This window comes from Pinus tabuliformis, chromosome 3_2, assembly GCF_031772625.1.
Source record: "Pinus tabuliformis cultivar Carrire ecotype Pingquan chromosome 3_2, CPIR1, whole genome shotgun sequence".
NCBI classification, from domain to species: Eukaryota; Viridiplantae; Streptophyta; class Pinopsida; order Pinales; family Pinaceae; genus Pinus; species Pinus tabuliformis.
In genome coordinates, this window is record NC_142302.1 from 764,070,820 (window position 1) to 764,142,908 (window position 72,089).

General features: G+C 38.1%; 1 pseudogene; it reads right to left on the reverse strand.

The window, feature by feature from the left end:
• Positions 1–4,891: 4,891 nt before the first annotated feature.
• On the reverse strand, positions 4,892–28,383 carry LOC149182872 (serine/threonine-protein kinase STY13 pseudogene; annotated as a pseudogene).
• Positions 28,384–72,089: the final 43,706 nt, after the last annotated feature.

Consider the following 72,089-nt stretch of genomic DNA (forward strand, 5'->3'; position numbering starts at 1 on the left):
TTGCTTTGTAAACAAAAATGTAAAAATATTATTCTGATATGTAAATATCAGAGGTATATATGGGAGAGGTATATATGGCGGAGGAGTTTTGACGGGGAGGTATATATGGTATGGAAACACAGTATTAAAATGCAGTTATATATATAAACACATGTATTAAAAACCGAGAGTGGGAGAGGAGTGGATTCGGACTGCGTTAATGGGAAGCGTTACAAGTATTATTGAACACAGTGATAAATAGTAAAATGGAGTGTGGTATGTGGATCAGCGTGGTATACCATCTCTGAGCACGAAGCCAATGCCCGCACCACGAGATTTGACATCCAAGGCTCCATCGAAAAACAGTGTGGCTGGAGCAGCAGGAGGAGTTACCATCGCTCCCATCTCATCCATGCTTCCCCCTTCGTCGACACATTTAGCGAAAATTCGTATGGACGAGAATGCACATATGGAGGGAGCGTGAATGGAGGGTTCCACTGCGCAATAGGAGTAAGGGAGAAACCGAAACAGAGAATAATGGTGGTTGAGAGGGCCGCAAAGGGTGGTTCGATAGCTCAGGAAAGTCTCGCTTCTCACTGCGTGGGGAAATCGGGCTGAGAACCACGAAGCCCTGCGGTAAATTGTAGGTCTAAGAGACTTTCTTCAGTAAGACGTTCTCATGTTGATGCCTCCCAGAAGGCATGTGAAACATCCAGGCAGTCAGTTTCAGAATCTTCTTTCAAGGTCCGAGCTTTGGGTGGTGGAGCCTGGTTAGACGGAATTGGTTTTTCAAAACCATTAAAAGATTTTGAAGAAACTATTCCATTTATATGTAACGTAAATAGTCCCCCAACTAATGAAAATAAACCAAAGGGCAGGAGCAGAAATAATCGGCGGAAGAGTTGCACGCCTAAAAGAGCACCGTCAGACTTGCTTGGGGAGCAGACTCGGCAGAATGGGCAGAATAGGCAGAATGGGAGTTACAAAGTAGAGAAGCCAAAAATGTCGTTGGCTCTGATACCATGTCAAACCAGGAGGTAACTCCTCAAATGTAATTGTATTATTCATTTAGGTTGTTCATTATTATATACAAGAGGGAGTGACTGTTCAGTTCATCTCCCGATGACTCTCCATTTCCTCTATTATTTATTTACATTAATTACAACTGTTCACCCAATCCCTATGATTAGGTGTCAAAGGGACTCAGGGTTCTTAGCACAGAAGAGAAGAGGGTGTTGTGTGGAGAAGACGAGGCAGGCTTTTTGGTCTTTTTTAAGGACAATTCAAGCAAGTTGTTGAACGAAATGATTTTGCAAGTGGGAGTCAGTAAAACATATTCTTTGAACATTTAGGAAAAAATATGGAAAAATACGAAGAAAATCAACAAAATTAGCAAAGGAGAAATACGAAAGAAATCAAGAAGGGGAAAATCAGTGTAAGATGCTTTTGTTTTAGTAAAAGCCCAAAACATAATGTAATATGCAGAGTCACTGTTTTTGTTTTAGTAAAAGCCCAGAACAATATTAAATTGTGTTTTGAAATTTTATTATTTAAAAAAAAAAATCTTATAAATGATTTTAACACCATAGTAAATTTTGATTTTTTAAAAAGTTAGAAAATAAATTTTAATTTTTTTAAATTTATTTTAATAAATGATTTTAACACCATATAAAATAAGAAATTTTGATTTTAAAAAAAAATAGAAAATAAATTTTAATTTTAAAAAATTTATTTTAATATGAAATTTTAATGTATTTTTTTATTTTTTATTTTTTACCAAAAACAATATGACAAAATGTTCTTCGTATAAAAATAATAATTTTATTATCTTCCAAATAGAAGATTAATTGATAAAACAAAATCAATTGTTTATGAATATCACATGGTTGTCATAATAGTTAATAGGTACAATAAATTAAATAATTAATACTTTTGAGTGAGTTTAAATCTATGGACATCAATGTATTTAAATTTAAAATTTGTTTAATTTTTAAAATGATAAAATTTAAAGTTTAAATTTATGGTTTAATTTATTTAATTAATTACAATGCAATTTCAATTTATATATTTTAAATATAAATATAAATTTAAATAAATATAACATATATTATTTATAAACTAAGATAAATATTAGTTATTGATTTAAATAATTTTTTAATATATTTTAAATAATTTAATATTATCGGTTTAGAATGAAATATTTTACTTCATTTTAGTATAAACGTTAGAATATTTTGAAGATGCTTTAGATGAAATTTAATGATAAAGATATGTAATTAAGCTAAAACTTTTTGTAATGAAGTAATATTTAAATGTGTAAATAATGTGTTCTATTTGCTTGTTGAACACTATTAGTTTAATAGTTTAGTATTGGTAAATCCAAGTTATAATGTTTAACTTTGAAAAACAAATAATTATTTTTCAATATTATTGAAAAAAATATTTTTCAAACATTTGATTGGACCATAATTTTGAAGGTATAGCCTTTGTGCCATGTGGATGATTGCTTTAGCTTATTTTGCTATAATTTATAGATGTAGTTATAATATTTATGCCATGATTTTTAAATATTTGTGCAATGATTTTTCATTATTAAGCTTCATAATTAAAATCCTTGAAAATAGTTCATACTCATGTAAATAACCTATTTACCATTATTTACTCCTCACCATATGTATTTACCAGTATTTATATTTTATTTAATGCTTTAACATTTAGGATTAAAAGTATAAATGTGCCAACTTAATAGTGGTTACTACCCACCAAAAATTTATGCAAATCTATATCCCTTATTACAGACAATTAACTTTTCTAGTTCATATATCAAATTGCAATTTTTCTAAATGCATAACATCCACTTAAATGGTAAGACTAAGCTGCCCTACAACACTTATTTAATATTGTATAATTATTAATAAAACTATCAACCACTTTTTAGAAGAAAATTAAGTATTTGACATAACTTTATGATCACAGTTCTCTTAATATTTTATAAATATTTTTAATTAAAATATAAACTTTAAAATATATATAAGAAATAAATCTATATACTTTTGGAATTTTTTGCTAGTTAAATTTTGACAAAAATAAAAGATTGGTCAAAAAAACTAAATGATTAACCATAATCGTTATCCCATTACTAAAATCCACAAGTTCGTAAGTCAAAAAATGTTTAAGGTTGAGAATGAAACTGAGCAACAAACAAATGTTGCCCTCAGAAAAATCATTATGGCAATTCGATTCTCAATTGCCTCATTGTCTCGTGCTAAAATCACAATTCCACAAATCAAATAATTTCAAAGATTAAAGGTAGTTGTTGTCAGAAAAGTAATCCATAAGCATTCAAGTAATTTGATTGAGTTATAAGTTTTTATTTTTGTTTAAATAATTTAAATTAGTTGTTTTCTATTTAGAAAAAAATTAATTATAAAAATTTAAATATATTAAATTAAGGTAAATATTAAAAATATATTTTAAATAATTAAAATTTAAAATTTTGTTAAAAATTATTTCGTTTAATTTAAAAATTAAATAATAATAATAATTAAATTAAGATTAATGTTTCCAAACAGGAACTATACATTTTTAATATGTACTAAATATGAGATATTTTAATATTTTTTAACTAAATCTACAATTATATTATGTATTATAATTATTTTAAACATAAAAAAAAATAATAAACTTATGTAATGTATAATTTAATTAAGTTTTAGAAGATAAAAAGAAAAATATAATTAAATTTTATAGTGAATTTTTATATTTTATTATAAACTAAAAATTATAAATTTCATTAATTTATAATTTTAATTAAATTTAATTAATATAAATTAAGTTAAAATATAAATTGATTTAAAATCAGCTTTTTATTTTTGTTAAATTAAAAAATAAAGTATTCAATTATATATTAAATTTTGATTAATTTATAATTTTATTGATATAAGTTAATTTACAAATATAAATTGATTTAAAATTGGTTTTTTATTTTTGTTAAATTTATAATAAAATATTTGAAATCTTAACTATATATGAATTTTTTATTTTTATTTTTATTTTTAATTGGAAAAAAAACATTATTAAAACAAATGTATATGCAAAAAGTAATTGATAACAAATATTAAATGCATGAACCAATTCATAAATTTAATAATGAAACATATTTGAATACGAAGAAAGCAACATAAGTAATTAATGGACCAAATAACCTTGGAGCAAAATAGAGATAAGTGCATAGATAATTTTGGATTAAACATTAGCCCCAACATTATTATTTGTTGCAAAAGTTAAGAGTTTATTGAAATGTGTTTGTACACATTTTATTCCATCTTTAGCATATGGGACCAGATAAGGAGGAGAAAATACCATGTCTAGTAGTATATGATATAAATAAAATAAATAATTTCTTAAAAAGCTAATTATTGTACCAAATTATTTATTTAACTTTAAATTTATATTCATCTTAAGTCAACAACAAACAAATAATATATGGTAGAATTTCTATGTCGAAAAATCAAATTCATATGTAATAAAATATCTACTATCAAATGCACTGAGAGGTGCAAAGGAACTCTGATAGGAGGAGTGGGGGAATGTGGAAGGCAATAGTTTGCACATTATTGTTTGTAGTATTTCAAGCTTGCCGAAGCGAGAGATCATATGCCACTTTATCTTCTCAATATAACCATTCAAAATCTGTGAGTAAATATCATGCATACTACCTTGTACCATCAAATTGACCATTCGATCAAAATGAAAAATTCACATATATAACATAATAGCATGATGCAGTCATATTGCCCTTAAGTATGCATAAATCTGACAGCAGTATGAAATTCGATGAATTTTCCATACAATGTGTAAATGATTCGGGCAACCTACTTTCCACTGCAACCCAAACACCTCAAAATTATTTTTAAAAACCGCTAAAAAAAACATATAAACCCTCCCAGTGGTACGTCCCAGTTTTTTGAGTCATGCCCTTTGTATGTACTTCAATTCTATTAACCCCAAAATTCACAATCTTGATATACTTGTCTGTAGATATGAGCAAATTATCAAACTTCATATCCCTATGAATAAACCTAATACTCTGCAGATACTCCATGCCCCTTGCCACATCCAATGTGTGCTTCGCTGCTAATTTTAAAGGCACTGAGTGGTTCTGTCTCCTGCTAATTTTAAAGGCCCTGGGTGATTCTGTCTCTTTGCCATAGACTGCCTCACAGAACCCCCCTTGGAATACTCCAATACACCAAACCATAGGTTTCTTACAACACCCTATGAATCTCACCACATTCTCATGCCTCAGAGTGGCCAGCATCCTAGACTTCATGTGTGAATTGCTGCTCCAAGATTTGGGTTTTCTCTGTATTATCCTTCATTCTCTCAAGGATCTTCACTGCAACCTCCTCACAATTGTAAGTACCTTTATAAATATTACCAAATGCCCCATGTGAAAAAGGACGACCCGTGTTGAGCTTTCTTAAGTCAATGGTACACTCATCATATTCCTCAAGGCCATCGGTAGGGCACCTATCATCCTTAAGCGCATGTGCAAGGCCATATTCTCCAAGGGTATGAGTGGCTATATTGTTATTTGATGCAGCCTAAGCCACACATACCCATAGTATGCAAATAAAATTGCATGTCACACTATGTCCCAGGAATTCCAAAATTCCATACTTAGGGAAACCTTCCATAACCCAAGGTTTAACTCTCTTTAATTAAATGCTTAAGCAGAAGCTATTTAATCATATATTAATCAGATTACACCCGTGGATTTCCTTACCGTCCGATCCACAACAAACCTGACCAATCACCGTTAATCGTGTGTCACATAGCTGACGTATTCATTTCAACGTTTGACTTTATGTGCTCCAAATCTCCACCGTCGATCTGTCTCGCTTGATCCAACGGCTATCACGTCACCTGCTCGCCAACTAGCTTGGCTGATCTCCACCGTTGATCAATCCCGCTCAATCCAACGGCTATCGCACAATCTTGCATGAAATCATGCACGACTGATATCAGGTCGAGAGTGCACGAGAAAAGTAGTTTTCTTGTGCTACGTGTCGGCCACTAAGGGTAATCACGTGAAATTTTAGAATACCACTTACAGCTTTTAGGGCGCGCGAGATACTACTTACCACCTACGAAGACCGCTCCATCATTCTGCACGTTTTCCACCCTTCTGTCGACACGTGCCTTGATGTGATCCATCCATATATTAACTTAATCTCCTACGATAAGATCTCTGTTGCTCATCTTCCATTAATCTTGTTCGTTGATCCGACTGATCCAACGGTTCCTGTGCACTGTTGCTTCATTACTTCTTCCTTTCACTAATTTTGATCTTCGATTGCTCTTCCGCTTGACTCCTTCCTAAACTTTGTTCTGTGTATTATTTAAACACTACCACTCCTGAGCTTTGATTTGGTTATTCAATCAGACTCCAACACTGTCTGATCATCGCAATACTCCTCTGAGCATTGTCCTCTCTCTCGGATTCTTTTTGAATTCCCTGCACACTTATGTTATGCAGAATTACTCTAATCCACACACAGTTTATAATTCAATTACTCAATACACACCACACAAACTCAAAAATTGCACTTCTGTATTAATAAATAAATATTTACACAATGAATTCCTTCTCGGCCTGATCTTCTATATTAGTGGCCTTTCCTTTCCTGCCCGTAGGCTTACAGTCAAACCCTATCTAATCTCTGAACTCTAATTCTCACTCTAACTAACTGATTGACTCTCTCTATGCCTTTTAGGCTTACATTTATACAAAAGGTTCTGTTAACCAATTCTGGTTCAGATCCTTAATCTGCTGAACTAAATCCCAAATATCCTCTAAGTCCACTTTTGACTCCACTGATCCCTAAGAATCCTCTCTAGTTCCAGAAACCATGAAGCCAATTTCTAATCTAAGATTTACAATTGATTTCCAAATCTCTCAATCCTCACTAATCACTCATCATCACTCATGTTCTCCTACATTCGAGAGCATTTACAGATATCCTTACAATATCTAATTAATTCCTATTCCAATCACTCAAAACATTAATAATTACATTAATTTGATACATAGGAATCCAACTTCCTTAAAAACACAAGACCCACTAAGTTAACTAGAATATAATGAAATTGCTGACCAGGATGCTCTTGCATCGGACTCCCAAGGTTAAAATAATCATGATCTCCTGATCATGTGCTTTTGATCTTTGTCCTCTTGGATCCCATACTTTGTTCTGTAATTTGTCTTTGGTTGCTGCTGTTGTTTGTTGTTGTTCTCCAAGTTTCCACACTTTATGTTGCTTTGCCCCACTAGCTATGCTTTCACAGTCTGCTGTTGTCTTTCTCTTGCTGTTGCTTGACCTTCTTACTGTTGCTTTCTTCTGAGGCACCTTCATCATCAATCTTATTATTCTTTCAATCTCTATGTCCAATTTATCTTTTGACTGATAATTACTTTGCCATTTGTTGTTGTACTCTGTCCACTCATCTTCAAACTGTTGTTTACTATCTTCTCTTTAAAGTTGTCGTATTCTTACTACCACCCTTTCATCCTTACCCTCTTGTGACTTTCCAAACAACCTCTGTTCAATAGCTGCATATTTACTTTCAAGAAATAAATTATCCTTCAATTCCATTTGTATTTGATTCCTCTAAAATACATCACTATGTTGTTCATCAATTACAACATATTTTCCTTCCTCTTCCTTGACAACCCTCAGTAATTGTCCTTCACTTCCTTGACTGATTCTGACAATCAGTTTAACTTCTTCAAGCATGGTATCTTCGTGCTTTTCTTTTTGCTCATCATTATGTCCAACCTGGCAACTTCCACTCTTCTTTAGTTCTAAAACTGACTCTTCAACTTGAAACATGTCTGTCTCATTTTCATCAAATCCTACAATCATAAAACAATTGTCATAATTAAAAATATAAGGCCTCATTACCTTTTCCCTTTTTGGAAACATCTCAGTATGCTGCTCTAAGTTTTCCTTCAATTCCTTTGTCAACACATCAGTATGTTGACTTAAAATCTCCTCCATATCATCTGTTTCAATGATATCTCTTTGCTCTAGTTCACAATAATGAAATCCTCCTTCTGTAATGTCAATTTGCTGAACTTTTATTACCATTCTCTTTTCCTTATAATTTTCATTCATGACAATTTCTTTGTCTTCCTTTTTCAACAATTTATCCTGAGTCCTATGCTTTTCCAACTTCCTTCTTTGAAAGTCTAATTTTCTATATAACTCAATAATTTCAATTAGAATAGAATTTGGAAATTTCACACAATTTTCCATACCTTCCTTTGTTATTAACCAATCATCAGATGTCCTTTCTCCCTTTGCTAAATCTTTTGCATAGTCTTCTTTCTTCAATTCTGTGATTGTCTTTTCTTTGTCTTGAGACAAATCTGCCTCCCCTTCTTCTTCAATACACTTTGCCTTGTTGTCTCTCTGTAAACCTTCTTCAAGAGCTATCCTTGCCCCATCATCTGCATTAATATTCTCCTGCATTTGTTCTTCATCAATAACATTAATCAAATTCATTAGATTACCTCTATGAGACAATATTCCTTCATTCTTCATCAGAATAAGATCCTGATCTTCCATCTCTATGACAGCTTCAAATGACTTTCTTCTCTCATTAAGTAACTCATCCATCGACTCTTTCTGTTGTAACCAGTCAAATTCTTCCTCTTCTGAGAATTTTTCTTTGTCACCTTTTACTTCAAGATCTTCATCCATCCTGAAGACATATTCACAAAGTTGCTTTTCTCCTATAATACCTGCAATCATACACAAATTATTAGTTTTAAAAACATAATACCTTGTGGTCTCACTTGATGCTTTAGTCATCATATCTCCTTGATGTCTTGAATTCTCACAATAATTCATAAGATCTTCCACAGATCTCTAGTCTTCATCTTCACCTAAAACTTCACCTTGTTCTGCTTCACAAATGGAAACTTCCATTTCCAACTCAGCTTCTCTAAGTTTTTCCACCAGCCACTTCACTTGCTCTGTTGTAGCCTTCTCTGTAACTTAGGCCACTTCACTGCCTTTTTCCTCAAGACCCAACCTTGTCTTTGGTTTTCCTCTAGTACCATCCTTAATACATCGAGTTGATCTTTTAACTCTGCAATCTCCTTGTCAAGCTCCTCTTGACTCATTCTCTTTCCATTTGCCTTGTCATCCTCCTTCTTCACTTTTCTTCTATTGTGGTCTTCCTCAAAACCTATGTTATCTCTGTTATGACTATCTGTAGTCATATCCTTCTCTATCTTCATGAGTTTCTCACTCACTTACTATGAGTTGCATTAAAGCCTCTGCAACAACAAGCCCTCCCTATTGCCACTTACCTCACCAAGCTCTCTTCTATACTCGGTATTTTGGCAAGCACTTGGTTCTCTATTCTCTCAAACCTCTTTGAGCACTTCTTGTTGGGTGTGGAGCCTAACTATCTTCTGTATTCAAAGGTATCGCCGCATTGGACCCCAATTCGAAATGGGGCGGCAATGCCGCCCATAAAATATTCACAGTAGGGGGGGGTGCGGCTGCAGCCTCTTGGGAGCTCCCCCTTGGCGAGGGATTTCGGGGGCAGCGCCCCCGAAGCTAAGAATAGATGTAAAATTGCCTTGTAAAAGTATAGTAATTTCTAGTCAATCCGGGCCATTCATTAGGCGGAGATCTGACGGTAGAAGTTATGTTTAATTTAGGGTTTTTTGCCCTGGAAGGCAACCCCTCACTATATATGAGGGAATTGTATTGCGTCTATGTAGATCTATATTCTGAGAGAGGAAGAGAGAGGAGATTGAGAGCAAAGAGGGAGTTACAATGGATCTATTGTAGGTTGTATCTCTTCAGTTTGTTGGATAATATAAAAAGAAGGACAGGTTGTTTCTCCGTGGACATAGCCCAAACTAGGTGAACCATGTATATTTGTGTCTCTCTTGTTTTATGTGTTTTCTGTGTTTATATTTCTGAAATATTTTATGTGTTCCATTTCTCTGAAATATATAATTTTCTAACAACTGGTATCAGAGCCGAAGGTCTATTTCACTGATAAACTCGCAGGAGAGAAGGGTTCCTAGTTCGAGTGGGAGCAATGGGGGAAGATGGTAGGTTTAGGGTCAAAAAATTCAACGGCCAAAACTACCAGCTGTGGAAGATGCAGATGGAAGATTATATGTATCAGATAGATCTGTACCTACCATTGAGTGGAAAGACAAAGAAGCTAACGAGTATGACAGACACAGAATGGGATATTCTCGACAAAAAAGCACTTGGAACAATACGATTGTGCCTAGTGGCATCGATAGCATTTAATATTTCAAAGGAAATGACAACAGAGGGTTTAATGTCGACATTGGCCAAACTATATGAAAAACCCTCAGCCTCAAATAAGGTATTTCTTATGAAGCATTTACTTAATATGAAGATGTCAGAAGGTGGATATGTTGCAAACCATTTAAATGATTTTACTACAGTTACAAGCCAGTTAAGTTCTGTGGGGGTAACTTTTGATGATGAAGTTAGGGCTCTATTATTTTTGTGCTCATTGCCAGAAAGTTGGAACGGTTTAGTTATGGCCAATAGTAACTCTGTCTCTGGATCTAGTACTTTAAAGTTTGATGATGTTGTCGGTGCAATCCTTAGTGAGGAAATGCGATGGAAAAGCTCCAGTGAGACATCAGGTAATGCTTTGACTAAAGAGACTAGGAGAAGAAAAATGGAAAGAGGAAAGAGCCCATGATATCGCAGTAAGTTAAGAAAAGGCAGATCCAAGTCCAGATCGGGGATAGTGGGCTAGAAATGCGGGAAGAAAGGACACCTGAAGAAAGACTGCAAGTCTCGGAAGGGAAAAGAAGGAGGCGCACAACAAGAAACTAATCATGAAGCGAATGTAACAGGTGATGTGTTGCAAGATGCTTTGATTCTTTCATTAGAAAATATTATTGATGCCTGGGTGGTAGATTCAGGGGCCTCATTCCATGCCACACCTGATAGGACACATTTTTATTATTATGTTAAAGGAGATTTTGGACAGGTTCGATTGGGTGATGATAAACCCTGTAAAATGATTGGAATGGGTACAATTTTCATAAAACAACAAAATGGAAATTAGTGGCTATTGAAGGAGGTAAGGCATGTTCCAGATCTAAAGAAAAATCCGATTTCAACAAGGCAGTTGGGAGGTGAAGGTTGCGTAACTACTTTCACAGATAAAACCTAGAAGGTCACTAAAGGGTCCCTGGTAATAGAAAAAGGAGGAAAGGTTGGTACATTGTATTTATGCAATGGTATTTCTAATTTTGTTAATGCTTTAACCTCTACAAGGGAAGATACGACATTGTGGCATCATAGGCTCGGGCACATGAGTGAGAAGGGAATGCAGATTCTTCACTCAAGAAATTTGTTGCCAGGTTTGAAGCATGTTGATTTAAAATTCTGTGAGAATTGTGTTTATGGAAAATAGAAGAGAGTCAGATTCCTTAGAGTTGGGAAAGAAAAGAAGATCGAAAAATTAGAGCTTGTGCATACAGATGTATGGGGACCTACTCAGGTATCATCTCTTAGTGGCTCTCATTATTATGTTACTTGTATTGATGATGCAACCAGAAAAACCTAGATTTATTATATTCAAAATAAATATGATGTATTTGATACTTTCAAGAAATGGAAAGCTTTGGTTGAAAATGAGACAAGAAAAAAGGTTGAAGTGTCTCATATTAGATAATGGAGGTGAATATTGCAGCAAAGAGTTTGATAGGCACTGTTCAGAGAATGGAATTTGTAGAGAGAAGATAGTTCCAGGAACACCACAAGAAAATGGTGTGTCAGAAAGGATGAACAGGACAATCATGGAGCATGCAAGGTGCATGAGATTGCATGCAGGATTGCCTTTACAATTTTGGGCAGATGCTGTAGATACTGCTATTTATCTAATAAACAGAGGGCCTTCAAGTTCCTTGGATGGTGGTATTCCAGAGGAGGCATGGACAGGTAAAAAGGTAAACTACTCTTTTTTAAAGACTTTTGGTTGTGAGGCCTTTGTCCACATTAATAAAGAAAATAGAACAAAGCTTGAGGCAAAATCAAATAAATGTACCTTTATTGGATATGGTGTTAATGATTTTGGTTATCGCTTTTATGATTATGAAAAACACAAAATCATTAGGAGCAGAGATTTCATATTCAATGAAAAGGTTTTGTATAAGGATCGACTACAGGAAAAGAAACAGGAAAAAGAAAACAGAGAATACACAGTGCTTGACGATATCACAGGAAAAGTGATGGCACCTGAAAATCATAATGATCAACAGCCAGAACAACAACCACAACAACAACAACAACAAGTACCCCAAACACCTGAAAGTGGTGTTAGAAGATCTACCAGGCTAAGTAGACCCCCTGAACGATACTCTCCTTCATTATATTATGTATTGTTGACTGATTCTGGTGAACCAGAATGTTATGAAGAAGCAGTGTAGGTAGAAACTGGGAAGAAGTGGGAGCAAGCCGTGAAGAAGAGATGGACTCCTTAGCACATAACCAGACATGGGACTTATTCAGGTTGCCTACAGGTAAAACAACATTGCAGAAAAAATGGGTTTACAAGTTGAAGGAAGAAGATGGAGGAAGAAAAAGGTGTAAAGATAGACTTGTGGTAAAAGGGTTTGCACAGAAAAAGGGTATAGACTTTAATGAGATATTTTCTCCTGTTGTGAAAATGACTTCAATGAAAACTATTCTAAGTCTAGTAGCAGCTGAAGATTTGCATCTTGCGCAGTTAGATGTAAAGACAACCTTTCTCCATGGGGATTTGGAGGAAGAGATATATATGCAGCATCCACAAGGATATGAGGTCAAAGGGAAGGAGAAACTAGTGTGCAGGTTGAAGAAGAGCTTGTATGGCTTAAAACAGGCTCCAAGGCAATGGTATCTAAAATTTGACAGGTTTATGTCTCAACAAGGTTATACTAGATGTCACTCTGATCATTGTGTTTATCTCAAAAGGAAAAATGATGGCAGCTATATTATATTGTTATTGTATGTCGATGACATGCTTGTTGCAGGTTCTAACATGCAGGAAATAAATGTGCTCAAAAGGAAATTGGCAAACTCATTTGCAATGAAGGATTTGGGTGTTGCAAGACAAATCCTTGGTATGAGAATAACTAGAGACATGAAGAATCGCAAATCAACATTGTCTCAAAGTGAGTACGTAGAAAAGGTGTTGAAAAGGTTTAATATGCAGAATGCAAAACCAGTTGGTATAACTTTGCCTAGCCATTTCAAATTAAGTAAGGAGGCATGTCCCAAGACTCAGGAAGAAATGGCTCATATGTCCAAAGTTCCATATGCATCAACAGTTGGAAGCTTAATATATGCAATGGTCTGCATAAGGCCTGATATTGCACATGTAGTGGGAGTTGTAAGCAGGTACATGAACAATCCAGGAAAAGAACATTGGATGGCAGTGAAGTGGATTCTCAGGTATTTGAGAGGTACCACAAATCAAGAATTATGCTTTGGTGGTTCAAACATTGCTCTATAGGGATATGTTGATGCAGATATGGCAGGTGACAGAGATAACAGGAGGAGCACAACAAGGTATGTGTTTACTGTAGGTGGAACAGCTATCAGTTGGGTTTCAAAACTGCAAAGTGTTATTTGACTCTCAACAACAGAAGCATAGTATGTTGCTACTACAAAGGCTAGTAAAGAAATGATTTGGTTACACATGTCTCTGGATGATTTGGGTAAGAAGCAGGAGTTGGGCAGGTTATACAATGACAGCCAGAGTGTCATACATCTTGCAAAGAACTCTGCATTTCATTCCAATACTAAGCATATACAACTCAAGTACCATTTCATACAGTTAGCATTGGAAGATGGACATTTGAAGTTGGAAAAGATACACACTAGCTAGAATCTTGCAGATATGTTAACAAAAGTTTTAACCAGGGAGAAACTGAGAATCTGCTCAGTTTCAATTGGTCTTCAAGTATAATGAAGAAGATGAGAAACGGTCAGGTCCAAAGTGGAGTCATTGTCTAGCAAATGAAGCAGCGGTAGAGTTGCTATAATCACTCTCCAAGTGGGAGAAAGTTGGGTTTGGAGCCTAATTATCCTCTGTATTCAAAGGTATCACCGCATTGGACCCCAGTTTGAATATTCACTGCAGGGGGGGTCCGGGGGGGCGGCTGCAACCTTTTGGGAGCCCCCCCCTGGCGGGGGGGTTTCGGGGGCAACGCCCTCGAAGCTAAGAATAGATGTAAAATTCCCTTATAAAAGTATAGTAATTTCTAGTCAATCTGGGCTGTTCATTAGGCGGAGATATGATGGTAGAAGTTATGTTTAATTTAGGGCTTTTTTTTCCCTAGAAGGTAACCCCTCACTATATATGAGGGAATTGTATTGCGTCTATGTAGATCCGTATTCTGAGTGAGGAAGAGAGAGGAGATTGAGAGCGAAGAGGGAGTTATAGTGGATCTATTGTAGGTTGTATCTATTCATTTTGGTGGATAATATAAAAAGGACTGGCTGTTTCTCCGTGGACATAGCCCAAACTGGGTGAACCACGTATATCTGTGTCTCTCTTGTTTTATGCTTTTTCTGTGTTTATATTTCTGCAATATTTTATGTGCTCCATTGCTCTGAAATATATAATTTTCTAACACTTCCCTCTGCTCTTTCTAGGCTTCAACTCATCTGCATCTTTTAAGAACACAACTGTCCTCTTGTATTTCAATCACAATGAAATTCTAGGTTCTGGCCACCTCTTCTTTCACTCAGAAATTCGTACCATCTTTCTTCATATCTTAGTAATTCTACCCACATCCTCTGTGGAATTGCCTTTATGATCTTTTCGTGAGCTACAACAAAACCTCTGCAGTAACAAGTCCCCCTTGCTACATGATACCTCACTAAGCTTCTCTCCTCTGAGCTCAGTCTTTTGGCATCTCTCTGGTTCTCTCCTCTAGAACCAATTGAGCACTCCTTGCTCTAGGTTGCTGCAATCTTCTCACCTTCTTATGCCACTACCTTCAAGACCTCTGCATGATCTTGTTCTACCATTCACTTGCACTTTGAATGGATTGTTCTTTATTTCCTTTGCATCTGCAAATTCTGCTACACTTTATCTCTGTGTGCCTACTGTTTGTCAGATTTAAAATCTGATCTCCTCTTGCCTGCATACACACCTTCAAAACATAACTCTGTTCTAAGTTTTCTCAAAGAATTCTTACAAGTAGAATTTCCTTGTTCTGCTCTGATACCAAATGATGCAGCCTAAGCTGCACATACCCACAGTATGCAAATAAAATTGCATGTCACATTATGTCCCAGGAATTCCAAAATTCCATACTTAGGGAAACCTTTCATAACCCAAGGTTTAACTCTCTTTAATTAAATGCTTAAACATAAGCTATTTAATCATATATTAATTAGATTACACCCGTGGATTTCCTTACTGTCTGATCCACAACAAACTTGACCAATCACCGTCAATCGCGTGTCACATAGCTGACATATTCATTTCAACGTTTGACTTTATGCACTCCAAATCTCCACCATCGATATGTCTCGCTTGATCCAACAGCTATCGCATCACTCGCTCTCCAACTAGCTTAGTTGATCTCCACTGTTGATCAATCCCGCTCGATCCAACGGTTATCACACAATCTCGCGTGAAATCGTGCACGACCGATATCAGGTCGAGAGCGCGTGAGAAAAGTAGTTTTCTCGTGCTATGTGTCGGCCACTAAGGGTAATCGTGTGAAATTTTAGAATACCACTTACAGATTTTAGGGTGTGCGAGATACTGCTTACCACCTACGAAGACCGCTCCATCATTCTACACATTTTCCACCCTTCTGTCGACACGTGCCTTGATGTGATCCATCCATCTATTAACTTAATCTCCTGCGATAAGATCTCCGCCGCTCATCTTCCATTAATCATGTTTGTTGATTTGACTGATCCAATGATTCCTGTGCACTGTTGCTTCATTATTTATTCCTTTCACTTGTTTCGATCTTCGATTGCTTTTCCGCTTGACTCCTTCCTGAACTTTGTTTTGTGTATTATTTAAACGCTACCACTCTTGAGCTTTGATTTGGTTATTCAATCAGACTCCATTTTTCGATCATCGCAATACTCCTCTGAGCATTGTCCTCTCCCTTGGATTCTTTTTGAATTCCCTGCACACTTATGTTATGCAGAATTACTCTAATACACACACAATTTATAATTCAATTACTTAATACACACCACACAAACTCAAAAATTGCACTTCTATATTAATAAATAAATATTTACACAATGAATTCCTTCTCGGCCTGATCTTCTATATCAATGGCCTTTCCTTTCCTTCTCGTAGGCTTACAGTCAAACCCTATCTAATCTTTGAACTCTAATTCTCACTCTAACTAACTGACTGATTCTCTCTATGCCTTTTAGGCTTACATTTATACAAAAGGTTCTGTTAACCAATTCTGGTTTAGATCCTTAATCTGCTGAACTAAATCCCGAATATCCTCTAAGTCCACTTTTGACTCCACTGATCCCTAAGAATCCTCTCTAGTTCCACAAACCATGAAACCAATTTCTAATCTAAGATTTATAATTGATTTCCAAATATCTCAATCCTCACTAATCACTCATCATCACTCATTTTCTCCTACATTCGAGAGCATTTACAAATATCCTCACAATATCTAATTAATTCCTATTCCAATCACTCAAAACATTAATAGTTACATTAATTTGATACATAGGAATCCAACTTCCTTGAAAACATAATACCCCCTAAGTTAACTAGAATATAATGAAATTGTTGAGCTAGATGCTCGTGCATCATTATGGGCCACACGGTGGACTATGGATCTGCATTTTTCTTCATTGCATATCCATAAAATTGTTCCCTTGTATGACTGTCACCATTATTATTGTCTATCATGTCCTTCTTGTCTACTTAGATGGGATAATCGTGATTTAAATTCACATTCACGTTCCCACTAGAATAATAATTATTCATGTTATTATGCTAACCATCTCCAAATTTCCTCTCTCTATTATGTTGGTGCAGTGGTAGTGTCCAAGATCGCTCATCGTCATCCCAATTCTAAGCCTCCTGAACTGGCGATGGTCTGCGGGGAGGAATACTAGTAAGAAAACCTCGTAATTCGCCCTCAATCTTTGCAACACCAGGTTGAGGGGTGATAAGATCGTTGGAATGAAAGTCAGGTTTGGACCAAGAAAATGTTTCACGTTTGGATTTTGTATTATTTGCATGTGTGTACTCCTTTGCCTTCTTCGCATTCTCATGACTGTCCTTAGAAACAACAAATAGGCTAATTTCCCATGGATTATCCACGCTTTCCTTTTTCAATGGTGAGGGGGTCAGGGGGTGGAGATGGTTTTGTATTCATCGTGTTTTGCTACAAGGAATGACTGCTTTTGTCGTGAGAGAAAGAGCATATACCTCGGGGGATTGTTTCCACCATTATTTCCATTTGTTGTTGGGGTAGTAGGCTTGGGATTTGGCTATTTATTCCCATAAATGTCGTTGAGGTTCAACGAGGCAAACTTATTATTCCCTCTTCCCATTCAAATTTCATAAAATGTCACAATGAACCAGATCGAGTTCGAGGGCTCATGTTGAATCCTGTCAGAATTGATGTCGAAGGTTTTGTTACTAAGAAACGAGAGAAATAGAGTCAAAAATGTTGAAGCTCTTCCAATCAATGGAACGTTGTGGGTTTTCAAATCGGGATGCATCAATATCGTTGTTCTCGAATTGTTTGAGCCAACACTGTTGTCCATAATGGACATAGACATAGACCCACCTCCATTACTGCTATGCAAGTTTCCCATACTCTCCACGAACATGCTCTTCTCCAAGCCTATGATAAAACCATTAACTGAAATCATATTCCACTATTCTATAATGTTATCCTTCTATCATTCTCAGATAATTTTTTTACCCCCATCCCCAAAAAAATTATTTATTTATTTATTTTTTTCAGAAAACCCCCATGCACAACTTGATCACCTGTAGTTAACAATCTTTCAATATATCAAAACCAACCTTAAAAAGAACACGCTACCACCATCAAAATACAAAGAGATACACTATACCCACAAGGTTTATTTGCATAAATTGAAACAAACATAGATGATGTCTATTTTTGCAATACAAATACATGTCTAATCCAAAAATTGTTAGCTATCTCTAACTGAACCTAGCTTTGTTGAGCTCCTAGTGTTAAGAAAACCCATGATTCTTTGCATGGGTATCGTTGGGTGACAAGTAAACTTGGATATATTGAAAACTTTGTCCAAATATGTAAGTCATTGTGTATGTGTAATGTTTATTACTTTTATAATTAATGTCATGCCTTATAACTATGTGCATTTTTTTTCTTTCAACTTCATCACAATGTAGTGTTTTGGATATAGCTTACCCAACTTCAATTGCTCGTAGTTTATAACAAACATGGTTTGTAGATGTCCCTCGAGAGATGTGATGCCAATTTTTTTCATCTATGAGCTTGTTCAATATTATTTTCTCAATTGAATACTCATTGATTAATTTAGGAATCTTAATAGTCTGAGTTCCACTCCTTTAGATTCTTTCTTAATGATCCACATTGACAACAATATCATTGAGCAGGTGTGTGCAAATCATAGAACATTATTTTGATGTGAAGCATCGCATCCCATTAATCCCGAGGGTAGAATATATTAAGTGATGACCACCTTTATTACTTTTGGGATGAAACTTATTTATATAATGATTTTTCAAAGTTTATCTTTTTTATAACTTCAACTTAATTCAATTGTGGATTTCATAAATATTTTAGAATCCAATTGATGATAGTGAAGTCAAAGTTGAAATATGTATTGAAAAAAGGATTTCCTTCTTATCACTCTAAAAAGTGGTTTCCTCAATAATACTAGGCTCATGTATATCACTTCTCTCTGTTGATATAGGAAGAATGTATCATTCCAAAAAGTTGATTTCCCGGCAATACAATGTATTGTTGAATAAGTTGATTCTCTAGAGATATAGGGAGAATCTATCGCTCCAAAAAGTTGATTTCCTGGTGATACAGAGCGTATCACCTAAGCAGTTGAGGCTCTGCGATACAGGGTGAATGTCTATAAATAGACCCGAAAATATTCTTTTGGAAGCCGATGAAATCAATTTCTATTTGACATAATTGATTTATATCTGTAACACACTGAAAACTTGGATATCAAATTATTTCTATAGCCACACTTATAACGAATTTGATTTCAGTCATCACAATGAAGTGTTATCGTCAACTTTGAGCTCTCAGATGGAAATGACAAAGGCCTCACCAAAGACAATCCTAAGAGATGGTGTTTGTCTTAATTTTGAGTCTTGGTTGTTCCATAAATTCCAAAACAGTTATAAGGTTACCCAAGGCATATTTCCTTGTTTTTTGTGGCCTCATGATGACTGATAGTAGATTTGTAATGGTTGGAACCAATGCTTTAACCATGGTCTCATGGGAGAGTTCAGAGGGGTGCTAGATTTGGGTGGGAAATTTTTAACATTCATTCTTGTGGGCATGGCTGTAATGTTACTCATGTTGCCAAGTTTTATAACTGTTTGCAATCTAATGGTTTCTTTACATTTTCTAATTGTTTGCAATCTAATGGTTTCTTTATAAATCTTCAAAAAATTAGGTACTATGCAGTCCCAAGTTGCCTCGAGCTTCATTTGTTTTTTCAAAATTGTTTTTATCACGAGTAGTTTCACGGAATGCTTGATAATATCATATTCCAAATAGATCATTTTGTGTTTTGTGCCTGTCTATGATCCACAAGTACATGTTTCCTATATAAAGAAATGTCTAGCTTGTTATGCTTGAATATTATAATTATTGTGTATGAAATCATGGACGACACACAAATATCTCATACACTTGGTTAAAAGGATTGACAAAGGACATTGTTCATACAATGGTCTTTATGCTAATACATGTAAGAATTTATGAGTAAATGCTTTGCATGAATAAGGCCTTCCCTCTCTTTAAGGTGATGTGGAGGTCAAAATGGGCTTTTACTGTTCGACTTCCCTTTCAAGCTGACTCAAACAACTTTGTTTTGGTTGAAAATGTATATTACATTCTAAATCAATATACATGTACATTGAGATTATCACATCTAAGAGCCAAAGAAATATCATCCAAGATGCCCCACCCTACATAAGCAATGAGATTTAGCATTTACTCTTTGGATCCAACCTGTATATTATCTATACCATTACTAAAAATGGGATTTTTGGTAGAAATCTGAATAGCCAGGGCCCAAATCTATTAAACAAAGTATCTACCTCATTAAAAAGTTTCTCAACAATGATGTTTCCATAAGCAATATATGCTTGTGATTCAAATCACATCCCAAATACTTCTACCTACTTGTTGCTCCCAAAACACACTCCTTTCCAATAAAGAGAGACAAGGAGGGACATTGTACTTAGCAATAACCCAGGACAAATCAAAGCGAGAATGAGTTTTTCAAGAGAGGGTGATTAGGAGAGTGCCTTCGGTTATCAAGATCATGATGGTTGATTTACCATGAGGAGATGGAGTAGACTTCCCGAGCCATGGTGAGTACATGGGTGGCTAATAAGCTTGGACTTAAGTTTGTTGAACTCGAGCTTCACTAACTCAAAAACAAAGAGGTCACGTGGTTTTGTTGTTTTAAGTGAAATGTGTACAATTTTTTTGTTTGTTTGTGGTGGTTTGTCATCTTTTGAGCCCGTTGAACTGGTTAGATTAACTTAAACTTTTTCATAAATCTTCCAATTTGTGAAATCGATGGTAATATTGAAGGAGTAGATGTTTAAATTACAAATAGGTTGTGTTCAAAATTGATAGCTCAGTCATTGAGAGCAATGGTTATATCAAAAAGGAAGAAGTTTATAGCTTTATTACCCACTCCCTCAAGTAATGGGATACTATAGTAGGTTCCAACTTTCCATTTGACAATGATGAAGAGCTAATGACCATAATCAAGTCCTAAATATGACTATGGACTTGATTTTGTATATAGATATATCATTAAGACTTAAAAATCATAGACAGGAAAAGTTAAAGAGACAAAGGAGACACTTGAATGTTCTCTCTTAAATCCCAGTATGCAAAAGAATGAAGAAAGATGGAACATTGAAGTTTTCTAACAGTTATACTTTAACCATAGATTATGTAGTCTGGTCATTTTAAATTAGCGACGAGACACGAGAACTGGATGTTGAAAATGAGACCGGATTGAGTTTGATAAGGGCATAATTCATTGTTAGAGGTGCACGGGGGAGAAAAGTTCAAGGTATTGATGATACTAGTTGAGGTGAACTAAAGGATTGGGGAATGGAATATTGAACAATGGGAAAGATCTTTGTAAATTGATTTAATTTTTTTTATTGCGCACGAAATAATGGTTTTGTAATGGTGCGGAGAGGCTAGGACAAGGATATCAAAGAAATATGTAAATGATCCTTGATATTTGTCTTTAGTGAGATGAAATAATATTTGACAAACGTAGAAGGGTGTGATGATCATAGGATTTGAAGAAATATATCACTAGTGGTGTTTGGGATCTAAGGGTGATGGCAATTAATCTTTTGGTTTTTTCATTTTAAGGATGTTTGAAGAGAGAATTTGAATTTGATATTAATAATGTTGAGAATTGACTCTGAGTGGGTGCTTTGTAATAATAATGAAGGGATAGGCAATGTTCCTCCTTCACCTGGGGCATTTGATCAACATGATCAGGATTAAATGTGCCTTGGGAGATTACCTGTGGAAGTTTCTCGATGCAGGCCTGAGGATATTAGGATGAGTAACTAAAGTGATGGGTATTATTCTTTCAAAGATATGAGTCTAGTTTCTTGGAGAAACAAATTTGGTGCCGAAGATGGTTTCCTTGGCTCTTTATCCCTCTGCTGGTGGCAAGATAAGCCTGGGAAGGTGACCCTTCTCATTCGTTGACTCGTTGTATTTCTCAGCCTCTGTTGCATTTGTTTGTCTTGGGATCCTAGCATGGAAAAGGCAGACATTGGGAGCAAGGTGGTGTGGGGTGGAGGCACAAAGGTAATGTTGACGTCGATGAAGTAGCTCTCAACTTGACATAGGCTCCCGCTTGGGTAACTCACTACTCGTTTGTTTATTTTCAAGTGTCTCTTAACATTTTTTGCATGGATAGGAGTATTTCCAACCACAGGGAGTGCCTTGGCCCTACTCTGGCGAGCAAAAGGAACAAGCTCTCTCATCTTCCTCATAGGCAGAAGTTTGCAACCCTGACAATCCTTTAGTTGGAGGCTAGTGAAGTCAGGGCCAAACCTTGAAGTCAAAACCTTGATGCAAGGGAGAAAATGCATTGTATTTTCAATCTGGTCGTGGGCATCATAAAAGTCAGCCCTGGTATAAGCCTTAGAAAGAATTTTCCTTTTGGTGGCACAACAAGTAAACTGAAGAGAGGTGGGGCAACCGTAGGGAGGAGCTCTGGTAAGACCACACTGGCAATGTGGAAAGAGGAACAATGATCACTACAAATGTAGTGGTAGTGAGGACGATCACATAGGGGAGGAGGAAATCAAGGACGAGAGGACGATGAGGGGGAAAAAGAGTTGGACCCTCCTTTTAGGGACTCGCTGACCGAATGAATTTGCTTGCTCCTTTTGATTCTAGAGAAGCCCAAATCCATATGCTCCAACAAACTGTTGAACAACTATCTCAAGTCTAGAATGAGGACAACATTGAGTTGGTTGGGCGATTTTCAGTCATCTTCTAGAACCAGAGACGTATCTTAGATCGTCAGGCTGCTCTGCAAAGGAACCAAAGGCATCTTCAGGTCTGCATGGATAGTTTTGAGACTTGCATGGATTGCGTGGAATCTCACATCCACAAAGCCTTTCATCCTCCAGAAAATGTTTCCCAAGTAGCAAAGGTTGACCCTGCTCCTCCTCCTTAGTTGCTCGCATAATTACTAGTTATTTATATTTTTTGGGTAAATTTTGCTCATGGAGGAGTATGGATGTAATGAGGTCTTGTTTTGTAAAGTTTCTCTCTCTTTTGTTTTGTTTGTATTTGAAGGCCAACAAATCCAGTCAAAGTGAGGCCAATTTTGCACTCTTTCATAACTCCCCGCGATGTAATATTCTTATGATATAATGAAAAAATGTTGACTTACCAAAAAAAGAATGTTAAGAATTGAATTTTGATTAATTTATATATATATATATGTTTAATATGAAATAGATGTTGTAACAATATATTATATGGGATTGTAGTGAAATGTTAAACAAAAAATAATAATACATAATCTAGGTTTAGTTTAAAAAGTAATAAAAATATAAGTAAATTCAATTAAATTTATTATTTTAGAATTTTGTTTTTATTAATAAATTTATAAAAAATAACAAGTGTAATATGTAGAGTTGTTGCCTACTATATGGTTTTTTTATGAAAAAAGTAATTGATATCAAAAGTTATTGTAATTAGGATAAAAATAATACTAGTACTATGTAAAAAGTTATTTATATTTATAGCGTTTTTAAAGCATATTTTTCTACATAAGTTATTATGCAAAATCACTTTTATACCTGCTATGTTAAATGAAATGAGAGGCAAATAAATATTATTATGAAACTTATTTAGAATGTATCATACTTAATATTTTTTAAAGATTTTAAATACAATGTTTATATTTAAAAAACATATAGTGAAAGTTGACTATTCAAACATATGAATTATTTTATTATAAAATATATATATATATATATATATATATATTATTATAAAACCAATGTATAATTTAATTATTTTTTAAAAAATATAAAGAGAAGTATAATTTTACAATGATTTTTTTATGTTTCATTATAAAATAAAAATAATAAAATTTCATTAATTTATAATTTTAATCAAATTTTATTAATCAAAAACTAATTTAATAATAGAATATTTGAAATTTTTATCATATATCAAATTTCATTAATTTATAATTATAATTTAATTTTATTAATATGAATTAACTTATAAATATAAATTGATTTTTTTATTTTTGTTAAATTTAAAATAAAATAATAAATTATTTGAAATTTTTAATTAATTTTTCATTTGAAATATAATTGGAAAAAAACATTATTAAAACAAGTGTAATATGTAGTGTTGTTGTTTAGTACCTATCTTTTATGCAAAAAAGTAATTGGATTTTGAGATGAAATGAGTACTACAATATTTGAAAAATAAAAATCAAAAGTTAATCTTGCATCGCAGATCTTGTTGACACACATTATCAAAATTTGCAAAACATATTTTTAGAAATCTAATTATTTCAAGAATACAAATATAAATAACATACATTATCAAACAGTGCAAAATATTGATTTTAAGTTTTTATATATATCCTCTTACATTGGAATCTAAGAGAGAGCATGCAGCCTATCGATAGCCATTTTGTAAGATTTATGAGAATCTAATCTAAACATCACACAAGTTTATGTAAAGAGTACTCATTTGTAGAGTAGACAATTCAAAGTACTTTTCGTCAATCCTAATTTGCTTTAAATTACAAAATGATCCACCCACTTTATTAAACACAATACTATATATGATTGTAACAAATATTATATATTTATGAAATTAATAAAATATATTATATTTAACAAAATCTTTGTGAACTATTAGGTTGGAGTATGCTCTAAAATTTTTCATGCTTGGTTAAAAGCTTGTCTTTTTCAGACGTAAGGAAACAAGTTAATGGTCCAAGACCCAAAGGTATATGGTAGGAGTGAAAGCTTGCCCCCTTACGAACCACCAATGGGTTATTCCAGTTGGCGTGGTTTTCTTTAATAACGATGACGAGTCAGCCTCCGTTGGCATTGTCCTCACTATTGATTTGACAACTAAATTATGATAGATTTTCCCACCCTGTGAAAAAGAGATTAGGCTGCCACTAATAGTTTGACATCGTAACAGATGATAGTGAAACAAGGTACACCCACCTGTCTTGGAACAGGTTAGACTTTATTGTTATTGTTGTACACTGAAAAATTCGCTTCTTCATGCATTTAGTTAGTTAGTGATATACAAATTTCACTAAAGTTTTTAATAAATTTTTTCTCAAAGCTTGTCGAGCGAGGAAATCTCCACACATAATAAATGCATCTAAGTCGTTTAACAATCCCTCTTACCCTTATGAGATTATTTATAGATCTTATTAGGACGCTACAAATCAAAGTAAATGACCGCCATTCTATAGCCCATTAAGTGACCATTGCATTCACCTTATGAATCTTGCTTCATCCAAAGGTAATCATTAATTGCTGGAAGGATATGCACAAACTCCGGATAATTTTTGTGAATGTGACTATCATAGATAATATAATGCATGGGATAATTTTTGTGAACGTGACTATCATAGATCGTATAATGCATGAAAGCCAAATTTGAGAGCGAGCGAACCACACAAGAATCTTTGAGTGAACTCTGCTTGGGATACAGAGAACCCGAAAATTTGAAAGCGATAGAGACATTACATTATAAGATTTGTTTTAGTAAAAACCCAAAATATAATGACCATTTATGAGAAGGGTCATTATTAATATTAAGTTTGTTTTTTTTGTTTTTTAAATATTTTTTTTTCTCATAAATATTTTTAAAATGACAGGAAAAAATTTAACCACCCATAAAAAGCAAAATTTGATTTCTAAACAAGTAAAAAAAACATGACGAAAACTTTATAAGTTTTTTGGTTTTAATAGAAGTAACAGTTTTTAACCAAAATACCAAAAATAATATAACAAAAATGTTATATATATAAATTGTTCATAAAACAAGATCAATTGTTTATGAATACCACATGATTGGTCAGAATACTCAATAAATACTATTTTAGAAAAATTGTAACGTTAAATAAATTAAATAATTAATACTCTTAAGTGGGTTTATTAATGTATTTAAATTTAAAAATTTCCTTAATTTTTAAAACGATAAAATATAAATATAAATTTATAGTTTAATTAATTACATGGCAATTTCCATTTATATATTTTATAATATTTTTAGTTATAAATTAAATTTTAAATAAATATAATATATATTATTTATAAACAAATAAATAATAGTTATTGATTTAAATGCCTTGTTAATATATTTTAAATAATCTAATATTCTCGGCTTAGAATGAAATATTTTACTTCATCTTATTATGAACATTAGAATATGTTGAGGATGCTCTAGATGAAATTCAATGACGCAAATGTATGTAATTAAGCTAAAATTGGAATGAAGTAATATTCAAATGTGTAAATAGTGTGTTCTGCTCGATTTTACTTCAACTTAGTATGAACATCAGAATATGCTGAGGAAGTTCTAGATGAAACTCAATGACACAAATGTAGGTAATTAAGCTAAAACTTTCTGGAACGAAGTAATATTCAAATGTGTAAATAATGTGTTCTCCTCTCTGATTGACCACTATTAGTTTATTAGTTTAGTATTGACCAATCCAAGTTATAATGTTTAACTTTGACAAACAAATAATTATTTTTCAAACATTTGATTGGACCATAATTTTATTAGTTTAGTATTGACCAATCCAACTTATAATGTTTAACTTTGAAAAACAAATAATTATTTTTCAAACATTTGATTGGACCATAATTTTGAAGGTATAGCCTTTGTACCATGTGGATAACTACTTATTATTTTTCTATAATTTTTGGATGTAGTTACAATATTTATGCCATGATTTTTAAATATTTTTAAAATAGCTCATACTTATGTAAATAACCTATTTACCATCATTTATGGCTCACCATTAGTATTTACCATTATTTATGTTTTCTTTAATGCTTTAACATGTAGGAGTAAACGTGTAAATGTGCCAACTTAGTAGTGGTTATTACCCACCAAAAATTTATGCAAATCCATATCCAATTAACTTTTCTAGTTCATATATCAATTTGCAATTTTTCTAAATGCATAACATCCACTAAAATGACAGAGATTACTAATCACTGTCCTACAACATTTTTTAATATTATATAATTGTTAATAAAAAATAAAACCACCAACCACTTTTTTAAAGAAAAAATTTAAGTATTTGCCATAATTACATGAATCAAAGCCTTATAACCACAGTTCTCCTAATATACTATAAATGTTTTTAATAAGTTTAATTAAAATATAAACTTTAAAAATATAAAAAAATATAGATCTATATGATCTTTGAAATTTTCGCTAATAAAATTTGATTGTTCAAAAACTAAATACTTAACAATAATCATTATCTCATACCAAAATCACAACTCAAAAAATATTTAAAGTTGAGAATAAAACTGAGCAACAAACAAATGCTACCGTGAGAAAAGTCATTATGGCAATTCAATTTTCAATTGTTTTCAGTGTCTCGTGCTAAAATCACAATTTCATAAATCAAATAATTTCAAAGATTAAAGGTGGTTGTTTTTAGGAAAGCAGTCAAAGAGCATTTAAGCAATTTGATTGAGTATAAGTTATTATTTTAATTTAAATAATTTAAATTAGTTTTTTTTTCATTAAAAAAATATTTATAACTTTTACAAGATTTTAAATATATTAAATTAATTTAAACATTAAAATATATATTTTAAATAATTAAAATTTAAAATTTGGCTAAAAATAATTTTACTTAATTTAAAATTTAAAATATAATAATAATAATTAAGTTGAAACTAAAGTTCCCAAACAGAAACTATACATTTTTAATATATACCAAATATTAAGCACTTTAATATTTTTAACCAAAATTTGCAATTACTACTTGAGTTAATTACTATGCACTATAATTATTTTATACCAAATATTAAGCACTTTAATATTTTTAACCAAAATTTGCAATTACTACTTGAGTTAATTACTATGCATTATAATTATTTTGAACATAAAAAAAATTAATTAGAAACTTATATAATAGATAATTTAATTAATTTTTAGAAGATATAAAGAAAAGTATAATACAATTTTATAGTAATTTTCTATATTTCTTTATAAAATAAAAATAATAAACTTCATTAATTTATAAATTTAATTAAAATTTATTAATACAAATTAAAAAAAAATCAGAACAAAAGCAAGAACATAACAAACTTGTGATGTCGAGGAGCGATGGGGTTAGGGTTACTTCGTTGTTTTCGTCCGCAGGTTTCAGGGTTTGCAGTACGCATTTACCGACCGCCCCCGTAACTGCTATTCCCCCTGCTGCTTCCCGTTTACCTTCTTACCTCAGCTGTTAACGGGCAAGACCTCCGGTTAGGCGATTTTTCTTGGGCGGTTTGGTCCTTCCCACCGACATCCCCCATTTTCCTGTTTTGCATCGAACCTGCAGGCAGCTGTCAGCCGGCGGTTTCGACAGTTATGGAAGACCTCTTAGACTATTCTGCGGACCCTTCGGAGGATGTGCCCATTTGGACGCATCCCAGGACCACACCAGAGGGTTTTTTTCACCTTTGACAATGAACTCTCTGATGAAGTAGAAGCCCTTCCCTCCATTTCAAGCTCTCGCATTACGTCTATCTCGCTGCCTGAAGACGCCCCGACAATCCCTGATTACATCTCTCAGCCGCTCTCACCGAATTCCCTGGCATTTGCTGAGCCTCCGAATATCCCGGGTGAGCAAACCCTAGGGGTGGTTCCTGGTTCGAATCCCTCTTCGTCTGGAATTTGCAAACCCTCGGCAGTCCACCATTTGGCTTCTACTTCACAGGCGCCCGTCTCATCTGCCCCTTTGTCCTCGGTGACTCCTCCACTGGGTAATTTCACAGGTATTGGCTCCATTCCGGGCTTTTTCGCCTCCATTCCGTCATCTGCAGCTAGGGTATCACCTTCTTCGGCGGCTGCACATCCATTCGAGGTACCTGAAGTTTCGGCCACCAGATTCAGTGGGGGTTCTAAGAGAAAACGGTGCCTAAAGCTCTGGAACTGCGAGGTATTCCTCAAACTCTCAGAGGACACACAATTATTGGATTCAATGGACTCTGCGGAGAAAGTTCTTGTTGGCCGGGTCCGCGGCAGGCATTTTAGTGTGGAGAGGCTTCAAAAATGGACAGTGGAGGTTTGGGGCCATCATCTAAAGGACCCCCCTAGGGTTCAAACCTTTGTTAAAGGTTGGTTCGCGCTGCGGTTCAGTTGTTTGGCTCACACCAACTGGGTACTTTCTACAGTATGGCACATCGACCAAGCTCCTGTTCTACTTAGGAGGTGGACGCCGATGTTCGACCCTGAGCTTGAAAGGGTAGATGCTGGATCTATTTGGGTGTTGGCATTATGATTCAAGTGTTGTCCTTGATGGCAACTCACTCAGAAGGTTGGTACAGGTGCTCAGAGACTGGTACAGGTGATGACAACTTAACTAGAAGACAGATCTCAGTACAGCAGGACAAGAAAGAGATATACGCAGGTTCAGCAAGGAGAATCAGCGTGTACACGCAGGTTGGCTTCAGCAAAAGCGCGTGTATGTGGAAACGTACCTTTGGTCCATGGCGGTTAGTCCTTGGAAGTTGTGCCTATGGTTTCGGACCATTGTGTCTCGACGGGCGTGTCGATCCCTAGTATTGAAGTTGATGGTATTGTGTTTCTATGGTTTTGGCTCTTGGTATTGAACAAGGCCTAAAGCTATATAAGGAGAAGATCACTAGGCAAAGGTGAATGGATTGTGTGTGGCTGACGCAGTGAGAGGATCTGGTATTGTTGGTTATCTGTTCGGGACGCTTGGTAAGGGTCGGATCTGACAGCAAAGGCAGAAGTAATCATTTCTAGATCTGCACGCGGGTTGCCTTTGGAGAAAGCGCGTATACACGCGGTTTTGGTACAGTGAAGTAGCGTATGCATGATAAGGGTCGATATTTCAGGTTGTTGCTGATTCTGGTGGTTGTTGCAGAGTTCTAGATTCTGGTTTGGGTTCTGTGTTCTTGATGACAGGGTTTCAGTGATTCGGTATTGGGTTGTTTAATGAATTTTGATGCAAGTATAGTTGATGATTGTATTGCGGTAATGTTTGCTTTGTACTCTTGGATCCAGTCTGAAAATTGATGAAACGTGGTCCCTGAAGGTTGTAGGGACAGCACCTACGTACTAGTAAATGGATCAGCTAGTACAAGAGCTGAGGGGGTTGTAGCTCCCTTCCAAAAGTAGTTGGAAAACGAGAGAGAGGGTTGTAGCCCTCTGCAGGTTGTAGCCTGCATACTGGTAAAGGACTGCACCAGTATATTGTAAAAAGAAGTTTCTCATTAAAGAAAGAAAGAGACGAATTGCAGCAGGTGGTTTTCACCCACATTGGGTTTCCACCTTATATCATGGTGTTCATGTGTGTGGCTCTTGTGTGATGATTCTGTTCTGTTATACTGCACCTGTTTACTGCTAAATTGCTTAATAATGTTCTGATGCATTTACTGAAGATAAGATTAACTGAATCATAAGATATCTGCATATACGCTAGTTGCTTTAGACACAGTCGCGTGTACACGCTGGTTCACTTAACAGAAGTCGCGTATATGTTTCTGAGTAGGAAATTGAAAAGGTTTTATTAATCTGATAATACTGATTCACCCCCCCTCTCAGTATTATTTCCAACAATTGGTATCGGAGCAGGTCCTTCAGAGGAAGCTTGATCGCTTGAAGGAAAAGATCCATCAAAATGGCTAATCCAGAAAGAGAGGCACACATCAGGCCACCAGTCTTTGACGGGAACAATTTTACTCACTGGAAGATAAGAACCACTGCATATTTACAGTCTCTTGGAGCAGAAGTTTGGGGACTCATAGAAGGAGGATACAAATTCCCATCAGCAACTCCTACAGATCCAGCAGAGAAAAAGCAATATGAGCTCAATGCCAAAGTAGTTAATGTCCTATTGGGTACTTTGACTCAATCAGAATTTATGAAGATCATGCATCTCAAATCAGCTAAGGAAATATGGGACAAAATCGTTACAAGCTACGAAGGAGATGATCTGGTAAAAATAGCGAAGCTTCAAACTCTCAGAATCCGGTATGAAACTCTTAAGATGCGAAGTAATGAAAGCGTAGCTAATTATTTCCTGCGTATGGATGAGATTGTGAATTGTATGAGGGATCTGGGTGAAGAATTTGAGGAAGTTGTCTTAGTTCAAAAGGTTTTGAGATCTCTGTCTACTAAATTTGATTCTAAAGTATCTGCCGTAGAAGAAAAGGAGAATGTGCGAAAACTTACCATGTCACAGCTTCACGGGATCCTAACTGCTTTTGAAATGCGACTAGAGGTACCACCAGAGGCCGCATTCGAAGTGTCAGAGGAAGAAGATGAGGTAAATTTTGTCAAGAATCTTGAACGGGGAACTGGACGGTTCAAAGATAAGTTGCCTTTCAAATGTTTTCTATGTGGAAGAGTTGGTCACTATGCTGCTAGATGTCCTCATAACAAAGGAAGGATATATGAAGAAGATGGTAGAAGCTATTATTCCCATATTAAAAGTTCATTTAATGATAGCGAGGATATTAAAAGTCTCATGGCACATGAAGAGAAGAATGTAGAAACTGAAGAAGCTGCCAAATTAAAAGAACTATTGGAAACAGAAACCAGGGTAAGGGAGAAATTGCAGGATATAGCAAAAGATCAGAGCTCAACTATTCAGAGACTTGAATCAAAGATCCTCTCTCTAAAAGAAGATCTTGAAGATCAAGAACATGAAGTGATCAAACTAAAGCGACAAGTAGAAGAAGGGAGAAAAGTTGAAGAAGACCTAAGGAAGCAGTATCTGAAAAAGGAAGAACAACATCAAGTTGAGGTAAATATCTTGAAAGGTAAACTAGAAGAAAAGGATAAGCTTTTACGATTTCAAGATAGTTCTAAAGTCTTGGATGATATTCTTAATAGTCAAAGATCTCCTGCTATCAAGACTGGTCTTGGTTTTCATGAATATGTTGAAGGTGAATCTAGTTTACAAGGTGAGACAAGAAACTCTAATGAGAAATCTGAAATGCTCAAGGAACAACCAAGAAAAGAAATTCCTCAAGGAAGATCCTTTACTCCTAACTATGAACGTGATAGACGATTATTTCCTCCGCTGAATAAAGTTGAATGTTATGTATGTCATAATCTTGGACATGTTGCAGCCAGATGCAGAAGTAGAATGGTTCAAGAAAGATCATCTCATCCCAGGTATTTCAGAGGGTATTGCTTTGCCTGTAATGCATATGGACACAAAGCATTTGATTGTGATAGAAGGAACATGAAAAATATAAGGTGCTATACATGCAACAACTATGGGCATAAAGCAAGGGAATGCAGAAGCAGATTTCAAAATTCAAGACAAGGGGACCATACATCATCACAGTTGCAGGAATTGAAGAAGACAGAGACAGAAAGGTGTGGGATAACTCAGACAGCTGACATAACAGACACAGGGGAATCTGAAAGTGATGAAATTCAGTATTCCATCCTGCATACGCTGATAGACTGAAGACAAGTCGCGTATATAAAGAAAGGGCAGCAGAACAGACCCAGGTTCAGTCATGGTTGGCTCAGGCCCAGGGGGAGCAGAACAGACTCAGGAAATGGTTCAGACATGGTTGGCTTACACTCAGGGGGAGAATATTCTTCGAATAATGCATTGTTGGCATTATGGTTAGAAGGTGTTGATAAAGTCTATGAAGCTAAATGATACATCTTACTGTTTAGGAATGGTATTGCAGGCTGATGGTACAGATCATGATGCTGTTGGTGGCTTTCATAAGTCTTGGTCTAGATATTTCATCACTATGTCATGTATCTCTTTTATGATGTCAAGGTCATGTAACGGCCTATGTTGGTTTCCCCACTATGCCTGGGATGAATGATGAAATGTTCATGTATTATCATGTATCTTCACATGGTTAGGTGAATGAGTCAATATTGGGATATCCCCACTAGGTTGGGTGATGAATGTATGTTGAGTCTTTTGGTGATAGGAAGGTCTTCTATGATGTATAAGTCTTTGTTCTTCTTGTAGAACATCTTTTACAGATCTTGCCTACAGTCAAGGGGAGCATGAACAGCACAATTCAGCAAGAGCAGGATGGATAGATTGGTACACTTTGGCATACACAAAGGGGGAGCACATTTGGAGATTTCAGCATGTACTCAGGGGGAGTATGGACAGCAGTATGGTCAGCAGAAGGTATACCAAGGAAGAGAATATCTTGGTCCACCCTTTGCCCTTGATGTCAAAGGGGGAGAGTGACTTGGTGTGGTGGTTGCCATCAAGTCCAAAGGGGGAGATTGTTGGCATTATGATTCAAGTGTTGTCCTTGATGGCAACTCACTCAGAAGGTTGGTACAGGTGCTCAGAGACTGGTACAGGTGATGACAACTTAACTAGAAGACAGATCTCAGTACAGCAGGACAAGAAAGAGATATACGCAGGTTCAGCAAGGAGAATCAGCGTGTACACGCAGGTTGGCTTCAGCAAAAGCGCGTGTATGTGGAAACGTACCTTTGGTCCATGGCGGTTAGTCCTTGGAAGTTGTGCCTATGGTTTCAGACCATTGTGTCTCGACGGGCGTGTCGATCCCTAGTATTGAAGTTGATGGTATTGTGTTTCTATGGTTTTGGCTCTTGGTATTGAACAAGGCCTAAAGCTATATAAGGAGAAGATCACTAGGCAAAGGTGAATGGATTGTGTGTGGCTGACGCAGTGAGAGGATCTGGTATTGTTGGTTATCTGTTCGGGACGCTTGGTAAGGGTCGGATCTGACAGCAAAGGCAGAAGTAATCATTTCTAGATCTGCACGCGGGTTGCCTTTGGAGAAAGCGCGTATACACGCGGTTTTGGTACAGTGAAGTAGCGTATGCATGATAAGGGTCGATATTTCAGGTTGTTGCTGATTCTGGTGGTTGTTGCAGAGTTCTAGATTCTGGTTTGGGTTCTGTGTTCTTGATGACAGGGTTTCAGTGATTCGGTATTGGGTTGTTTAATGAATTTTGATGCAAGTATAGTTGATGATTGTATTGCGGTAATGTTTGCTTTGTACTCTTGGATCCAGTCTGAAAATTGATGAAACGTGGTCCCTGAAGGTTGTAGGGACAGCACCTACGTACTAGTAAATGGATCAGCTAGTACAAGAGCTGAGGGGGTTGTAGCTCCCTTCCAAAAGTAGTTGGAAAACGAGAGAGAGGGTTGTAGCCCTCTGCAGGTTGTAGCCTGCATACTGGTAAAGGACTGCACCAGTATATTGTAAAAAGAAGTTTCTCATTAAAGAAAGAAAGAGACGAATTGCAGCAGGTGGTTTTCACCCACATTGGGTTTCCACCTTATATCATGGTGTTCATGTGTGTGGCTCTTGTGTGATGATTCTGTTCTGTTATACTGCACCTGTTTACTGCTAAATTGCTTAATAATGTTCTGATGCATTTACTGAAGATAAGATTAACTGAATCATAAGATATCTGCATATACGCTAGTTGCTTTAGACACAGTCGCGTGTACACGCTGGTTCACTTAACAGAAGTCGCGTATATGTTTCTGAGTAGGAAATTGAAAAGGTTTTATTAATCTGATAATACTGATTCACCCCCCCTCTCAGTATTATTTCCAACATTGGGTACGTCTCTCGGGGCTTCCCTTCCATTTCTGGACGAAGGATATCTTCAAGCGAATTGGGAATTCAATTGGAATCTACCTCACCTTTGATGCCTCCTTTCAGACTACGGGGCGTATGGCCTATGCCAGGATTCTGGTTCACCTGGATCTCACTGATGGCCTTCTGGAACATATAAACATCCAATGGAGGAATGCATCAAGGTGACAAATTTTGGACTATGAGGGCGTCCCATTCAGATGCAGGAGATGCCACAAGGTGGGGCATCTTTTCAAAGATTGCCCCCTTAATGGTGGGGCATTCAGAAAGACTCTGAGACAGGAGCCATTGACACAGGAGGAACCTGTACAGGAGGAACAACCTCGAAATTTTGAGGAACAGCCTCGGAATGCAGCATCCCCAGTAAGGAAGACTGATGCACAGTCAGTCCCAGAGGAATTGGCTTCGGCTCCTATACAGTCTACCCTGAAGAAGCGTGGCAGGCCTCCCCACCGACCTCCTCCCCCGCCACCTGAGCGTGCCATGACGGCCTCCGGAGACTCCAATACCTCGGGTAAGAGCATCCCTCTCACTCTTTCCTCTCTTTGTTGCACAAATATTCATGATATCTTATCATCTGGTCTTTCTTTGGGTATGGGTTCGGCTACTTCCTTTGCTGCCTCTGCTCAGATTATTTGCGACTTTGCTCCCTCACATCCTATCATTTCACCCACACCTACCTCTCTGTCGATTCCCCCTCCCCTCCACCTACATCCTGCCTACATGCCCTTCCAGCACCTGGGTATCTGACCCGCTCAAATGCCAAGAGACAGGATTTGGACCATGTCGGCCTCGACATCATCCCCTCTCGCATAAACTCCACTGAGGTCGACCCTCCTCTCTCACTATTGCACAATCTCAGGCGGGAGATGAAATCGCATCGGGTAAACAATCCACAATTCCTGGGGTCCTTAGAGCTAGAGAAACCCCCTCTGAATCCCCGCCATGAAGTTTTTCTCCTTCAATTGTCGAGGGATTGCTAGGACTAATAAAAAATAGCACTCCAATGGTTAGTCAATACCGATGGTGAGCTCCAGTATTGTAGCAATAATGCTACAACTCCTGGGGCTTCCTATCTCTAATTTTATCAACCCGGTAGTTCGTACAAACTTGGAAGCGACGGTGCTGTATGCACAAGTACTAGCTCTTGTCGCAGCTGTCACTTGGTCAGCTGGCACAAGTCCGCTAGGGCTCAAGCCAACTTCTATATGCTTTCAGAAGAAGCTTGCTAAATGATGGACGAAAGCTATCTCAAAGAAAACTAATCTACTTGGCAAAAATGAACTGAAAGCAAACCAAAGCATGGAAACCCTAGGAAACCCTAATCTGACTAGTTTAACCTCTATGATGCAATAGTGAGAGTGCAAATGTCTGAAAATGATGCCATTAATTCTAGTGATGTGGAATGCATGAACTCAAACTACTTTCATTAAAAAGAACATTGTTTTTATGTTTTTGCTTAAATGGTTGGAGTGATTGTGATTTTGTTCTTATTAGGGTTTGGTTGTGCAGAGGTGGTGTAAAGGGAAGAAAAGTTTGGGAAAGTTCAGGGAGGCTAGGAGAGGTCCCAGGGGATCTCTAGCATCATCCCACAGAAGTTCCTCTCGTTCAGAAGCTCAGCAACCGAGTGAGTGGGCTCCTATAGGATGTCTGCAGGGGATCCTACAGGAAACTCAGGAATCCTACAGGAAGTCTATTAATTTCTACAGGATGTCCTACCGTGGGTGTTTTGGGTGATGGTGAAGTGATGGAATGGTATGGGGGGATATGTAGGATAGAGATGAAGCTGATGATGGCTCAGGAGTAGCGAAATAGGATGGAGAACGAGTGCATGAAGTGGGTTGGTGGATGGAAGGCTAGAACAAAGAAAGGTCAAGAAAATGAAGCTACGTGGGTGATGGAGGTGTTGGAAGGTAAACGAGCTAAACAGAGGTCAAGGATGTGGCTTTGGGCGTGGTCAAGATGAAGAAGAAGGAAATGGAATGATGTGGAGCAGTGTAAATAAAACAAATTGCTTATGACTGTTCACCAAAAAACGAGAATTCATTAACCTATGCTACCTGTGCTATGAACTCAATGAACAGCAATGTAAACCGTGAAGAGGAGTTGCGCATGAAGTTAAAATGAAGGAGTATGTCTCAAGATTGAAGTGCATGGAAAGATCTCTAATGAAAATGACCGTGTTGCAGCTTGCATAAAGGTAAAAGACTGCGTTTTTTTGGTGGTTGGTGTAGACTGCACCCCAATCTCCAAACAGAGATGGCAGTGGGGTCTCTCTCAACCTTTTTCTTGGAGCTCCAGTAAATTACAATCCTCCTATTCTAGCTAAGCAACTGTAAGCAATTTAACCAGAAGCTAATCCTACTCAATCTCATAAAAACTAAATCAGCAGACTGTAATTTCGAATTGCATGTGAAAGCAAAGAAACAAAGTGCTGGAATGAAAGGTAAATAACACTACAAAACAGAGGAGGTCTATTGCTCTCAGGTTGGGCCCTAACTTGAGAGCTATAGCTCCCTTAAAAACTCAGAACTAGATCCAAATCTGCTTGCCTTTATTCATAATCAAAAGTCTAATGTCATGCCAAAACTGGCTTACACAAAAACAAACACCGAGCTTGTAACTCGTGCTCAGAGATTACAAGGATAATTCCAAAGGTCCAAAAGCTTCTAACATAGGCTACGGCCTGCATATTTATACATAATGAAGATCAGGTAGGCTTCCTCCATTCGTGGGGCTTGGCTGTCCAACTGAAGTCAAACTGCTGATCCTGTAGAACATGTTGGCTGCCTTTGAGCTCGGTGGGGAGAGCTGTTGGAGCTCGGAGTGAAGGTGATAATTACGAGGGAAGTCATTTAAGGCCGTAGACAACCTCCCTATAAACCTGCAACGTCACCTTTGCTGTCTCCTTGTCTCCATTTACGTGGTCTTTTGCTCTCTTTAATGCCAAAAACCTGAAATCACCATGTATTAGCCACATAGATATAATGCCTGCCCTTCTTCCTACAAACAACACGAATATACTAAGAAATGAATGCATAAGTAATAAAAGTTGAATAGTTGAGCAAGTAAAGTAGGCCAAAATGAGCCCAAATTGTACCAAAAATTGGGGCTCATCATCACCCCCCAGCTAAACCATTTGCTCATCCTTGAGCAACTTTGCTCCTGCTCCTTGTCCTTGGCCGAGGACTAGGGACCGGAACGTGCTCTTCCTTTCCTGTTTTTGGTGGCCCTACCTTTTCTGCCCCTGGTAGTGACGAGGGTGGAACTTCTTCCCTCTTTCCCGTTTCTTTGAGCCGGGCTTCGGAAGGCGATTGGCCTATCTTTCGTGTCCAGGAAGTGACTTTTGGGCTTCCCTTCTCGGGGGTGGCCGGTGTTTTAGAGGGAGATTTCTCACTGGGTGAAGTAGGGACACTCCCTAAAGTGGTTTGGCTGCTGGGTGGAGGCTGCGGCTTGCCCGTTTTCATTCTCTGACTTCTCCTGGCTTCAAACGGTAGAGGGATTTCCCTCTCTCTCTTCTCCTTTGGCTTTGCAGGTGTACTGAGGGCGGCCAGTGCAGCTGCTGCCTCCTTTTCGAGAATGCCAGCCTTCTCTTTCTTGCTTTTTACTTTCCCAGGGCTCCCTGTAGAAGGCCCCTTCCTTTCTGATTTCGGGCTTCCTGTAGAAGACCCTGCTTTATCCACTTTCGGCCCTCCTGTAGAAGACCCTTTCTTTACTAATTTTGGGCTTCTTGTGGAAGACCCTGTCTTGAACAATGTCGGGCTTCCTGTGGAAGACCCTTTCTCTGTTTTTGGGCTTCCTGTAGAAGCCTGCGTCTCTATTTTTGGGCTTCCTGTAGAAGCCTGCTTCTGATTTCCTGTAGGGACTGCTTTCGGGCTTCCTGTAGAAGCCTGTTTCTGCGTTCCTGTAGACACGGATGTCACCACCTTTTCTTGCTTAGCTGCATGGGTTTTGCTTTTTGCTTTGGTTGCAGGTGCTGATGAGGTACTTGGGCTGATGTGGACCACCTCCGCTTTGTCCGTTCTGCTCTTCAACATCTTTTCTCTTGCTGACAAGATGGGTGTGCCACCTTTTGCTTTGTCATCTTTTTCCTCATGCTTTTTCTTTTGTTCTTTCTTCTGCACTGTGGTCGGGGTCTTCTGGCCTTTTTCTCTCTTTCCCTCGGCCACTGCTTCTTGTTCCTCACTGCTAGAGGAACCCGTTTCTTCAATCAACATTTTTATGTCTCCCTCTCTTGTCAAATTCCTGAATGATTCCCATGAGAGGGGAACCTTATACAAATGGAGCGCATCCTCCACAAGAAGCTTGATCAACCCATGGTGGGCCACCTGATCTGGTATGCCTTCTTTGAGCTTTGTAGCACACTCAATCAAGGACTGTAGTAGGAAATAAGGAATGCTCAGTTTTTGTTCTACAGGAAGATCAATCCGGTGTCTTAATTCAGTGAGCAGCCGAAAGTGATATGCATACACGATGCTATAACGACCTTCACAGGTTATATACTTCATGATTTGCAAGCTGACTTCGTTCCATGGTGGCAACAAACTTGTTCTTCGCACCCCATTTTTGTCCTCCGAGAATTCCTCCTCAGGTGGGAAGAATTCTTTCTTGGCCTGCTGGCTCAACTTCTGTTCTTCCTTATCCCACGGCAGACCCAGTGGAAGTTCAATGATTCTACTGATAGATTGTGGGGTGAGCTTGAGGCTTAGGCCCCTGAAATTTACTGTGGCCAGTGTCTTGGATTTCGGCCTCAGGGCCTGCAAGAATTCCTCGGCCACTTCATCGTCGTAACCCTGCAGCTTATCACAAAATGATATCCATTGTGCTCGTGTGAAGAGCTCCACCACTTCCTGATTTCTCCTTAACTTGGCTGAATCAGTGGGTTCTCGTCTAATAAACCCACCCGGCATGATAACACAGTTTTCTTAACCGGAGGTGGTGATTGTGGAAGAGATTTTAGTTTACTGAGACAGAGCGTAGAATAATGCACATAACCCACAAAATTTTATCCCTGAGGAACTTAACACAGTCTAATTACTCGACATCCTGTAGAATGACAGTATAGGGACAACAGACAACAATTTCACCGTTTTCCTATGACCAGACTGTGGACGACAATTCTGCCACCTTTAATAACCAGTTGCATGAAGAGTTCAGGGTTACCTCTTTAATTGGCCACCTTTTTACGTGAGGCACCCGCTTTCCTGTAGAAAACTGCGTTCCTGTAGGATGACAGCGTTCCTGTAGAATGCAGCGTTCCTGTAGAATGACAGTGTTCCTGTAGAATGCAGCGCGCGACTTTCGGGAGAGACTGCAGTCGGTCTGCGCCTTGGGTGTGCTTCTCAATCGCTCTGATAGCCAAAGGCTCAGCGTATCACACTGCAGAAGGATCAGGATAGCCGCTCGAGTTCAAACCGGTGGTTGATACATGCATGAACGCAATCTAGCCGATTAGATTTTGAATTCGGCGGAATTCGTGGCGCGGGGGTGCGCTGTCCCCGCCGGACCGTTGGGTGACGTCACCCCATCATTCAACTGTGCATTCACTTGCTGCCGCATCAATTCCCGTAGATCTGCCGCCGCCTCTTCGGTTAAACTCGTTTTCTCGACGGGATTTCTCTCACGTGCGTGCTGCTATTCTTTTTGTCATGGCCGCCACTAACACATCCAACTAGACCATTAACCGACCGACGTGGCTGGCCAAATGGCCATACGGTCGCTCAACCCATTCACCTTTACACTTAGCAATCAATCAAAGTAACATTCATGCAGTCTGATGGAAGGAAGGGTCGAGACACTTACCTGCGTGGCTGCACACGATGTTTCGGCTCTTTGGACGCTGATGAGTCGATTTACCTGCTGCTGGCGAACTTACACAGTCCCGGAGGTCCATGTTCACGAGCTGCCGATGATGGATGGAAGGCTTTGGTTGCATGCGCCCACGTTTCACTTCATGTGGCCTGCGCGGTGAATGGTATCCACTCTAGCAGGCTTAACTGTTACAGGACTCCCGCGGGATGTCTTGGAACAATTCTTCCTCCTTGGGTGCATGCTGCACGACGATGGATGGCCTCACGATCATGCTCTCGGAGCTTCTGGCGGACTGTGATGAATATGGTGTGAGATCTCTAGCGTTTTTTCCCATTCATAGTTTGCTTTTTCTCGAGACTCATCGATCTGCTTTGCTGGTGCAGGTACTTTGTTGCATGTCGACAAGGATGGTGGAACAAGATAACAGCAATGTGCATGGTTGACAACGGTGGCGTGCATGCGTCCAAACCCATCCTTAGCCGTGAGATCTCCTCATGAAATGACTTCTGGGCCGTTCTGAGCTTCTACAGGAAGTTTCCTGTAGAAATACAGAGCTTCCTGTAGAAAGGCGGCTCTTCCTGTAGAAAGTCTGCACCTTCCTGTAGAAAATCCGCATCTTCCTGTAGAAAATCTGCATCTTCCTGTAGAAGACTAAAGCTGTAATGAAATTGCACATACCTTGGAGAAAATGAGTATTCTTGGAGGGGGTGCTGGTGAGGTGTCCTGGCTGCATGATGAGGACCCTTGGCTTTGAGTTGAGAGGCTTCCTCTCCTCCATAGAACACCTGCATGCACTTTTACATAATAACTTGCTGACTTTGTTTTTTTCTTTGTTTTTTTTTTCTTTTTTTCTTTTTTCGAAAGATAGCAGGGGCGCCTCAGTGAGGTTTTCACCCTTGCCATCTGCCTTAAGCGCCTCAAAGAGGTTTTCACTCAAGGATCTTTTCCAATCTATTTTTTTCAACCCATTGACCGCCTCATGGAGGTTTTCAATCAATGAGCCAATCTAAGGCGCCTCCAAGGAGGTTTTCACCTTAGATTTTTATTTTTCTCTTATTTTCATTTTTTTTCTTTTTTATTTTTCTTTTTTTCTACCCTACCCTACTTGAAAAACAAAATCATTTTCAAGTATAAGAATACTTCCAATGGAGCCATGTGCACATCGAGATTAGAGAAAAAATGATGTGAAGGCTCGGAATGCATACTTGGACAAGTATCCAGATCTCAGAGACCAAATGATCTGGCTTTGAAGGGATCAAACGAAGTTGAGGAAGAAAGTACTGCTGCAACTTAGTGACCTTCTGAAACCATATCTCAATATAGCTTTGATATCCTTGGTTCTTTTGCTGATCTGGATCATTCTTCATGTCACCTTCTATCATGACCTTCTGATCTTCCTCTTTTTGTTGATCTTTCTCTTGAGTACATGGAAGATTTGATGGTAACCATGAGGGAACTTTCTTGATCTCTGATTCTGATCTCTTCTCTTCATCAAGTGCAGCCCATGGTTCTTTGATCTCCTCTTTTGAATCTTCTTTTGCTGGATGTGATCCTTCAATGCTTTCAAGATGATCTCTTTTGTGCAATGCTTTTCCTGAGCTGTGGTGAAGATCATTGAGCTCACGAGGAATCATTTGCACATGTTGTGCCTCAGATTTGCAATGGGGTTGAGCTGCTCCATTGTATGGCTTTGGAAATGGTACGGGTATTTGAGTGGAGGTGTGAAATTGAGATGGAGGTGGATGGCATTGTGGTTGGGTAGGCATTTGGGGTTGCCTTGGTGGAGGAGGAGGCGATGGTTGTGGATGAGCAGGTGGTGGAGGAAAATGAGCGGGATGAGAGTTGTACTGGGGCCTCCACTCCTGATAAGGTGCATTCCACTGAGGCTGTGGCTGAGCATAAGAGTGAAACGAATGAGCAGCTGGTTGGGCATAATATGGATCTGTGAAGGAACAAGGAGGAGGTGTGAACCAGGAAAGATGAGCAGGGGGACCCCAAGAAGGCATGAAGGTGGCTTGATAAGGGTCATAATAGGTCTCGGGTGTCCCTTGCAGTTCCTGCTGGTAAGATATAGGTTCATGCGGCCAACTTTGGTTCATGTAATAGAGTGATTCAGTGGCTCCCTTGGCTCTTTGATATGCAGCTTTGATTCTGGGCAAGGAAGGGCACTGATCTGTAGGATGGTATTCTTCACAGATGAAACACACTTCTAGAGAGTGCATTGGACATTCGTTCCTAGGATGCTTTCTAGTGCACCTAGGACAAAAGATGGCCAAAGACCTCTTGGCTTCTTCTTGCTTCTTTTGGATCCGCAAGGTATCCAGTTGCATGGCAAGAAACTGCCTCATATCACTCTTGAAACCTTCTATCTGATCTTCAAATTCATCTTTGGACAAGGGATTGCTCCCAACATTTCTGCTTGTAGCCATTTGCTTCAGAGGAATGTTTCTTTCTTCTTCTCCCCTAGAGGTCCTTTAGATATGTCTTGATGTCCACCCAGGGGTTCTTTCATCACAGCCATCGAAGAAGAACGTTGGCTGTGTGAAGCAGTGGGGGTGTTGTGCAATCATTTTTCTAACTTATCTCTACTCCTACAAGGCATGAAATGAAATCTTTTTGGTTGATTTTTGTTTTTTTTTCTACTTCTACATGCAAAACTAAAATAGATTGAACTGCAACTAACTATCTTGCTGGAATGAAAATGCGGAATTGAAATGAAAGCAGGAAAGAACTAATCTATTTTGCTCAAATGAAATTGCAGGAATGGAAACACTAGTCTACGCTTGCAGAATTGAAAGGTTAATCTATGAAAGCAGGAAATGCTAGTCTATGAAAGCAGGAAATGCTAATCTATGAAAGCAGGAAATGCTAATCTATGAAAGCAGGAAAGGTCTATGCTACTTTTGCAGAATGGAAATGAAATAAACTACTTAGCAGAAGGCAAGAGTAAGAAAATAGAAGAAAAGCAACAATTACTAATAATCTGACGCTTCCCCGGCAACGGCGCCAAAAAGATGGTGAGCTCCAGTATTGTAGCAATAATGCTACAACTCCTGGGGCTTCCTATCTCTAATTTTATCAACCCGGTAGTTCGTACAAACTTGGAAGCGACGGTGCTGTATGCACAAGTACTAGCTCTTGTCGCAGATGTCACTTGGTCAGCTGGCACAAGTCCGCTAGGGCTCAAGCCAACTTCTATATGCTCTCAGAAGAGCTTGCTAAATGGTGGACGAAAGCTATCTCAAAGAAAACTAATCTACTTGGCAAAAATGAACTGAAAGCAAACCAAAGCATGGAAACCCTAGGAAACCCTAATCTGACTAGTTTAACCTCTATGATGCAATAGTGAGAGTGCAAATGTCTGAAAATGATGCCATTACTTCTAGTGATGTGGAATGCATGAACTCAAACTACTTTCATTAAAAAGAACATTGTTTTTATGTTTTTGCTTAAATGGTTGGAGTGATTGTGATTTTGTTCTTATTAGGGTTTGGTTGTGCAGAGGTGGTGTAAAGGGAAGAAAAGCTTGGGAAAGGTCAGGGAGGCTAGGAGAGGTCCCAGGGGATCTCTAGCATCATCCCACAGAAGTTCCTCTCGTTCAGAAGCTCAGCAATCGAGTGAGTGGGCTCCTACAGGATGTCTGCAGGGGATCCTACAGGAAACTCAGGAATCCTACAGGAAGTCTATTAATTTCTACAGGATGTCCTACTGTGGGTGTTTTGGGTGATGGTGAAGTGATGGAATGGTATGGGGGGATATGTAGGATGGAGATGAAGCTGATGATGGCTCAGGAGTAGCGAAATAGGATGGAGAACGAGTGCATGAAGTGGGTTGGTGGATGGAAGGCTAGAACAACGAAAGGTCAAGAAAATGAAGCTACGTGGGTGATGGAGGTGTTGGAAGGTAAACGAGCTAAACAGAGGTCAAGGATGTGGCTTTGGGCGTGGTCAAGATGAAGAAGAAGGAAATGGAATGATGTGGAGCAGTGTAAATAAAACAAATTGCTTATGACTGTTCACCAAAAAACGAGAATTCATTAACCTATGCTACCTGTGCTATGAACTCAATGAACAGCAATGTAAACCGTGAAGAGGAGTTGCGCATGAAGTTAAAATGAAGGAGTATGTCTCAAGATTGAAGTGCATGGAAAGATCTCTAATGAAAATGACCGTGTTGCAGCTTGCATAAAGGTAAAAGACTGCGTTTTTTGGTGGTTGGTGTAGACTGCACCCCAATCTCAAAACAGAGATGGCAGTGGGGTCTCTCTCAACCTTTTTCTTGGAGCTCCAGTAAATTACAATCCTCCTATTCTAGCTAAGCAACTGTAAGCAATTTAACCAGAAGCTAATCCTACTCAATCTCATAAAAACTAAATCAGCAGACTGTAATTTCGAATTGCATGTGAAAGCAAAGAAACAAAGTGCTGGAACGAAAGGTAAATAACACTACAAAACAGAGGAGGTCTATTTCTCTCAGGTTGGGCCCTAACCTGAGAGCTATAGCTCCCTTAAAAACTCAGAACTAGTCCAAATCTGCTTGCCTTTATTCATAATCAAAAGTCTAATGTCATGCCAAAACTGGCTTACACAAAAACAAACACCGAGCTTGTAACTCGTGCTCAGAGATTACAAGGATAATTCCAAAGGTACAAAAGCTTCTAACATAGGCTATGGCCTGCATATTTATACACAATGAAGATCAGGTAGGCTTCCTCCATTCGTGGGGCTTGGCTGTCCAACTGAAGTCAAACTGCTGTAAAACTGCTGATCCTGTAGAACATGTTGGCTGCCTTTGAGCTCGGTGGGGAGAGCTGTTGGAGCTCGGAGTGAAGGTGATAATTACGAGGGAAGTCATTTAAGGCCGTAGACAACCTCCCTATAAACCTGCAACGTCACCTTTGCTGTCTCCTTGTCTCCATTTACGTGGTCTTTTTCTCTCTTTAATGCCAAAAACCTGAAATCACCATGTATTAGCCACATAGATATAATGCCTGCCCTTCTTCCTACAAACAACACGGATATACTAAGAAATGAATGCATAAGTAATAAAAGATGAATGGTTGAGCAAGTAAAGTAGGCCAAAATGAGCCCAAATTGTACCAAAAATTGGGGCTCATCAACCGACTCGCTTGACCTCATATTTTTACAAGAGACTCTCAGCCCTGCTACAAACAACACACTTTCCCTTGAGCATATGTTACCTGGGTGGAAATTTACTGGTCTGGATGCACATGGGAGATCTGGGGGTATAGCCTTGGGATACAACTCATGTTATATCAAATTTCTCAATTGTTGGGGAGTGGCCGGACATATTGGAGCTAATATTCATTCTGCGGACCTGGGCATGATATTTAGAATTTACAACATATATGGGTCGTGTCAAAACGGACCTGATTTTTGGGAATATCTCCTGGGTTCGGATTTATTTTTTGTGGATCATCTGATACTTGGAGGGGATCTAAATTTCTCCATTGGCCACTCAGAGTCCTGGGGCCATCGAGCACATAAAGATTCTCTCTCAGACTACTTCTCTGCCATTCTGGATTATCATCATCTGATTGACATCCCTTCAGCCAAGATTCAAGCCACCTGGAGAAATAATCGGACCGGGGAGAATGGTCTAGCGCGCAGACTGGACCGATTCTTAGTTAAAGAGAATGTACTTGATTTGGGGTTCTGCATCAGACAATGGGTCGGATCAGGGGGGATCTCTGACCACCTCCCTATCTACATGGAAATCGAAGGAGGCAGAGCAAAGCCCAAGGGACCATATAAATTCTGCTCAGCCTGGCTCAGGGAAGCCTCTTATGTCAGCATGGTTACAGATTACTGGAAAGCAAATCCACCTGGGGTAGGGGGGAATTTCACTAATGGCTTTATACACAACCTTACAATGCTGAAGAAAATGTCCAAGCAATGGGCACACAACAAGAGGACTCAGGATGATCTCTCTCTGAGACAAATTGAATCTGAGCTGTCTGAATTTGAAAATGTACAGGGTGGATTTTACAATACATCTGAACATAAGGAGAGGATTACATCCCTATACACTGCTAGAGGGAAAATCCTTAAAGACCGTGAAGAAGTCTGGAGGCTGAGAAGCAGGGCGATTTGGATGCAGGATGGGGACGCTAATACCAAATTCTATCATAAGTTCACCAATGGTAGGAAGGCGATAAATACTATTTGGCAGCTACAGAATGAAGAGGGACAAGTTGCAAACACTTTTCCGCAACTAGCCTCTCTAGCTACCTCTCATTTCAAAAGAGCATACAGTGCCCCTCGGGAAGCAAATCTGGCTGACATCATTAGAGTTGCTCAACAATTCCCACGATTTGTGGAGCAAGAAGAGGGAAGAGAACTGATAAAAGAGGTTACTCTGGAAGAGCTGGAGGCCACATTAAAATGGTTTAAAAAAGACAAAAGCCCTGGACCTGATGGTTGGACTATTGAGTTCTACCTGGATTTTTTTGACATCATTGGTGCAGATCTGCTGCATGTTATTGAGGACTCCAGAATCAGTGGACATATTGCAGCATCCATCACCTCTACCTTCATCGCGCTTATTCCTAAATCTAATAATCCGACCTCCTTTGACGAGTATCACCCTATCTCTCTATGCAACTGCATATACAAGATTATTGCTAAAATCATTGCCAATCGGATGTGGCCCATTCTTTCCAATCACATCTCTCCAGAACAATTTGCCTTCCTCCAAGACAAACAAATTCATGAGGCTGTTGGCACTGCTCAGGAAGTGTTACACACTCTACACACCAGGAAATGCAAAGGTATGATCCTGAAAGTAGATTTATCTAAGGCTTTTGATAGAGTAAATTGGTTATACATTAGAATGCTTTTAACCCATCTGTGGTTTCCCTTCATTTACATCAAATGGATCATGAGTTGTATCACTAACATTCCATTCAGCGTCCTGGTCAATGGAAGTGCATCCCCTTTTTTTCTCTCGAAAAGAGGATTAAGGCAGGGTTGTCCACTTTCACCATTACTTTTCCTCCTTGTCATGGAGGGGCTTAGCAGGACTATAAAGGATGAACATAGAAGAGGCATGCTACAGGGTATCAAGATAACAGATGATTGCATACTCACACATCTACTTTTTGTGGATGATGTCCTGATATTTCTCAATGGAAGCATTGGTGATTTGACCAATATCAGAGCCACATTTTCCTTATTTCTGACGGCTACTGGTATGCTGATAAATGATAATAAATCAACGCTGATAGCGGCAGCATGCACTCAGCATGAAATACAATTTGCACTTCATCGCTTCCGGTTCACACAACTGGGTCTTGCAGAAGGCTTGAAATATCTGGGGTATAAGTTAAAGCCCTTGGGCTACAAGATAGCAGACTGGACCTGGCTTATAGCTAAGATGGAGAAAAGACTCAACATCTGGTACCTCAAATATCTTTCTCGTGCTGGCCGTCTCACTCTCATTAAGAGTGTATTGGAAGCCACACCTGTTTACTGGATGTCCCTAGCTTGGATTCCTAGAGGTATTCTTACCAGGATACAAGCCCTTTGCTGCAGATTTTTATGGAAGGGAAGCCAACCGGGCAAGATTTTTGCATGGGTCAAATGGAATGCCCTCAATCTACCTAAAAAGTGGGGGACATGGGTTAAAAAACTTGATGATTTCTCCTCTGCACTAGCCGCAAATATCGGGTGACATCTGATCACATCTGACAGCCTTTGGTCGAGAGTGACAATATCAAAATACATCGCCCCATTGTAAATCTTGGATTGGATCAGGAGACCTATTAGAAGCACTACTGGGATTTTGACTATTTGGAAGGCAGTAATCAAGGCATTGGATCCTATCAGGGCAGGACTCACTTGGAGAATCCACTCGGGACACAGGGTGTGAGTTGGAATTGACCCGTGGATCGGGTGCAGAAACACTCAAAGATTGCCATTAGATCTCCTACAACATCTACAGGAACATAATGTTACACGCATAGCTCATATAGCTGATGGAGAAAACTCCACATTTCTACATCAGGCCTGGAAAACTGCTCTTCAATTAAACATACCTCCTCAATGGAACCAGCTCTGGGAGGACTATACTCAGGCACTTTCTGAAGCTCATATCTGCATAACTGATGGAGAAGACGAGATCATTTGGGCCCTCTCAAAATCAGGCAGATTTTCCCCTAAAGATGGATATTTGGTGCTGTCTGATGTGAGGAAACCACAAACCATAGAAGCATGGTGGAAACATCTCTGGAAGTTGAAGGCACCCCCCAGGACTAGGTTGCTCATGTGGTGTATCCTAAAAAATAAGATCCCTACTGGTGATAATCTCCTCAAGCGCGCACATTACGGACCACACTGGTGCTACCTTTGCAAATGCGAAAATGAATCTGTTAATCACATGTTCCTCGATTGCGCGGAAGCCCGTAGGCTGTGGGTATTGGTTATTTCTGTTGTCTCCCCCCCTTGCAACTGGACTACTGTATCTATCATTGAGGCCTGGAATATCTGGTATACCTCTGTCTCCTCCCCCAAGCTACGTAATCTTCCCTTACTGATTTGTTGGGCCATCTGGATTGCCCGCAATAACCTTATATTCCTGAACTCACCTCCTCGCTGGCCTATCATTGCGGCCAAGGTGCTGGCTGATTTTGCTCTTATCCCGGACGACCCTCCTCCCCCGAGGCCCAGAAGTATCATTCCTGAACATATTGACCACAACATGCCTTGGGCGTATTTCGACGGGGCCGCACAGGAGAATGGCTGTGGGGGGGGTGAGGGGGGGCATTTTACATATCTCTCCTCATCATTCATACAACATGCTCTTGGGATTCAGAAGAGGCACAAATAATTTCGCAGAGTTATCAGCAGCAAAATACCTTATTCAATTTGCTTTGGAGAAAAATTGTAGAGACTTACAATTATTTGGGGATTCCAAAATTGTTTGTGACTGGTTGAATAGAACCGCTAGATGCTCTACTTACTCATTGAGTCATATTCTGGATGAGACTCTGAGATTGATTTCTTATTTTGACTCTTTTACTTGCAAACACATTTATAGGGAGTGGAACACAGCTGCTGACTGCCTTTCCAAAGAAGCTGCGCTCTGGGAGCCAGGCATCTGGATGATCCGGGAACTGCTTGATGGAGCACACTATCAGTACTACCATCGGCCTTTTATGGACATCATTGCATAAATTTACAGGGCATATGGTTTTTTACTTTTGTATATATTTATCGCCTGTTTGACAGTTCAATTCTTATATATTTTGTGATTATCTCTCAGTATATATTGGATATTGTTACCTCCCTGCGTGGATCAAGGTAACAATCTTTTTTTGAACTCTGGTTCTTTTGATGATGATAGTCATGTCATAGATATGATCTGAATATGCATATGCATCTACAAAATGTAATTTCTCTTCATTAATGAAATTACGATTTTTCCTAGGGAAAAAAATTAAATTAAAAATATAAATTGATTTAAAACTAGTTTTTTATTTTTGTTAAATTAAAAAAAAACAATTATATATCAAATTTTGGTTAATTTATAATTTTATTAATATAAATGTATAATAAAATAATAAAATATTTGAAATTTTAATCATACATGAAATTTCTATTTAATTTTTTATCTTAAATATACTTGAAAAAAAAAACATTATTAAAACAAGTGCAATATGTAGGTTGTTGTTTGGTACTTGCCTCTTATGCAAAAAGTAATTGATAACAATTATTCAATGTGTGAACCAATTCATAAATCTAATAATGAAACAAATTTGAATACCATTAAAGTAACATAAGTAATTAATGGACTAAATAACCTTGTTGCAAAATAGAGATAGATGCATAGCTAATTTTGGATTAAACATTAGCCCCAACATTATATTTTGTTACAAAAGTTAAGGATTTATTGACATGTGTTTGTGCACATTTTATTCATCTTTAACTTCTGGGACCAAATAAGGAGGAGAAAATACAATGTCTAGTATCTTATATTAAATAATGTATATATATATATATATATATATATATATATATATATATATATATATATATATGATATAAATAAAATAAATAATTTCTTAAAAAGCTAATTATTGTAACAAACTATTTATTTAACTTTAAATTTATACTCATCTTAATTCAATGGAAAATAAATAATCTATGGTAGAATATAAAAAATTACAATGTCTAGTATATTAAAAGAAAATATTTAGTTACACAGAGGCTTAAGTGTGAGTCCAAAAGATTCATAACATTTATTTTTTAAATAATGATTAAAATTGTGAAGACAACAGAGAAAATCTTATTTATTGTAGTGTAATGTTTATTGAGGAAAATGATTGAACCAATTCCATTTAATAATAAAATTCATAGAGAGAAAAAAATGAATCAGCAAGGAAAAATCAGTGTAATATGCAGCATTCCTGCTTTTGTTTTTTAAATCGGCGAGATTAGTAAAAGCTAGAAACATAATGACAACTATTTTTTTGGAAACAAAAATAAAATCTATAAATTTGGAATTTTTTTTTTTTTTTATTAATTCATGAAGACACTTGGGGATTAGAGGTTTGTTTGTTTGTTTGTTTTTTTTAAATAATTTTCAATTATGAAAATTTGATTTTAAACTACATAAAATTAGCCACCAACTTCAAATTTTAAAAATTCAATAAATAATTTTCATTTTCTAAAAAATAAGTTAAATATTTAATTTTACAAAAACATTAATAAACTTTTGAAATAGTTTCTAAAAAATTGCAAATTAATTAAGAGTCAAAGCATTTTGACCCAAATTGATTACAATACACTCGAGTAGGTATATAAAGATAAGATTGATTCTACTTCATATAAAAAAAGAAGTTATATTTTTAATATCTTAAAAATAAATGATTTGTTCATAAAAAGAGAAAGTTGTTGATAAATACCACTTAGTTGTTCATAATACTCCATAGGTAACATTTTAGGAAGATAGAAACGTCAAATAAATTAAATCTATAATACTCTTAAGTGGGTTCAAAGCTCTGAATATTAATGTCTATAAATTTAAAAGTTTCTTTAATTTTTAAAAGGATAAAATATAAATTTTAAATTTACGGTTTAATTTATTCAGTTAATTACGTAGCAATCTCAATTTATATATTTCATTTTTTTTGTTTGTAAATAAGCATTGAAACTTCTATTCAAAACAAAATTGCATACATAGTTTTTTGTAGCTTGGTCTATTGGCCTAGAAACTAGATTAGCTGCAATATAGTCATATTCTCATCAGCCTCTTAGATATTCCATTATAAACATTTTTCTTCCTCGACCAACTTTTAGAAAATTTACATCCAAAAGGTTAGCTCCAAATTTGTCCATGATTTCTGCTAATTGTTAATTTCCAGCCTAGCAGCTCGACCCTAACATACTTCTGAAACTTGACAGGACTAAACATAACATGACTATATAAGACTTCAAGCAGCCATACCAAAAAACATAACAAAGGCATATAGGTTCATATTAGTCAACAGGGTCACCACTCGCAGGGGGTTCGCTTACTTTGGAGGGCCTTGGTCGCTGCCTTGGAGTGATGACTCTCCTCTCGTGTTGCACAAACACACACAACAAACAATAGCCAATTGGTCCTCGAAATTGTCGGGTAGAATGTCCAAGTGATGGACATAGTGCAGGAAAGTGTCAATTTTTTTGCCATAGAATCAATCTGGTCCTTCTGACATCGTTCAATGTTGACCAGAGTGTGCAGGCAGGTCTCCAACCTCTCTACTCGCCGTTGGAGGATCTTAACTGCCTTGGCTGAGCTCTCTGAGGCTCAGTTTCCGCAATGATTTTTCCCATCACCGTTTTTATATTGCTCGCGATGTCCACTGTTTTATGATATATGGTTTCTCGGGTCCGAGTAATGCCTGTGTCTATCACCTAGTCAACCTCCTTTGCCACACGGTGCTCTGATTTTTTCACTCTTAACTCCCAGACTTCTTGTTCTTTCACTTCCAGAATGGCCTTTCCCTCTTCTGGGTCAAGGTCCACATAAGCTTGTGCCGCCTCTCCATTCTGGTTTTCTTACGAAAGGTGGTTGATGACTGTTCGTCACAGGGTCATCCCCTACAATAAACCTTCTTGCCCTATTCCATACTCTGTTGGATCACTATTCCTCTCAACAACAGAAAGATAGTATGTTTTTTTGCTGAATTGCAAAACTTCATGCATAAGAAGCCAGGAAGAGCGGCAATAAATAACATTATGCGCCCAAATCCCGGAGTCCCCACTATGTTGCAACTTGCTTATTTAGGCCATAATTGCCATATCAGGGTGGGATAACTGCACAAGTTCATCCGTGAGCACCGCGTCCTCCCCCGAGTTGACTTTAGCCAAGATTTGTTCGTTATTACACGATTTGACATGGGGATTAACTGTGAGCGTCTACTCCTTGTCTTGTAATCACTACTGTTCTTGGAGATATGGGTATTTGTACTTAGGAGTGTACCCTCCTCTACTACCACCACACCTTCCTTTAATCTCCACATATAGTCTTTCTGGATAACTCCAATGCAACTTTGTTGTAATGGTTGTCCCTTGCGTTGGTTATGAGTCGGCCTTCTCATCGAGTTCCCAATAATCATTAAATCCTTCTTGGGATTTGGTCCCCTTAGAGTGCGTACCCTGCTGTCTGGTGTCTGTCCACTGTAGAAATTTTGAATAATATGACACATATTCAACAGAGATTATCCTGATCATACAATTTAAGCGGAACATGTATAATACATAATCTCCTCTACGTTGATCATCAAATTACAGAAGCAGAAACATCCACAGGCACACATAGAAGCATCAATCAAACTCATAAACACAGTATGTATCCCGGGGAAAGCATCTCGCTAAAAACCCCACACTATCTGTATATTATATTGATTGAATCATGTAACAATACAAAGCATAATACTTCTCACAAGTATCTCCACCTGTTACACACAATACAGCTCATATTTGATCTCCAAATCTCTCCCGCTGCTTGCCTGCCTCCTCTGCTCAAACCTGCTCGAGAACTGATGAGAATTGCTTCCCAAACTCGATTTTACACTGCAAAATAGTCACCCACACTATGTTGGACGTGAGCAACAGCTATAATATCATGAAGATACGTGAGCAAACTCATTGGCATACTCAATCCTTTGATTGTGCAAATCATCATGCACAACTATAGTCACAACTGATAGCAATCTGATCCTCTAACACCTGTCCCTGCTGAACTGAACATGCACTGACATGCAACTGAGTTAACTGATGTATTCTATAGTTGCATTATGAGTTAATAACTTGTGAATTAATTAATAACTAATTCACCCAACTCATCTTTAGTCTATTGATCAGTTAGACTAAATACAACCAGTTTAACAAAGTTAAACTGAACACAACTCCATCAACTGTACCTCCAGTCCACTAAACTCAACTCACTTGAGTTCTAACTGAAGTCCTGCATGCAAATATTAGTCATCCCATAGGTAACCACGTATTTCCTCATGGGATCTGCATGTACCACATCCGTAGCTCATTCTGAAGTGCTCCAAGAGAATAAGATCAAGTTTATAGTCCAAATATTATTATGAGACAATAATATTTGACTTTTCTATTTTTGACTTTGATCACTCACACTGTGATCACTCACACTGTAATCACTCACACTGTGATCACTCACACTTTCATCAAAAATAGAAGTCCATCTATTTTTCCCAACTTGATCAATCATCCATAGACATGATCCATATGTCTAAAAATAGACATAGTCTAAAAATAGACTTGCGCCAAAAATAGCCTGCGGGCCCACTTAGTGAAGGCGACTCTTTTCACTAAGCTCCATCATCTTGTTGCACTCTCAACAAGCATTTCTTGTTGCACACTTTTCAACACTCCCTCTCAATAAGAAAGGCTTCCTCTCAAACCCGATCCTGTAACTCTGGAATGTTCTCCATGCAACACATTTGGCCGGTCCACTTGCTCTGTCATCAAAGTCTCTGACTGCTATTGCCTCTGTCAACTGAAACTCTGCATCTCTGTGCTCTTCAGTATCTGACTGCTCTAGCCTCTGTCACTTTCATCTCTGACTGCATCCGTGCTGCTGCTGGTTCTATCTCCCAGCATTGCATCCGCACTGCACCTCCCAACTGACCTCCCTGTTGGGATAGAAACATCCTCAGATGCTGAAGCTCTACCTGCTGCTGACAAGTGCTCCCTCTCTGACATCTGCGCTACTGCAACATCTCCATGCATCTCGCACCATTGCACACCTCTCTGTGCCTCCTAGCACTGTGCAAAACACTTGTGCCTCTCGCATTGCTACAGCCTGCTAGCTATGCGCTGTCCTGGGATTCCCTGCACTGTCGCTCTCTCTGCCACTCCATCCGCATCTGTCTCTACCCAATCAGTCAGTTCCTGCTACTACACATCTGGGGCTCCCGTAGCAAGGTCTCATCCAAGAGGTTGGGTACCTCAAGGATCCTGCCCCTCCTCCTTGGGATGATTAATCCACATCACCCCACCTCCTACCTGGAGGTATGGATGCATGCGATCCCTCAGCCCACCTGGCTTGAAGTTTCCCCCTACTGGAGGTCTCTGGATGAGTAGATGTCTCTACTCAATCTCCTCTCAGCTTCCCCTGTTGTGGCTCCTCCACAATCTCCTGAAGCTGCTGCACCAATCGTGGCTCCTCCACAATCGTCTGAGACTTCTTCTGGCTCTGCGTGTTGAGAGGTAATATACGCTCCCTCTCAACCACCAAGTCTCCATCAGTTGCCTTGCTTCTCAAGGCTTTGCATGCATATTGAACCTCAAGAGCATACAGGTTCCTGACCCATGAACCAATCTCATGACAACGAAAGCATCGCACCTTCGACTTGTCAACTTTCTTCCCATCACTGGAAGAACAAGATTCGAAAAGAGAAACCTTCTCCTTCCCCTTCTTCGCCTTACTCGCTAAGGCACAGTTCTCCTCATCCTGCATGGATGAAGAACCGTCTCTGGTTCTTCGTCTGATCTCCTCCTGCACAAGATCCGACCAAAGTCTCTCCCATCCTGGTAGTTTCTCCCTTCCATTCACCGAGTCCTGGTAGCTATGCCAACTCTTAGGAAGGTCAAGGAGTCCTAGACTCACCATCCTCATCATCAACAGTAACCCCCACACTTCCCAGCTCATCTCGACACTGAGTGAACCTCGTGAGATACTGGGGCATACTATCTCCATTCTCGAACTGAATGTTTCTGAGTTTTATCTCTTGCTTTGGAATTAAATTCGAATTCCACCAGCACAAAACTCAACTGCTTCCGATCTAGAATTCGTGAGAATAGTAGATCTGATGATCAATCCTCGCTTGATATCCTGTAAAAATCTCTTCTACAAATCAAGCTGCTCCGATACCATGTAGAAATTTTTTCTACAAATCATCTAGCTCTGATACCATGTAGAAATTTTGAATAATATGACACATATTCAACAGAGATTATCCTGATCATACAATTTAAGCGGAACATGTATAATACATAATCTCCTCTACGTTGATCATCAAATTACAGAAGCAGAAACATCCACAGGCACACATAGAAGCATCAATCAAACTCATAAACACAGTATGTATCCCGGGGAAAGCATCTCGCTAAAAACCCCACACTATCTGTATATTATATTGATTGAATCATGTAACAATACAAAGCATAATACTTCTCACAAGTATCTCCACCTGTTACACACAATACAGCTCATATTTGATCTCCAAATCTCTCCCGCTGCTTGCCTGCCTCCTCTGCTCAAACCTGCTCGAGAACTGATGAGAATTGCTTCCCAAACTCGATTTTACACTGCAAAATAGTCACCCACACTATGTTGGACGTGAGCAACAGCTATAATATCATGAAGATACGTGAGCAAACTCATTGGCATACTCAATCCTTTGATTGTGCAAATCATCATGCACAACTATAGTCACAACTGATAGCAATCTGATCCTATAACACCTGTCCGTGCTAAACTGAACATGCACTGACATGCAACTGAGTTAATTGATGTATTCTATAGTTGCATTATGAGTTAATAACTTGTGAATTAATTAATAACTAATTCACCCAACTCATCTTTAGTCTATTGATCAGTTAGACTAAATACAACCAGTTTAACAAAGTTAAACTGAACACAACTCCATCAACTGTACCTCCAGTCCACTAAACTCAACTCACTTGAGTTCTAACTGAAGTCCTGCATGCAAATATTAGTCATCCCATAGGTAACCACGTATTTCCTCGTGGGATCTGCATGTACCACATCCGTAGCTCATTCTGAAGTGCTCTAAGAGAATAAGATCAAGTTTATAGTCCAAATATTATTATGAGACAATAATATTTGACTTTTCTATTTTTGACTTTGATCACTCACACTGTGATCACTCACACTGTAATCACTCACACTGTGATCACTCACACTTTCATCAAAAATAGAAGTCCATCTATTTTTCCCAACTTGATCAATCATCCATAGACATGATCCATATGTCTAAAAATAGACATAGTCTAAAAATAGACTTGCGCCAAAAATAGCCTGCGGGCCCACTTAGTGAAGGCGACTCTTTTCACTAAGCTCCATCATCTTGTTGCACTCTCAACAAGCATTTCTTGTTGCACACTTTTCAACATCCACGTCCGATCACCCCCTTTCATGTCTAGCTCAACTATGTTGGTACAATCATCCTTGAGATGGCTTGATCTTACCTCCTCCCATCCATAAACGCCCTATTCTACCAACTCCTTTGCTCCTTGATTTTCCATCATGTCCGAAAGTTTGTTGGCAGATTAACGAATAAGGTGAAACTCGAGGTTCTGCATGTGAGCCAAGTGTCTGTGGATCCTCTGTATGATTTGGCTCAAGCGCTAGTGCTTTGTCACTTTCCCCAGGCTAGAGTTGCATTGTAGCCTTTTGGCTGCCCTAATTGCTAAAGTGGAATCTCCCTCTACTATGCAGTGATGGAAGTTGGCTCTGATCAACAGGTTTAGCCCTTGTTCCAGAGCTAGAAATTTTGCTACATTGGTCGTCGCCACGCCCAAACTTGAGTAATAATTTTTGAGGATTTTGCCAATGTTATCTAAGATTTCCCCTCCTACACCAGCAGGACCTGGGTTTCCCTTCGAGGTTCTATCAAATTTTAACTTCAGAAAGCTTACCTATAGAGGTGTCTAAGTCTTTGCCAATCCTTGCACTCTTAGTTCCTTTCTCCTATGAGGCTAAGGTTGGATTCCTTTTAGACCTAGGGTTTCTAAGATTCGACTTTCTTATGCTGTAGGACTATTATTTACACTTCACACCCGATAGTTGAGGATTGTTTCCTGTATTTGGTGCAAGATTTGGGAGATTAATGAGGAGGTCGGGGATGATTTATCTTGGAATGTCCATCGATTTCTCTCTTTCCATACCACTCAGATCATGAAAACAGGATTGAGACTCCAGAAAAGATTAACCCCTTTCATCTTTCAGAATTTATCCTCTCCTATTGTTTAAAGTCACATGGATATTATCTCGTTGTCTGTCTGTTTACCTAAAGACCTGAGCTACTTAGTTCCTTAGAGTGGATGTGTATTCACAATTGTTTAGGAGATGATTGATGGTTTCCTCCTTTTTTTAGCATAAGCTACATCGAGAGGGTCTTGGAAAGCCCTTGCGGCAGAGATTTTCCCAAGCAAGAATTTTCCATTGTAGTACCGGATAAATGAGCATTTTAATCTTCGGCCACTGTAGAGATGACAAAATTTTATTCCAATTTGGCCCTTCAATGTCTGGTTGATTCTCTGTGAGGTATTTTCGTGCTTCCTTTACGGTAAACTGACCTCCTTCTTGTCTTCCCCATCAAAGTTGATCCTCATCTTCCAATGGGAGAATCCTTCTAAGTTGAAGATCTTCATTCAGACCTTGGGCGATTTGGACCAGTGGCTGTTGTGTGAATTGGTTTAGGGTTTTCCATTGTCTCCATTTTTGGTTGGTTCTCCTAGGGTCCCAGAATTAATGAACTGTTTTTTTACCTTCTGCCTGCTGTGTTTCCTGTAGTGCCATTCGCTCTCGTCCTATTAATTTAGGTTCCTGCTACCATGCATCTTCCCAAAATAATGTTGTTATACCATTTTGAATCTCCTAGAAATAATGCTCCTAGATCAAATCCCTGTTATTACAGGCTAAGTTCAATGTGGCGGATCCCACCCTTTTATCATTAAACCATATTAAGGCCTGAGGAGGCTAGTGTGGAGCATATTCGGTCTTCCAAATCGAAGCCCAGGGGAGGTTGACATCCTTAATCCATCACCACCATAATTTATCTCCACAAACAACGTTCAATTTTACTGGGTCAAGAAGGCCTAGACCCCCCTGTGCTTTGGGTTTGAAATTTTTTTCCCAACTTACCAATGCCCACTTGTTTTTTTCCTCTCTTAAAATGCGAGAAAGGTTTCTCTGCACAACAATACGGGTATTAAAAAAATAAGACCATGGATTTGGATTGATTGAATTCTATACCTAAGGCAGCAGCAAAATCCTCGAGGATCTGTTTGTAGGTATTCGACTCCCTAACTGATGGGATTCCATGTAGAATTGTGTTGTCCACAAATTGTTGTTGGGTGGTTAACTTGCATTTTGCATATGAATGTAATCCTTTGATCTCCCCTATGGCTATCGTTGATTTAATGGCTTTGGTGAGGCCTTCCATGGTTAATACAAAGAGGGAACGAGATAGAGGGCCTCCTTGTATAAGGCCTCTGGTGGGGGAGAAAGGTTGTGTTGGGTCCCCATTGACCAATAGTGAAAAATTGGTGGAAGTGACGAGCAACATTATCCATTGAATCCAATCTTGCTTGAAGGCGAAATATTTTAGTAGGTCCACCAGATAAACCCAATTTATCTTGTCATATGCCTTAGTAATGTCTAATTGCATAATCATTCCTGCCTTTTTCTGAACCTTTAGCGAGTGGATGATTTCCTGAGCCTGGATTATATTGTCTAATATCTATCTTCCTTCAACAAAAACAACCTATTCTTCCAATATCGGGATTGGGAGCAGGTGTTTTATTTTGTTTGCAATAACTTTAGAGATAATTTTGTAAATAACATTGCATAGGGAAATAGGTCTGAACCTATCTCGGGTGTTGGCTTCTTTCTCTTTGGGGATCAAGGTTATGAAAGTAGCATTCAGGGCTTTGAGTACTGAAGTCGATTTACGGGAATCTTTGACTACCTCAACAATCTCACGACCCACTATTTCCCAATAGGCTTTAAAAAATTCGACAATGAATCCACCTAGTCCTAGTTCTTTTCCATTTGACATCTATTGCATCGCCTATTCGACCTCTTCCATCGAAATTGGACGAGTAATATTATCATTGTGATCCTCTTTGATTAGTTTAGGGATATGTCTGAGGATTTTCCTAATAGCTTCTTATTTGTCTCTTGGTGGTTCTGAGGTAATGTCCTGAACATGTTGGACCAGTGTCTGCTCAATCTCCCGATGGGAGTGTACCTCCTTCCCTTCCCGATCTTTCAATTTCAAAATCTCGTTATGATTTCTATGAGCGATTGTGGTACGATGGGAGAATGTATTCTTCTCACCATCTTGAAGTCACTGAACACTAGATTTTTGTCTCCATAGTTTTTGTTCTTGGTTGCATCACTCTTCCCATTCTCTCTGTAGGGAGAATTTTTGGATTTTCTTTTCCTCTGTGAAGCCCTCTTCTATGGCTGATCTTTGTAACATTTCTATTTTTTCTTCTCTTGAAAAATATTCCCAAACTCATGTTTGTTCAATAGCTTTATATGTTCTATATTTAAATTATTTATTAATTACAAATTACATTTTAAATGAATATAACATTTATTATTTATAAACTAAAATAAATATTAGTTATTGATTTAAATAGCTTGCTAGTATTTTTAAAATAATCTAATATTCTCTGCTTAGAATGAAACATGTTACTTGATCTTAATATGATTGTTAGAATCATTTAGGGATGCTCTAAATGAAAGATGAAACTCAATGGTGCAAAGGTACATTACTAAGCTAAAATTTCATGTAAGGAAGCAATATTCAAATGTGTAAATAACATGTTCTACTTTCTTATTTAATATTGTATAATCATTAATAATAAATAGAATTATCAACCACCTTTTTTAAGAGAAATTTGAGTATTTGGCATAGTTTCATCGATCAAAGTCTTATGACCAATGTTTTTAATAATATTTATTAAACTTTAAATTTTGGAAAATACACAAGAGCTTCACTCAATGAATCTCAGATATATCATGTGCATTCATGGCATACTAAACAATAATCCCTATTTGGACTACATATCGGAAAATATGTCTAAAAATCATATTATTTAACCCCTACCAATACGAACCCAATACACGTTCCCAATTTAAAAAACCCCTACTTTCACTAGATATTGTAGGTATCCATTTTTTCATTAACATTTTTTTATACCCCTTTATATTTTTCATTAACTTTGAGCTCCATTTTTTACACCTGCTAATATAAAAACCCTTTACCCCCTATTATATGCTCAATATATTATATCATTTTTTCCTCAATATATATCCCCCATTATGAACCCACATGATATGGTATTGCTCCCCGAGTGAAACCCCGTAATAAAATATATAAAAAACATAAATATATATACTCTTGCTAATTAAATTTTGATAAAAATAAAAAATTTGTCAAAAACTAAATACTTAATAATTATCATTGTTTCATACTAAAATCACATGTTCATAAATCAAATAATTTCTAAGGTTGAGAGTGAAATTGAGCAACAAACAAATGCTATAATGAGAAAAACATTACGGCAAGTCGATTTACTATTGCTTTCATTGTCTGATACTAAAATCACAATTTCATAAATTAAATAAATTTCAAAGATGGAAGGTAATACTAAAATCACAATTTCATAAATTAAATAAATTTCAAAGATGGAAGGTCGTTGCTTTCAGGAAAACAACCCAAGAGCATTTAAACAATTCGATTGAGTTACAAGATTTTATTTTAATTTAAATAATTTAAATAACTTTAATTTTTATTATTAGTTTTTTAATTTTCTTTTAGTGATAAAATTATAAAATTTCAATTTCTATTTTTTTTAATATATTAAATTTACTTATACATTAAAAACATATTTTAAATAGTTAAAGGAACTTAGTTTAAGTGGTATGTTTCACAATTTGTGTTTCAAGTAATGTGGGTTCAAGTCTCGAGAAACATATTAGTTGTTGTGGTATTTATGAAATATTGATTCTACTTACCAATTATGCAGAATGTACTCATTAAAAAACAAACAAAATAACAAACGAATAATTGAATTGAGACTAATGTTCCAAGAGAGGAACTACACATTTAATATGTACCAAATACTACACACCTTAATAATTTTAACCAAAATCTGCAATTACACGAACCGAGTTAAATACTAGGCATTTTAATTATATTGATCATCAATTGCTAACTTGTCTTTCAATAAGTGTGATGGCCTAAGAAGTATTCTAGAAAGCATTGGACGATTAAAGTCATATGTATTCTCAATGGACATGTCAGGTTGCTCAAGTTTAAGAGAACTTCTAGATTTATTTGTGGAATTAGGAAATTTGAGAGAGTTGAATCTATCTAGTTGTTACCATTTAGAGAAGCTTCCCAGAAGTTTCATTCAACTTAAGAATTTGGTAAAGCTAAATTTATCCAAGTGCAGTGAAATTAGAGAATTATGTAATGATTTCCATTACCTCTACCTCAGTGATAATTTTCATTGTCTCTCGTCACTGCAGTATTTGCATTTACGTTATTGCTGTAGGTTGAAACGAAATGGATGGACAAACTGGTGAAGTTGAAAACATTACGGATTATGAATATCGAAAGAAGCAATATATTGGTAAAGAGATGGGGAGAAATTCAAACAAAAGGAAATAAATCATTCTCTTTTGTAGTGTATATAGGGCAGGTGAACATAATGTCCATCTATCCATATTATTTATGATTCATAAGGCAATCATGTCATTTAATGCACTATACTAGCCTTTTTAAAACAATATAACTCTTTGCATTTCTTTTCAGGATTTGTCCAAGGAGGAGAAGGAGACTATATTGCAGAAGTTGTTATCTAAATTAGATTTCCTTCTCATTGACAAGTGACGCAACCATATGACTGCCACACCCTAAACACCTTATTGGGACTCTTAACCCTTATAAGCCTTTCTTAAACTTTATGCCCACACATATATCCGAAGCGTTAAACATTGAGTTTAAGCCTTCGGAAGCGGTAAATCTATGCTTTAACTTAAAAAACCCGGGACCATACCTTTTTACCGGAATACACAGAAACACGGGAAAAATAAAGAAAACCCCGCTCCGAACGCTTAACCTGGCTTTCAAAACTTATACATCCGCATTCATAACTTTATAGAGTCTGCTCTCTCGGTCTAAAGCTATTCTGCTTTACCGCTCTGATCTCTGATCGCTCCGACCTCCGATTGGCTTATTGGCTCTTCGCATTATCGGCCTTTCACAGACTGTTGTTCCACTGTCCACCATCCACTAACCTCTGCAATATGCGATTAGATCTGGGTCGTCGATCCTCTTTTCGATCTGACGGTTGAGAATTGATCGCAATCGGAGTTCTTCAAGGCCGGTTTGATAACACTTAAAGGTTTCTGCCGATGCGATATATCGGCAATCGCTCATCGACATTTCTTGAACCCTAAGGTCCGCCTTGTTATAACAATCCGTCGATGCGATAGTAATAGATATCTGTTCTCCGCTTTGATCTGGTCTGTTCATCTATGAGATCTAATGGCCACTGTGCATCATTCCTTCTATTCCTCTTTGACTTCGTTCCGTTCGCTGTTTGATGGATTCTGTGTTAAAACGCCTTCCTCTGCTATGACATCCATATAACAATTATTTCAATTATCAATGGATCGCCATCGATCCTTAAGTGATCGATGGTCGATCAACATGCTATAATCAAAATGTTAGTGATCCGAATTGGATCCATGAAAATTATCAAAGTTCGATGACTGTATCAAATCAGGACAGACTTCAAAAACTTGTGAACAAAGAGCAATCAGGAAGGACCTCTAGACAGTGGCAGTTTTTAGCCAGCAAGGAACGACGAGGACCTCGGTCAAAGCGCGCTGACCGAGGCCCATGGAGACCGCGTAGGACGCAAACTAGCAGTTAGGAAGTCCAGATCGGAAAATGGAGGCCATTTCTGATGCGTGATTAGCACTAATCGCTAGGCAAAACCCATCAAAATGAAAAGGCCTCGAGCGCTCGGTCACAAGGGAAGCGGAAAAAAATGGGAAAAGCGCTAAAGCGAAAGGCGGGTCCCGTGCTCCAAAACCGGCGGAATATTGGAGGTATGTTGGGCGGTAAGAGGAATTGTCAGGAGACCCAGTGATGTCATACAACGAACGACACGTGTCCGGCAGATGAGAGAGAAAACCACCTCTCATCGCGGGCTAACGGTCGAACAAGTCAACCGCGCGATAAGAGCAAACACCGTAAAATCTGGGGGCTCCAGATCTAATGATGGAGATTGCGCTCGATGAGAAACCGGATCTCGAGGGAGAAATAAGCCACGACATATAAAAGTCTGAAGTCTGATTTGACCTCTGAGTCGGTGGATGAATCATTACACAACGTAACCGAAATACCGAACCGTTTGAGGAAGAGCTGGTGGAGTTCGTGAGAGGACAAGTGGCCACTTCCTTGTGAGACGTTACATAGTGGTGATTTGACCACTGAGTTGGCGGATGAATCATCACACAGTGTAACCGAAATACTGAACCATTTGAGGAAGAGCTGGTGTAGTTCGTGAGAGGACAAGTGGCCACTTCCCTGTGAGACATTACATAGTGGTGATGATGCAGAGGCAGGGAATTCCAAGCGAACAACAACATGTGATCCGAAGAGGCGGAAGAGGAAGAGAACAGTCATGAGACAAATCGGATTTAAGCCATGAACAGGCAAAAAACATAACAGAAGAGAGAAAGAGAACAATGAAGAAGAAAGCAAGACAAAAGAGACAGAAGCAGAAGCAGAGAATAGAGAGCCAAGCTGACCTAAGGCAGCATCGAGCAGACAGAAGCAGGCTTGAGAGGTTCAAGCAATCCCTGAGAGGATATTTGTCAGGAACTGAGTACCAAATTGGACTCATCCCATTCAGACCAGTTGAGGTTGAGACTTGGTAAGGAAGGGTCTGTGCACTCTAGTGGCTTGGGGAATCCAAGAACCACCCTACTAAGCATCATTTGTTTTAGGAGACTCAAATTGATCTCATCATTGTAAAAAATCTATTTTAAAGACACAATAAAGAAGGCCACCACAGAAAAGCTGGACCGGAGACGTACCCCAGGAGGATTGGGCGAACTCCTTATTAATTTGTTGTGTTCTTGCATTTTCTTACTGTGTTTCTCTTACTGTTTTCCATTATCCAGTGTCTGTGTATTTTTCAATCTGATTGATCTGTTGCCTAAGATAACATAGACACACACTAACACGAGTTTGTAATACCTTCATTCATTAATTAATTAACTGAGATCACTCACGAGTGATTTTCAAATCAAGTGGTATCAAAGCATTAGGCTGTTAAGGTTAGACAAGCTTGTGTTGGATTTAGCTGTTGAATGCTAACTAGATCAAAGCTCAAATTAGGAGAAGGAGAGTTGGTCGAAACTAATCTTGAAATTGGGAGAGTCTATCCTCAGAAGACAATGTCAGAGGAAGGTTCTATGGGGCCAGACCCTCAATTCATAGATAGTTTCCTAGCCATAAGGTCCATGGTAGAGGAAATGTATAAGGACTTTAGAAAACATAAAGATGAAGACTCATCAGGCTCCAAACAAGATAAAGGAGAAGAAGAGTCTCACTTCTATGACCACTCAAAAGGCAAAGGGAAAGAGGAAAGCTTTCTCACACCTCCTAATAGCCTTGAACATAATAAGAATGCATCTTTGATTAAACTAGATGTTAAATTTGATTTACCTATATATGATGGAGAGTTGAATGCAGAAAAGCTAGGCAATTGGATTAGACAAATTGATGTTTATTGTAGAGTGCAGAATATTGAATCAGACAAGAGAAAGATTCAGCTAGCAAGCCTATGCCTTGGAGGCACTGCCTTGGTTTGGTGGGAAGGCAGGACCTAAGCTGACATGAAAAGACATGGTAAGACTATCTCTATCTGAAGTGAATTTGTTTCTGCAATCAAAAAGCAGTTCCATCCATTGCCTTACATGCAGCAAGCCATGATGAGCTGGAAAACTCTTCGACTGTTGAAAGGGCAAAGTGTACAAGGTTACACCCAAGAATTTAGAAAGAGAGCATTGATTCTAGGAATCTCATTAGACTCACCCGAGACTCTATTGAAGTACGTCAGTGGTCTACACTGCTACATGAGGCACACTATTCTCATGTTTAATCCCAATAGTATAGATGAGGTATCTGTACAAGCTACTCATCTAGAAGCTAGAGGAAAGAATGGAAATCCAGAAGTTGGGGGATCATCCCAACCCACTGCAAGCAAGAATAAGGAGAAAAGAAAGCAGAAATGGAAAGTAAGGAAGGCTAACACTGCATAGAAGAGCAAGTCTTCATGCACCCATTGTAAAAATGATGGGCATGATGATAAGCACTGTTGGATTCTGCATCCGGAGCTAAGACCTAAGAAGTTCGAGGGCAAGAAGAAGAAGACTGTTGTAGTTATTCAAAAAGATTTGGGGTCAGACTCAGGAGATGAAACAACTATTGCAACCACAGGTATAAGAGGTAAGAATTCTGAAGCATCTACTAGTAATTCTACACAATCTACTATTGATGAAGAAAATAAGAGAAAAAGACATGAGCTTTTCCATATTCGAGTTATTTCCAAACATCAAAAGATTGATACTTTGTTTGATAGTGGCTCACAAGTAAATTTAATTTCTGAAGAAATTGTAAAGAAGTTGGGATTAGAAACTGTACCTCACAAGAAACCATACCCATTAGGATGGTTAAATGATAAAGCACAACTACAAGTGACTAGACAATGCAAATTCAAGTTTTCTTTTGGGTCAGCATTTGTAGATGAGGTTGAGTTAGACATAATTCCTTTGGATATATGTGGAATTGTTTTAGGAAGTCCTTACTTGTATGACATAAAAGCTATTTTCTATAGAGCCGAGAACAAGTATCTACTTGTTAAAGATGGAATCGAATACTTTGTAAGAGCTCATAAGCTCAAGAATAATTATACTCTCATAAACTCAGGTCAGATGAAACAAAAGATAAATTCATGCAAACAATTCTTACTAATGGTTGTAAAGGAAAAGAAACTTGATAAAACCAATGTATTTGAGGGCTGTAATGCTAAACAGCAAGCTGATTTAGAAAAGGTTGTTTCAGAATATGATATCTTGTTTCAAGAACCTAAAGGTCTACCACCCAAAAAGGAAATAGTGCATGATATTATTTTGCAGTAAGATGCTCCATTGCCTAACATTGGAATGTACAGGTTGTCTGCTTTAGAGAATGCAGAAATCAAGAAGCAGGTGCAGGAGTTGCTCGAGAAAGGGTTCATCAGACCTAGCACATCACCATGTGGGTCACCAATCATTTTGGTGAGAAAGAAAGATGGCTCGTGGAGAATGTGCATTGATTACCGAGCACTGAATAAGATAACAATAAAAAATCGTTATCCCCTTCCTTGCATAGATGATATTTTAGATCAATTCAAGGAAGCTGTTTATTTTTCCAAGTTAGACTTGCATAGTGGATACCATCATGTCAGAGTTGCAGAACAAGATGCATGGAAGACTGCTTTCAAAACAAAGCAGGGATTGTATGAGTGGCTGGTTATGCCTTTTGGCTTGACTAATGCTCCTGCTACTTTCATGAGATTAATGAATGATGTACTCAGACCTTTTCTTGATGATTTTGTTATTGTGTATCTGGATGACATTATGATATTTAGCAAAACATGGGAAGAACACTGAAATCATGTTAAGCAGACACTAGATGTTTTGAAAAAAGAAAAACTTCATGTTAAACTCTCAAAATGTGAATTTTGCAAAACATCTTTGAATTATTTGGGACATATAGTAGGGGGTGGTGAATTGAAGATAGATCCCTCTAAGGTGGTAGTCATTTTAAACTGGCCTAAACCCAAATCTGCTACAGAAGTTAGAAGCTTCTTAGGAGCAGCACAATATTGGAGGAAGTTCATTTCTAAATTGCAGCTCCCTTACATGCTTTAACAAAATTGAACAAGGTGTTTCAGTGGGGAGGCAAACAACAGAAATCCTTCGATACCTTGAAAGAAAAGATTAGTACAACACCTGTACTAGCACTGCTTGATTTTCAAAGACCATTTGAGATCCAAACGGATGCCAGTGACTATGCCATGGGAGCAGTGTTGACACAGCATGGTAAACCCATATGTTATCATTCTGAGACATTTAATTCTACAGTAGTTAACTATCCTACATATGATAAAGAATTGTATACATTAGTACAGAGTGTGAAAAAGTGGAAACATTACTTAATGGGCAAAGAGACAGTAATACACACTGATCATCAACCACTTCAATATCTAAACTCCCAAACTAAGTTGCAGCAATCAAGACACTATAGATGGATGGGTTTTCTACAATAGTTTCATTTAGTCATCAGATATAAAAAGGGCATACACAATAAAATTGCAGATATGTTATCTAGACCCATTATAAATGCATCTACTATACTTAAGCATAATTATGTGTTACATGAGAGCTACATTGAACAGTATGCTCAAGATATAGATTTCAAAGATGTATATGCAACTTTAAGTTAAGGCAAACGAGTAGAAGAATTGGATTATCATGTAAAGGACCGACTCTTATATCATTGTGGGAAGTTATGCATTCCACAAATTGAAAGAGTAAAGATAATTCGAGAAGCACACACTTCTCTAATATTAGGTCACTTTGGGGTAAGTAAAACAGTTGCACAGCTGCAAAGATTTTGTTATTGACCAAAAATGAGCGAGACCGTTTCTAGATATGTAAGAGGGTGTACTATGTGTGCTAAAAGTAAGCCCAGCAACAAAAAACTAGGCTTGTACACTCCATTACCAGTTCCTTCTCACCCTTGGGAAAGTGTTTCCATGGATTTTGTTGGAGGACTGCCTAAATCTAAGAAAGGTCATGATTATCTGTATGTTGTTGTGGATAGGTTCAGAAAAATTTGTATTTTAATACCTTGTAATAAACATATTACGGCTGAACAAACTGCAAAACTATTCTTTCAACATGTATGGGTTCATTTTGGATTACCCACTTCCATTGTATCTGATCGAGACACCCGATTTGTGGGGAAGTTTTGGTCAAGTTTGTGGGAACTGATGGACACCAAACTGAAGAAAAGCACAACTTTTCATTCACAAACCGACGGCCAGACTGAAGTAGTCAACAGGACAGTGATGAACATTTATGTTATGTGCAGCATGCTTACAACAGAGCAAAACATTATTCTGCATAGAGATCTCCTTTTGAGACTTGTTTTGGTTTCACACCAAGGTCTCCTTTGGATTTTGTCTTTGGTAAAGATACCATAGTTGAGGGACACAGTGATGTGGACAAGGCAACTAGGTTCATTGAACAGATCCAAGAGATCCACCAGGCAGTACAGGAACAGCTGGAAAAGAGCCAAGCCAAATACAAGGCAAGGCATGAAAAGCATAAGATGGAGCATAGTTTCCAAGTTGGTGACCAAGTCTGGCTATATATCAGCAAGGACATGATGCAAAGTGAAGGTAAAAAGCTAAAACCTATCAGGTATGGACCCTTCAATATAGTTGAGAAAATTGGTGAGAATGATTTTCGCCTTGATTGTTGTGGTCTAACCCTTGTAGGTTGTGGAAGGCTAGGAGAAACAACACTTCCATATTTATAGTTGTGAGGGGTAGACTTCCTTGTTGCCATAATTTTACTTTCCAATATGTCACAAAGCCCTTTTACTCTTTCCAATTGCTGTGGTGTTGCTCTAAAGAAGGTGTTGCTCTTTCTATCCTCATAATGTGCTATCATTTCCTCCGTGAGAATTGACCACATAACAAGTTGTTTACGAGAACAAAACCCTTTATACCATAAAAATTGATCTGGTTCTAAATATGAAGATGCAATACATACCTTTTGTAACAATGGTACACCATGTAGATCAAAATATTGCTCCATTTGAAGTATCCAATTTACCGGATCCTTGCCATCAAACTTCCTCATCTTGCTTTTTCTTGATTTTAGGACCTCGATCTTGAAACGACTGTAACTCTGTAATTTCAAATATTTAAGTTCTAAAATTACTATCTGTAGTAGCCCTCTATGTCCTCTTTCCAATGCCACCATTCTAATCCAAATTGGATTCTCCAAGAAAGAGTTATGCACAATCTCCCAAGATGACCAGATTATATACCTTTCCAGAAGAGCGAACTTGTATGAAGTTTCACGTGTCAATTTTTCGACCTCTGGCTCTGAAAAAGATATGCAAGAAACTACAGTCCGTCCTCTTTCTATACCTTCTTACGAAATTTCAATCCGATGCTCAGAGTGAAAGTTATGACAATTTTCCCCAGGTCACCTGTTTTGAATGTAATTCAGGAGTCTGCAAAAAGACCAACTTCCTCAGATCATATCTCCGCAAATATCGCGCAAAAAGCTCTGAAATTCAGATCCAAGGTTCAACGCGATTTCTTCTCAAATGGGTTTTTTTGCGACTTCTGAAACGTCACAGAACAAAAGTTATAGTGAAAATGCCACAATGACTTGTTTGGAGCAGCGAAACCCTAGAATCCAAAGCTCTGATACCAAATGTTATGAAACCAGCTCAAGAAAAGATAGATCAACGCCTTAGAATTCAGCCTCTTCGAGGGGGAAACCTCCTTTACATTACATAAATGAACAATTCTTCGATGATACAAATGAAAATACCTCCTTTCTATATATAGGAGTCTAAGGGGTCATAACATAATCAAAGCCGACATAACAATAATAATGTAAGGGCACAATAATAACAATAGTGGGCTTCTATGGGGCACAAGGGTAACAATATGGGCACTGCATGGGTACATCAATATAATAAGTGGGTTGTACTAATAACAATAAGGGGTTACACTAGTAGTATAGGGACCTAACATTGATCTACCAGCTTACATGCACATCTACTTAGTCGTGAATGCAGATTGCTTGAGATTGTTTGAACCTTCACTAATTGAGGATCTCGAAGAGTAGAGTCAATTGCCTTCTATTGATGACTTGTTACTTGAATATCTTAATGAATTGCAGGAAGACACAGTTCTGGACAGGAAGGTGAGAACGACGCACAGGGGAGATGTTGAGTACCTTAGAGTTGGGCTCAAGGGTTCAAAGCCGAGTAGTGCAAAGTGGATAGAGATTGGACAAGTGAGACAATTGTACCCTCACTTAGTCAATGCTTGAAAACTAACTTTTGGTGGTCCAAAAGCTTTTTTATTAGGGAGGCCGTGATCCGAATTGGATCTATGAAAATTATCAAAGTTCTATCACTGTATCAAATCAGGATAGACTTCAAAAACTTGTGAACAAAGAGCAATCAGGAAGGACCTCTGGACAGTGGTAGTTTGTAGCCAGCAACGAACGATGAGAACCTCGGTCAAAGCGCGCTGACCGAGGCCCATGGAGACTGCGTAGGACGCAAACTAGCAGTTAGGAAGTCTAGATTGAAAAACGAAGGCCGTTTCTGATGCGCGATTTGCACTTCGCTGGGAAAAACCCCTCGAAATGAAAAGGCCCCGAGTGCTTGGTCATAAGGGAAGCCGAAAACAGTGGGAAAAGTGCTAAAGCGAAAGGCGGGTCCTGCTCTCTAAAACGGGTGAAATATCGGATGCATGTTGGGAGGTAAGCAGAATTGTCAGGAGACCCAGCGATGCCATAAAACGAACGACGCGTGTCCTGCGGATGAGAGAGAAAACCACCTCTCATTGCGGGCTAACGGTCAAGCAAGTTAATAACGCGATAAGAGCGAACACCGTAGGATCTGGGGGCTCCAGATGTAATGGCGAAGATTGCGCCCGATGAGAAACCGGATCTGGAGGGAGAAATAAGCCACGACATATAAACGTCTGAAGTCCGATTTGATCGCTAAGTTGGTAGGTGAATCATTACACAGCGTAACCGAAATACTGAATCATTTGAGGAAGAGCTGGCGCAGTTCGTGAGAGGACAAGTGGCCACTTCCCTGTGAGACGTTACATAGTGGCGATGACGCAGAGGTAGGGAATTCCAAGTGAACAACAACAAGCGATCTGAATAGGTGGAAGAGGAAGCGAACAATCATGAGACAAATCGGCTTTAAGCCATGAATAGGCAGAAAACAAAATACAAGAGAGAAAGAGAACAGTGAAGAAGAAAGCAAGACAAAGGAGACAGAAGCAGAAGTAGAGAACAGAGAGCCGAGCTGACCTAAGGCAGCATCGAGCAGACAGAACCAGGCTTGAGAGGTTCAAGAAATCCTTGAGAGGATATCTGTCGGGAACTGAGTACCAAATTGGACTCAT